This window comes from Mytilus trossulus, chromosome 8, assembly GCF_036588685.1.
Source record: "Mytilus trossulus isolate FHL-02 chromosome 8, PNRI_Mtr1.1.1.hap1, whole genome shotgun sequence".
Classification (NCBI taxonomy): Eukaryota; Metazoa; Mollusca; class Bivalvia; order Mytilida; family Mytilidae; genus Mytilus; species Mytilus trossulus.
Window position 1 is genome coordinate 68,490,435 of NC_086380.1, and position 58,256 is coordinate 68,548,690.

General features: G+C 34.5%; 3 protein-coding genes and 1 long non-coding RNA gene across 4 annotated transcripts; 2 read left to right on the forward strand and 2 right to left on the reverse strand.

Moving 5' to 3' along the window:
- The first annotated feature begins 3,430 nt into the window (after nucleotides 1-3,430).
- Nucleotides 3,431-18,510, forward strand: LOC134727908 (anti-sigma-I factor RsgI6-like). Its single transcript, XM_063592303.1, has 11 exons — nucleotides 3,431-3,636; nucleotides 4,603-4,751; nucleotides 5,315-5,407; nucleotides 6,144-6,306; nucleotides 7,324-7,408; nucleotides 11,463-11,621; nucleotides 13,115-13,170; nucleotides 13,391-13,528; nucleotides 14,918-15,089; nucleotides 15,619-15,726; nucleotides 18,214-18,510. Exons 1-11 carry the CDS (start codon nucleotides 3,455-3,457, stop codon nucleotides 18,508-18,510), a joined length of 1,602 nt encoding a protein of 533 aa, XP_063448373.1. The 5' UTR covers nucleotides 3,431-3,454.
- A 467-nt stretch (nucleotides 18,511-18,977) lies between these two features.
- On the forward strand, nucleotides 18,978-20,508 carry LOC134682081 (uncharacterized). The gene is made up of 2 exons (XR_010100774.1): nucleotides 18,978-19,175; nucleotides 20,405-20,508. It is a non-coding gene; the product is annotated as an uncharacterized LOC134682081 (long non-coding RNA).
- A 2,776-nt stretch (nucleotides 20,509-23,284) lies between these two features.
- Nucleotides 23,285-31,722, reverse strand: LOC134681322 (noelin-like). The gene is made up of 2 exons (XM_063540896.1): nucleotides 30,793-31,722; nucleotides 23,285-24,963 (listed from the first exon to the last, which is right to left on the reverse strand). The coding sequence occupies exons 1-2, from the start codon at nucleotides 31,442-31,444 to the stop codon at nucleotides 24,113-24,115; spliced, it is 1,503 nt and encodes a 500-aa protein (XP_063396966.1). The 5' UTR covers nucleotides 31,445-31,722; the 3' UTR covers nucleotides 23,285-24,112.
- A 23,875-nt stretch (nucleotides 31,723-55,597) lies between these two features.
- LOC134727909 (uncharacterized) lies at nucleotides 55,598-56,911 on the reverse strand. The gene has a single exon (XM_063592304.1). It carries the CDS (start codon nucleotides 56,909-56,911, stop codon nucleotides 55,598-55,600), a length of 1,314 nt encoding a protein of 437 aa, XP_063448374.1.
- Nucleotides 56,912-58,256: the final 1,345 nt, after the last annotated feature.

Genomic DNA, 58,256 nt, shown 5'->3' on the forward strand with positions numbered 1-58,256 from the left:
TTTACTCCATCTAAAGACATTTGAACACAAGCGAACATATTTTGAACGATTACGCTATTTCTAAAGTTTAAGATGTTTGCTACTATGCTTCAAAATAACAATCTTTTTTAAGGCTCCGTGTTGCAGGCCGTACAATGACCTTTAATGGTTTACTTTTTTAAAATGTTATTTGAATGGAGAGTTGTCTCATTGGCACTCACACCACATCTTCCTATATCTATAGTAAGTTTAGGAAGAGAAAAGCAGGGATAATCGAGAACAATGTTTAATGGAACTAAATAGATAACACCAGAGGACTCCGGATATTTGACAAAAAGGATAAAAACATATTTTAGTACTGTTTTTCTTAGCCGGATTATCTAGATAAAATAGCGAAGAGATAGTATATAAAACTATAGTTAGACCACATCCTTTATGCTACACATTATGTTTGTGTTTGTCCCGATTAAGGTCCGTGTTTTACGTTTGTCTAATGCATATTATTGCATATCTTTAATTTTTCTGTTTGATAAATTCTTTTAGTGAACATACTCGAGCCGATTAAGCTCAGCATTTGACATTGTCAACTGTGTTTTTTAAGACTATCAATACCGTTTTATTACTGTTTTGTTAATGCTTATTGACATATTCGACAGTTCCTTTTATTAGCATCGAATCTTATTAATTCCAAAACTTAAAACAAATGCTATTACCGATAGAAACGTACAAACATATATGATCTGTCATGCAAGTAGGAGGAGACCAACTATCTCTAGTATATAATTTGTGAGTTGATTTAATATGTTTGAGTATACCGCAAGCTCCAGTGGGGCTTGGATGATGATTCGGTATTTTTGGCTTATCTTTATTATGTTGTTGACCTTTCCCAAGGAAGTAGTGTTTTCTGGCCTTGTTTGACTGAGGCTATTTGATTGTCTTGTTTTTGTTTTCTCAAAATCTGTTTACGGATATTTCAGAACATCAACGGCAAATGAATCATACAATTAAAAACTAACAATTGACAATCTCCAGTTTACTGTAAAGGAACATTTAAGAAACACAATAAAAGCATACCTGTTATATGTGCGGCTAATAACATCATAAATATTCCTGATCGTAAACAAACTACTAAAATACTTTTTGTTTCCATATTTCATTAAGACCATGGTCCGCCAACACTTAGGTGGTATTAAAAGTTTAGTAAATGAAATCAAATATAAATTAATGATACTAAGCAGTAAACAAAAAAAAAATTATCAAATAAAATGATAATATGAAAGGAAAGCAATTAAGGAAACCTAGTCACTAGAGATTGCTTCATTAACTAGAAAATAGATAGCAATTGATTCCTTTTATTCAATTTCTGTTTAATATCAACGCATCTATCAATTGATTTTTTTTTTACTTTCTGTATCTATAACATTTCTAAGTAAAATACAAACAGTTAATTAAGTGATTCAAACTGTTCCTGTCAAGAGTACGAAAAATGAACATTCGATCACATGATTTGTTTTTCTTTCTGTATCTAACATTTCTAAGTAGAATACGAACAGTTAACTAAGTTATTCAAACTTTTGCTATCTAGAGTACGAAAAATGGACATTCAATCACGTGTTTGGAATACAATAATAATTCCAGTAAATACATGAGACAGATTATTGATTCAAATTGTGATATCAAGTGTCAATTACTGTTCAATTAATTCCGAAAGTCATGAAATCAAAATATATTTCAGATGTAGTCAATGATATATTTAACATGCCTGTGCCTTCCTTTTCTGTGTGTTTGTCTTAAGTCAATAGACTGTGATTGAGTGGTTGTTGTTTTTGTGCTTTTCATCGGTTGAGCCGTTACTATTTTGGCCTGTATTAGGAGAGAGTTGGCCCCTTCAAACATTCAAACAATGATTTTTAGTTGCTTAACGTCCAGTGGCATATCCAGGACGATTGGTTTTTTTTATGCAAATTGCTATTAATAAAACCGTTAGTTTTCTCTATAAAATTGTTTTATTTTTTTATTTCCGGGCAATTTACAGCCAGCTGTACAGTATATGATGTTCTCATTGTTGAAGTCTGTGTGGTTGCTTATTAATGCTCAACTTTGAAATGATAAGTATTTGCTCCATATTACGATTATTAAACTTTATTGGGGCACTAGCTACGAGATATATAAAAAAAATCTAAATTTTGATATTTTTTTGTTTAATTTTTAAGGAAAGTAAAATGGTACAATTTTGTTAGAGCTAAGAAACATTGATAATGAATTATTCACTTGCAAGTGAAAAACTCGACCTCATTAAATCCGTATTCATGTGAACTCCAATTTAACTCCATAGAAAGAGATAGAATATGCATACATTGCCCGTGTATGGTTATTTAAAGGAAAAGAATGTCAACATTGAAAGTGAAACAAAGGTAAATAATTTGATGGACAAATTCGACCCACAAAAAATCTTTCTTATAAAGGTAAAAACGACGATCAATTTCAATTTATAAAACAAAACTCAACAGACCTATAAAAAATCTAATTTCAAGGGTAACTTAATCTATTTATGTATATGTTTATGCGTACATCGTTTATACGGTCATGGAAAGTTTACTCTATAGTTGATTAGATGGCGTCTTGGCTAAAATTCTTACGAAACAAAGCTACATCTTATTGAGACCATGTCTTGTTAATTGTTTATTTTATACTGTTAATAGTTTGGAAACTGTTTAACATAAACAATTTAATAGAGTTTGAGTCAAATCAGTGAGCATGAATTTGGCAGCTTTAACGAAATGAGTTGAAGATTTAAACTTATTTGCACCTTGAGAAGATAACAAGAAAAAGTTGATGCGATTTCAATTCTTTTTTTATAAAGAGAATACTAGTAGATAACGGTAATTCAAAAGAACTATATTTTGAAAGAAATATCAATAGCCAAGTTTAAATCTGATGTATCTAAAAATACCCATAATAAAGTATGCAATAGCGAGATAATTTCTTATATTAATAAGACTTTTATGTCTCTACCGACACTTTCATGGGTGAATTAAACAATTATTCAAAAACTATTTACGACCAAATGGAATAGATATATCAGCGATTTCTAAATATAAAAACTCACTGAAAAAAATATATTTATCCCTATAAGATATTAATATCATTTAAATATTGATGAATAGGCTAGTTTGGTTTCATTCATTTGAAGGGTTTGAGCTTTTGATTTTGCAATTTGATAAAGGGCTTCCCGTTTTGAATTTTCCTAGGGGTTCGTTATTTTTGTTATTCTAAATCTTTCAATACATATCGAAAACGGTATTACGATACCATTTGTAAATGCAATTCCAATAGGGCCTATATCTGAAGTAAATGTCAATATGTGACTGATCTCTCTATTCAAACTTGTTACTAAAGTTCAACAGATCAAGCACGAAATTTTGATAAGACAAGGAAGTCTCGTCAGAAATCACAACTGAGCAGTGTGATCAACATGTTAATAGGCCTTTTAGTTTTTATTACGTTATATAGCGTAGTATTTTCAGCAACAAATCTAATAGATAATGGAGACTTTGAAAATCCTAATACTATAGATCCTTGGGAATGTTTGGGTTGTAAACCTAATGGATTGAGGAATAGTTATAGTGGAGATTGGAGTGTGATGGTAACTCAAAGGTAAGACCGTAATTAGTTTTTGTCTAAGTCCGCTTATCAAACCCGCTGTCAGAACGAAAAATGCATGAAATAAAACTGTTGACGATCCTTGTCACGCTCCTTATGGAGATAAATCTTAATCTCCGTTTACATTTGTAATCTTGAATTTTGTTCATTTGGTATTCTATATTTAAACTTAGGTAAACTAATATTACCTTAATTATAAAGAGCGCATCACTGTTTTAAAATTTGTTATTCTATATTTTAATTAAACTAGTAAGAATGATTGTAGGTTAAAATATTTCAAAAATCATGTAACTCTTTCATCGTCATATTTTTATGTAAGCTGCTGATTCGTTTTAGTTAGTCCGCCAGAACGACAGGTACACGAAATTAATCTGGGTCCAGTTTGACAATCACGGTTACGTTCCTTTTGGAAACCAATCTATTATTTCAGTTTATCTTTGTTATTTTGATTTTGGTTCTTTGGTATTCTATATTTGAACTTAAGTAAACTGCTATCACCTTACAATTAGTTGATGTTCTTTAACTAATAATTCAAAATTTGGTGAGTATGTGGAACGCATCTATCCCATCGAACTAGAAATAAATAATACTACAGAAACAGTTAATTCGATCGGCCTCATATCTTGATTACATCTAGAAATAGACAATGAGGGTCGGTTGAAAACAAATCTTTTAATTATAGAGAGCGTATCATTGTTTCAACATTTGGTCATTGATTTAGTGAAAATTGAGCCTTTTTTATTTTTCTAAAAGCATGAAACCTTTGCTGCATTCTTTTTTTAATGTAAACAGCAGTTTGTGTATTTGATGTTTGTAACAAAATTTGCATGTAATACGTATTAATCTATAAAATGCAAACTTAAATTTTGTCTCTATTTTGAAAATGCAAACAGACAAAATTATACGGCATGCATCGTCAAATGATTTTTTACACTACAAACTTTTTCATTTCATTTCCAGGGATCAAAGTTTTTCGGCTTTGACACAACGCATCCGAAGCTCTGGAGGAGAAAATTATGTATTTAAAAGCTACATCAAACTTCTGAAGCTAGTAAGAGGAACTATGTACACAGATATTCACGTTTATGTGAAGTACACCGATCGTTATGGTAAGATGTTTCTCATATTGTAATATAAGATCACCAATATCAAGTTAACCGAGATTAATCGATGTAAACGGTGTCATCAAACAATCTCAGGTTGTTTTATATTATAAATGAGAAACACTGGTTGTTAACCGGTGTACACGACGTCAACTTACAATCGGCTTTTACTATGGCAACGTAATAACAAACGCATTGTGACAAAAATTACGGGGAAACCACACGAAGTCGTAGGTTGTCTTAACTCTGTATGTTACAAGACTGACAAAATGATTATTTGCATACAATAAATAAAAGCAACAGTAGTATACCGCTGTTCAAAACTCATAAATCCATGGACAAAAAGCAAAATCGGGATAACAAACTTAAACCGAGGGAAACGCATTAAATATAAGAGGAGAACAACGACACAACACCGAAACGCAACACACACAGAAACGGACCAAGCATCATACAAAATCCCATAAAATACCCCATATCAGCAATTAGCACGAACAGTAAATTTGTATGTTTGACATTACCTCCAAGTTGTAATTGCCGTTTTTAAGCAAAATTTAATCATTTTACAGGAACATATATTAAACAGAGGTTTGTGGATTATCCAAAAATACAGATAGGATTTGAATGGACCGAGCTTAGTGGAGATGTATATATACCAAATGGTAAATATTAAATAAAGACTATTATACAAAATTAAACATACTGATACAACTGTTATCTATTAATTAAATGAAGACTAATTTAATTATAATAAATTAATTTCTAAGAAATCTGTTCTACGAAACCTTTCAAATATTTTGTTAAACTTATCTTTTTTTCCCTGCATTTTCCCCCTTCCAAACACTGTTCTTTTCTCATGCTTAAAAGTGGAAATATGACCGGAGGACTACAAAAGGTTTCCTTTTTACAATTGTTATAAATAATACTTCAATAAATCATAGTTTGTAGTTGATCAATTGATTGTACTCTAAAATTCTTGTCCAATTGACCTAATTGATTTCAAAATGTACTTTTGTATTTCCTATTTAGGGTTTTAAACACTATTGATGTGCAATTTTCTATTATTCTGTAATGCACTGAACACATTTGAGGTTTCTCAGTTTATATGGTGTATAGTAGCATATGTTGTACCAAAGATATCAGTTACAGGATTCAGTTCTCTTAAATTCAATATATTATAAATGAACGGACTTCAGTTTTGCTGACAGAGTGTATTGATTTTTATCTAGTTTTTATTTTACAAGAACATGCACATAAAAGTTTTTTGGGTTCTTTTATGTTCAAAATTTCCAGGTATTTCATAAAAAGGATGTTACTATTGCCCTCCATTCTACAAACATGATAAGTTAGTTGTCTTACATGTAAATGATATCTAACTGTAACATTACTCTGCTGCAGGTATTCAGTCAAACAATTTTAACGTGTCTATTGAAATACCAGAGCATGAAGTGGATTTTATGCTTGATGAAGCATCACTTACAGTATTACCAAGGAATTCTAGATGGAAAGCACAGGCCAACTCTGAAATTGATCGACTTCGAAAGGCCACGCTTACATTAACGTCAGTATAATCTGAATTTTATAAATTTGAAGGTTTTACTTTTACTTAGGTATGCATGATTCTGATATTGATCATGATAAGTTACGAGATGCATATTAAAATTAACGTCGGCATATTCCTGTCTGCAATGAATATTTTTACTATAAAATAGGAACTTCCCACAGAATACATAATTTTCCATAATTTATGATGAGTCAATAAAAAAGACATGTACACAAGACAAAATTTTAAACTGGTGCTGACATAAAAGAAAATTATAGGAAAACTTAACAATGATATCAAATACTAAAATAACAGGAACAGACATATTTGTGTAATGTATGCTATTACGATGGTAAAAGGTGATTATCTATCTGTTTACCATGTTTACAAAATCGTAACCTTTGCCTGCATAACAGCCGCTAAGTGCAGAATAATTAAATGACATGTGTGTTACCTTACAGCATTTGATCATACAATAAAATCAATTTTGAGAACGTGCTGATAATAAAATTTATATAGTTAGGTTGAAATAGTTGTGCTTCTTAAGTAGTCTCTAAGCATGTATGCATAATATATCCAAAATTGTCCCGAAAAATACAAAATCAGAAAATAAACTTAACGGTATTTGTTATTATAAAGTATAAATGCATAAATAAAAAACAGTAGTGACAAAAAGATAATAATTGTAATTGCATATCACAAGATTTTTTTACACAAGTTTCACAACAGGAAATGTCTGTACCAATACACGAATATCACAATTGTTTTCGATTCGCTATTAGGTGTGTTTGAGCTTTTGATCATGCAATTTTATAAAGGACTTTCTGTTTTGAAGTTCTCTTGTTGGAGTTCGGAATTTTTGTTATTTTAATGTTAACCGATGACAGACAATGACACAACACTCAAAGCCGAATATTCAAATTCAAATAGTTTATTATTGTAATCTCTACAATTATGTTTCTATCCTAGAAATAAATGTCGAGGTACGTTTGGCGACGTTTTCTGAACACTTAGACATTCATTTCTTTATTTTAGACCCGTTGCTCACCATACCAGTGATTACTATTGTCAACACAATGGCGGCTCTTATTGTATAGATATCAGTTATATGTACGTCGAGGTAATGTGATATAGTTCGTTAATATACAGTCGTGTCATCAAAATCCCAAGAATACCAATCTGTGTGGCTTTCGTGGGTAAGGGGGAACCACGAACTTAAATGTTCAACGAATTACAAATTTTTTTTAACGAATGTGTGAAGACTTGCCAAAACGACGAAATTAAATATTCACGAATATGCAAGTTTTCTTCAAATCATGAAAATGGGTGACCACGTAAATACGAATCCACAGTTTAAGTGTTAAGGTTTCAAATCGTATTATGGTTAATGGACCGTTTCCATTTCGACTGTATACTATTAGACAATAATTAAAAATTGCTATTTTTTAATACCATTCGATTTAAGGTACTGTCTTAAACAATAGAATCAGTCTCAATATAGCACAAGTTATTACAATTATTTTCTTATAAATGTCGATCTGATCTTTTATATCTTATCTTTTCACTGATCCTACATGTATATATTAAGATATAACAGATAATATAGGCAACAGTGTAACAAACATCTCTTCCTATAACAAGCTATCGGCTTAGTAAATACACGCTGTGACTAAATCAGACTAACACGGAATCCTTTTATATCTTTCACAATGTTTAATCCAATAACTCACAGTTATTAACAGTATGTACAGTTACAAAATACCCACATTGGAATAATCCGTTTTTTTTCTTTCTAGTTCAACTGATAATACTTCTATACTTCTGTTACTTCTATTTTTACAATGATAATTATCCATAAAAACCATATATATCAAAATCATAAGAACATTCTAAATCTAGAACAAACTATAATTAACTAGAGAAATGATAAATAATATTTTTTTAGGGTAACAGGGTAAATTCCGGAATTTGCCAACCTTTCTTTAATTAACATAAATATACACAATTACTTTCACTATCCATCTATAATATTCTAGCATGATTCATTCACTATAATGCAATTAACAACGTAATATTACATACACAATGTCAAATAAAAGTCCAATGTCTTATAATTGCGTACTATTCGCAACACAAGTCACAAATATCAAAATATGATGTAGGGTAGAAGATTACAAAATACACTTTCACATGGGCAATCGGAATAGCATGCACAAATCAACTGAGAGTTATTGAAAACAACTTAATGGCCAGAATCTATTGAATATGTCTGCCTCAGTGATAGAGTGCGAACATGGTATATCTGAAAGCTACTTACTAAAATAAAGGGTCATAATTGATGTCTTTTTTTACATTTTAGAAAACAGTCATCAAAAAATTACTTTGACCAAACTAGCAGGTGTGCTGATTATATTTCTGTTGTGTTTTGAATCGAACAGTTATATAGATATAGGAAGATGTGGTGTGAGTGCCAATGAGAGAACTCTCCATCCAAGTAACAATTTAAAAAGTAAACCATTATAGGTTAAGGTACGGCCTTCAACACGGAGCCTTGGCACACACCGAACAACAAGCTATAAAGGGCCCAAAAATTACTAGTGTAATACCATTCAAACGGGAAAACCAACGGTCTAATCTATATAAACAAAACGAGAAACGAGAAACACTTATATATTACATAAAAACGACTACTGTACTTCAGATTCCTGACTTAGGACAGGTGCAAACATTTGCAGCGGGATTAAACGTTTTAATGGATCCAAACCTTCTCCCTTTTTCTGAAACAATAGCATAACATCACAACATAGAAAAACACACGATAAAATATCAATTGGTAGACTTAACTCAATCAAAAAACGTATGATTACACAATGAACGAATAAATTTGATCTGCGATATCTGAATACAAATGCACAGTTAATTAAATATTAGAGACAAACATTCATGACCAACAAGCTAACAAACAAATTCAAACAAAGCCATGGCAGGACATCACTGAGAAATATTTTACCAATCAAAATTTTCTTTAGAAAAAAAAATGGTTTTAAAAAAATAATTATGATCTTGAAGTTTATACAAATTGAGTAAGAGTAAGTGAAAAATTAAAGATATTACAAATAATCAAAGCTGGTGTACAGACAAGATCCATATAAATAAAAAATAACAAAAAAGTATTTATTTTATAAACAGTATCAACAGGTCGAATTAACAAGCAAATACGATTTGAGAGTACTCACAGTTACTGACAGCTAGTTAAAAGCCAAAACCAATTAATAATAAAAAATCATGCATCATAGACTAAAATCAACTAAAACACATCCCAGGGATTTAGTATTTTAACGTCATTAATAGTCAAAGAAGACATGACTTGTGCAATGCCAAAAATAAATGTATCGACAGGTAGTAGGATAGTGAAGAGCGACTTCTATAGAAATAAAAATTAACGTGTTTGTGTATCTATACATCTCACCTCAAAAGATAATGAAATTTAGTTATGTTTTAATTTGCTAATGACAAAATCAATATTAGTGCCAATGTGAACTATATTCAGAGATCTAATTACAATATTGGTAAGATAACCCTTACTTATAAGTTTGTTTAAAGGTTCGATGAGTTTACAAGGATCACATAGTGATTTCCTCGCTTTAAGTACAATATTACCATAAAATTTAGGATGTGAAATACCATTTGTAATAAGCTTTCTACAGGTATAGCCAAATTTACTAATCAAATTAAATCTTTGTATCTATGAAAGAATTTAGTAAAAGTTTTAAGTAATTTATGGTATCGAAATGCCTGACACAACAATTTACCAGTGATGCTAAATATTAGAGACAAACATTCATGACCAACAAGCTAACAAACAAATTCAAACAAAGCCATGGCAGGACATCACTGAGAAATATTTAACCAATGAAAATTCACTTTAGAATATGTCCATTCTTTAGATTTGATTATCTCTCTCCCATCGATATTGGGTTAATAATTCACTGTAAAATATATTTATTTTTCTTAATAGTTTTCCATTAGTAGGCACTATTGCCAGTTATATTCCATATATTTGTGCTAATTGAAATTAAGAGTGTTTATACTGTTTCGGTGTGATCTTAATTTTTTAAACATGATATTGATTGCTTTTATTGATACATGTTAAAATTACATTCAAAATTTGTCATATATATGTGAACATTTATTATTAATAAGACGTTTTTAATTCTACATTCGCGATATCTGAAATATGAAACCCATTGTAAGAAGACACGACACTAAGTAAGCCTCCTGTTTAGTTTCTAATAAATAAAAAAAATAAAATATAATATGCGAATTTGGAAAAATCCTAAAAAAACCAAACGAATTTCCCCAGAATTACCACGCTTTTATCGTAAATAGTACTATAAAATAACCTTTTGTCTATACGACAATTTCCCAATAAGAAAAATAACTCAATTTTAAACATTGACGCTAAAATAATACCATAATACAACTAGCGTATTTTCAAAATGTCTGGCGTACTAATTTAACGAGTTTAATGTTGAAACACAATATTTACATGTTCTGTGTAACCTGTCTCTACTCTGATTGGTATTCTTAAATGCAAATTGAGAGACACATGGACGATAGGTCTTAGGATGGTTGGTGAATTGGTAGATTACACGAATAATGTTAACTCTATTTTAGCATCACTGGGAATATCGGTCGAGCTTAATGGTGGAATAATCCCTTGAACCCTAAGTTATTTCTAATACAGTTTCCCATGTTCGCTGATTTATTTTAAATTAGAAGGCAACAAAACATAGGTTCAACACAAGGGAAGTTTCAGATTAAAAAAATCAAAATAATACAAGAAAAAATTGGTAAATACTCCTTGTCCATAAAACGAAAAGACGGACAACGCGGTTAATGTTAAGTAAAACATTGCAGATTGAAAAACATGAAAATCATACAAGGACCTCTAGTAAAGTAACATTTCACAAACAAACAAAAATTGGACTCCGGCTGTGGACCAATTATGCTGTTTGTCACAATTAAAAGTCGTTCATGAGTAGCATTCGAAAATTTCAATCATATCTATGTGAAACGGAAAAAAAAAGCATTTATTAATTGTGAAAAATAGTTGTTGTTGGTTTTGTTTACCAAATTAGCAAAACCAGAAAAAAAATGCAATAACATTTCAGATTAAACAAAAAAGGAGTCAGTTTCCATTTGGTTCAACCATACAACCAGACCTGTTAGTAAACGACTCTCTCACTAACTATGGTCAGTTCATGTACGACCATTTCGAGATGGGAGAAATAGACAATGGAATACAATGGATAGACATGGAATCTGATCAGGTATACTACTACTTACTTTGCCTGCTGTTGCAATGATAACGACCCTCGAAAGCACAGTCTTCTTGAAAGTGTAATTGACAATTTCTACCAGTGAGTTGCAACAATATTTGTTGTTGGGTATGGTTCTGAAGTCACAATAGCCAACACTGAATATATCAAAATACCAAAAAAAATGAAACAAGGCTTTTCTCTTAAATTCTTTAAAAAAAGGAAAGAAAGATACCAAAGGGACAGTCAAACTCATAAATCTAAAACAAACTGACAACACCATGGCTAAAAATGAAAAAGACAAACAGAAAAACAATAGTACACATGACACAACATAGAAAACTAAAGAAAAAACAACACGAACCCTACCAAAAACTAGGGGTGATCTCAGGTGCTCTGGAAGAGTAAGCAGATCCTGCTCCACATGCGGCACCCATCGTGTTGCTTATGTGATTACAAATCCGGTAAATAGGCTTATTCGGTAGGTCAAACTCATGAAAGGGAAGGGGATTGTAGTTACGACGTAAGGAACATATCCGATATCATTTGTGAAACGGTTATTCCATAACGGTCAACAACTCGTGATGGCGTCCGTGAAATTTACGAAGGGATGATTTCAACTTTAAAAGTTTTCAGCAAGCAAAGTAAATATATTCTCATACTTTATATGTGTATAATGTTTTGTGAAGTGCGATTACGAAACACAACCTATACAGTGTCAACAGGTGTGTTAAGTACTTACACATTGAAGGGTCCCAACGAAACGTTTAAATAAGAGAGTGATTACATAGAATGACACAATTGAAGCATTCTACAAACATGACAAATGAGTAAACGAGATTAATACATTTTTGGAATGCCTCTTTTACTATTATTGGTTGGAGGTGAAATGTTTAGACGTAAGACTTTCACATATAACTATGTGTTACATGTATGTATACGACTCAAGAAATAATATTGTTTGCATACCATACCTTGTTTGCACAGTGAACATGCTAACGAGGTCACAATTGTTATTTGCCATATAGTAAAATAAATAAACATAATTATCAACATAGGTTTTTAAGTTTCAAGTTGATGTGACCACTACTTGATTGTATAAAACAGCCATACTACACATTTTAATATTAGTTCTATGAAACCGTTAACATTATTTGGTCACAGAATGTCAAATATTTTAAGAACTATTACCTAAATGTGAAATCGTAACATCTCCACTGTTCAGTGAACCATGGGGTAAAGGGGTCAAACTTTTATTTAACAGATAATTGTCAAAGTTTTTATTGGAGTGAATAAGAGTTCTATTTTTCAAGTTGGTGTATCTTCAATAATCATAATAAGCAATCTTTAATATAACACTGGACAAACAAACACAATATCAGATGGGCCAGCGCGTCCAAAAAGACAGGAAACGACGAAGTCCAACTACATTTGTAAACTGATTTATTAAAACCTTTTTCATTATAGCATTAAATTATTGCATGCCGTTTTTTTGGATTTTGCAGAGACAGATAGACAATGAAACATTAGTGCAAGCAATGCAACGTCTTCAAAATCATAGGTACGTAGTTTAAATGTCTTCCTTTTCAAAATAGAAATCTTAATAAATTCTAAACTATATCTAGAAACCGTATAATATTTTCCTCGAAATTTATAAATAGAGGAAACATAAGATGGAGATGACTTATCAAACTAATGTCTTGTAAGTGATAATATTTCATTAATATCTGTTTTGTAGTTTTATTTGTAATACAAAAGTGTTTTCTTATATCTTCTTGAAGGTTAAAAAGATGGGGGAGTGGCTTATTCTCTGCGTTGAGCAAAAGTAATCCTGACTGGATATCTAAACTACCTCTTAGAGATATAAACCTTGCTATTCAAGATAGAATTAATTATATGGCTGCATTGTTTAATGGGAGGTAGGTGAATAATTTCTTAATTCAAGACTTAGTTATTAATGACTTATACTGTCAATAAATGTTTCCACTTATATAACTTGACGGCAGTTTTTTATTTCGCAATATATGAGTTGAAGTAATATATACATTTGTTTGTTTACTCACAACTTATATTTCTGTGATAAATATAAGAATAAGAAGATGTGGTTTGATGTCAATAAGACAACTATCAACCAAAGTTCAAATGAATGAATGTAAGCAATTAAAGGCAATCGTCCGACCTTCAACAATGAAAATAAATATGTGGTCGGCTTTAAAAGACCCAGACAAAAAAAAAAAAAAAAAACATAGGCCAAAACAATTACGTTTTTATATTCCGTCTTTATCCTCGGGGAAAAGGGGGCAGTTCCTATATACGGAATGATAGGATGTGCCGCTGGAATAGGTCACCTTTACACCTTTTCAAGCTTAAAAATACACGAACAAAGAGAATATTAACGACTTAATTGATAACATAACCTGTTTATAAAACACAAATATGACAGACATGAACCAACGCCATCGCTCATCTTGAAATATTCATTAATCTTTGACAGCTTGCACGAGCGATACTGCAAATAAACTCATAATAGGAATCAGGATTAAAATTGTGTACGCCATACGAACGTTTTATCTACCAAAGACTAATCAGTGACATTTGAATATAAAAAAAGGAAAAGGCCAAAACATTACGTTGTTATACTCAGTCTTTACCCTCGGGGGAAAGGGAGCAGTTTCTATATACGGGATGATAGGATGTGCCGCTGGAAAATGTCACTTGAACACCTTTTCAAGCTTGAAAATACATAAAAAGGTCGGGGAAACTATTCAAAATATATGATAAGGTCAATTTAGTGCCAACGTTCATGTTACTGAAGGTTTATACATCTCCTGGTTACAACTTTTTACCCACATTCAAAAAAATAATTTTGGATGTGACGCGTCATCTGATTGGCTGACGTTATTTTGTTATGAGCCCATAGACATAATTTAGTCATGTGACCGTGACGTCATCAACGTTTTTTTCATGGTTTTCTACGGTTTAAAATGGAATTTAGATTTAAATTATAAGAAAGGACTGTAATATTTTTTCTGTCTATTCGAAATAACATTAAAAAAAAGGTGGTGCACACTGTTAAATAACCCGCTACGCGCGTTATTCAGTGTGCACCAAATTTGTTATGTTATTTCTTCATAGACAAAAAAAATATTACAGTCATTCCTTAATCAAAAGATTATCAGTAAGCAATGTTGATTAATTATTGTACAGTCGTCAACTATTAAATATTTATATAGCCAATGGACTAAAACTGTAGTACTACAAAACAAAATGTTAATGATATTATACATTTTGCAATGTATTGTTTTTAGTTTTGAAAACTTAGATGTGTACAGTGATGTATTACAAGATGATTTCCTAGAGATCTACACACAATCAGCAAATATTACACAAGAGTTATTCCTAAAAGCTAGACAAGGATTTCCACATGCCAGGTTGTTTTTAGATGAACGGAATGTTCTCAATAGTAGTTTACACACAACAGTAAGTGTTTAATGGATTTTTAACACGAAAACCTAGAGAATTTAAAATTTAAAAAAGGGATCAGTCAAAAACATAGAATTCGGAAGAAGTTGACCAATATCGTTTATATTAACAGCAATGTTGTTGTTTTGATTTTGTTTACTTTTCTGTTCCTTTTTCTAATCCTTTTGTAAACTGCGGATCTGCTGCAAATTATGAATAGTCCGTTTTCCTACAAGCAGTGTTTTATCTCAGATGAACATGTTTTCGTAAATTATGAACTAAATCTTTTTAACGTGTTTCAAAGATTCAATATTTATTTTGTAACGAGCTGTGCATTGACAAAAAATGAAAATAGAAATGGTTAATGTGTCAAAGTGACAACCCGACCATAGAGCAAACAACAACCGAAGGCTGCCGTTGGGTCTACAATGCGTCGGGAAATTCCCACGCCCGGATGTATCTTTCAGCTGGCCCCTAAACAAATATGTGTTCTAGTGCAGTGATAATGGATGTCATACTAAACTCCGAATTACATTTATTTATCTAGGCATATGCTAATATGGCTAAGCGATTGAGGAGCATACATACTCCATATTATGGACTTGGTATTAAAGCACATTTTAACTCCAGTCACATAGACATGGATGCATTAAAGGTAAGTCTACCGAACCTAGCATTGTAACTCATTGTTTAATATAGTTCATAAAAAAAGAGTTTGGAGGTAACACGAATTTTGCAGTATGATCGTTGATTTATGACAAATTTAGCCTTTTTCGTTTTGTTTTCCTTTGGAAATGTTTTTAAGCCAAACGTTCTTTCCTGATAATCCTGAATTGTGTCTTTTTCCGGCAATTCAACGGTAAACTAATTGCAATGTGTGTTTCGGTTTAGTTATATCTGAAATAAGAGCCGTTTACTCATTTTTCAGGAAATTTCTAAACTATGATAGAGTTGGTTTTTTTACACCGAGTCTATGTTTGAAATAATCGGAATTGGAAGTTTAATTCCTTTGAAAACATAGATAATAACAAATATATAGACAATTCCAAAATCAGTTCCAAATATGACAAAGTTTACACACGCAGTATCGGTTGTTGAAAATATTACAGCCCATAATCGAAAAAACTAGAGGACGGAAAAAATGTTGCACTTGTCACCCTTCAACAAACATTCCTACCCTTAGGCTAGTTCTTTTCTCTCTATATAAATATATGACATGGATGACGCTGTGTAACGATGAATCATTACTCATACATTACTTCATGAAAATTCAGTCACGTCTCAGTCATTACAACCGAACGGACGTGCAGAGTCAGCTCTTTTGTAACCGCTATCTTCAATGAGGGTTAACTGACAGATCGATCAACGACTTACTATTTTCGATGACAGAAACCTATTCAACGCTATACAGAGTCAGGATACGTTAGGCACTATCCGCGTAACCCGCGTCAGCGTTCACTTCAAAACCCATTATGGTTGGGACAGTGTTATGCCGACTGACAACCGATCTCCATTTCACTGTCCCACGGCAGTGGTCCTGATAATGCTTCCTGTCATCGTTAATACTACGTCCGAGACTCATCGACCAGTTCTCCATCATCGAGGTTAGCGGGGTGTCAAGCTGACCAATATGGCCCTGACAGCAGCCGTTGTGAAGACATAACATCAATATAGTCAACAACAAAAACCACCAAAACAACTCACAAAACCAAGATGGCGACCTACTAAAATACTTCCATCATCATAACTTTAACGAGTTTCATTATACAATAAATGACTTTTGATGAGGTTGATACAATGATTTATGAACCCCAGAGATATGATATTTACCGAGGCCAACGTAATGAAATCAAAAGTCAACAATTGCTTTATTATATGACTGTTTATGCTTCTTCAATTTTCTAGTATTTACTCAAGACACTGTTAAAACTACTCCAGACCTTGTTTTAATACATAATTTCATTTGCTTTTTAAGCTGCTTTTTATATAAGTCAAACTTTTCAATTAAGTTTCTTAAAAAAAAAGAGAAACATAAAAAACAAGACGAAGAAAAAAGAAGATAAAAAAGGAATTTTCTTGAGGTCATTAACCCGCGTCATTGACGTCACCACATCTATATCTAGGTACGCGGACGCTGTTTCAAATCTTATATACTGAACGGCTTTAGAAACGCAACACTCATTTTGTTGATTTTTTTTTACCAAACCTTGTTTGATTTTCAAAAAACTACTTTGCATGCTTATCATAATTCTTTCTCCGTACAAAAAAATAAAATCTAACTTACCTGTTGTTATTGAACATACCGAATTTTTGAAGTCGCACGAATTTCTTAAAGCGAAATTTTGGACCAATGAAGATTGTTTCAGTTGTTTTGCTTTGTAAAACAGTTCTTTCAATCCTTTGCCTCACTTAAACAAGTTTAAAAATGTTGCATCTCCATTTTGCCAAAACTGAGAAACAAAAAACTGAGTTAACCCTTGAGAATACTGCAAACATTAAAACATAAACGTGCTGCAACCATACTGTATGACTTCAGAAACTCGTCTAACTGTCCTTCCGACAGCGATACAAGAAGACAAGATTTGTTGCTGGACATCAATGAACAGATACACGTTTAGTGACAATGAAACTTGAACAAAATTTGATTACGCAACGTCATTTGCCAGACATGTTTACGGCCGCAACGTCAACTGCTTATCAAATTGCCGAGTGCCATTGAGTACAGATTCATGCCATAAATGTTTCCCATCAACTGAATTGCCAAAGAATCGACTGAAGGAAAACCTTAAAAGCCTTGAGGTTCCAACCGCATAATTGCGAAAACCAATTAATGGGTTGAACAAATGCAAAACCAGAAGGTGTAAAACAGAACCCAAAACATGTCAGACAGAATTTGTTGACCTTTCTGACAATTATTTTGGCGTTTGTAACATGCAGTCATCGCTTTTGACGGAGACACATTCATTCGAAATAACACAAAAATAATCGAGTGTTGCGTTTTTAAAGCCGTTCAGTATATGACCTCTCGTTATATTTGCCGTGGTGGGTATAACGTGTTATCAAAACGTTTTTCCTATGCTTTTAACAAATGAAAAAAAAAGAAAACAGTAAATATATATATTATTTCATTATTACTATTTAGTACAGAATTGATAAATTAGCTGAGGCAAGGTCACCATTGTGGATATCAAGTCTTGCATTTCATAAAGACCCTGTTTCCTTACGAGCCCAACTGTTAGATGATGTGGTGACTCTTTTATTCTCACGACCGGAAGTAGAAGGTATAATTTTAGACGACGTTTGGGGTCCGGAACAGAACAGTCAGGATGCAGCATTGGCAATTGGACAAAATTTACAGGTTTATCATTTGATTGATTACTTAAAAGTGAAAATAGCAAAATGTTACGTCTACTCTTTTGGTTTAGCATATATTAGCTAGAAATTTATTAGTTAACTTTTTATGTACTCAATCATAGTTATATCAAATAGAGGTGAAAGGCAGAGTCTTTTTTATTAAACTTTTTTTTTTGTATTGCTGCTTCGAGCTGAATTCGCCTATTCAGATTTGCATGCATTCTGGGTTATATTTTCAAATACGTTCACCAAAACGTTATGATTAATTTTGTTTAAACCTTTCTAAACAATGGAAATTCAACCAATGACGTAACAATATTTTCATTTTGGTGTATCCATAGTTCTTTATATTTTGAAAAGGCGAATTAGTAACGGTATAATTATTTTTTGTTTTTGTATTTTTTAGAAGTTTACGAGAACAGCACATTTTTGAAATATTATTACATTTTAGTAAATCATTTCAGAATATTTTATACATTGTTACTTTCTACTGAATTTCGCAAAGAATTCCATAAGAACCTGTTATATTATTATTTCATTGACAATAGTATAACCAAGCTGGACTCGTCTACCAAAACCGCTGGCATACCCATGAAACTCATCGTTTCACCAGTTCAGTGACTGTTCGTGCATACAAAGGAGAATATGATATCATTGTAAGACGAGGAAGAAATGGTCCAGTTGTTGGAACAAAGCATGTGACACTAGGAAATGGTGGACTTTCTCTGACAATACATGTCACAGGACAAGGTATATATAAACTCATCATAGATACCAGGCTTCAAATTGTGTATGCCAGATGCGCTTCTCGTCAACAAAATACTAATTATTGTCGCTCGAATCCTAAAATTTAAAAAGGCCAAAATAAAGTACGCAGTTAAAAATTAAATTGAGAATTCAAATAGGGAATATGTCAAAGAAACAACAACCCGATCATATAGCAGACAATAGCCGAGGACCACCAATGGAGACACAGCGAAAATTTACCGCACCTGGAGATTGTCCCAAGCTGGCCGGCCCTAAATAAAATTGTGTACTAGTTCAATGAAAATTTCAAAACACACAAATGAACCAAGACCATAAAATATGCAAGACCAACAAAAGTCAGAGGCTCCTAACTTGGGACAGGCTCAAACATGCGGCGGGGTTAACATGTTTTGTGAGATCTCGACCCTCTCCCTATACCTATAGTAAATGTAGAACAAAGAAAACACAAAGCAGTATGCACAGTTACACTCAGTTTAAAAGAGTCAGATATCAGATTAGGTAACAAAAGAAACTAAGCAAAATGACAATGATATACAAATGAACAAAAGACTATTAGCAGCCACTGACACGCCAGCCCTTGGCCCCTAATCAAACCGACCGAAAGAATGCATTGGGAATCTTCAATTCCGAACGTTTAAGCTTATAAGTTTTTCCAAAGTCCTAGTGTGCAACTTTTAAACAACGATTTATAACTCATTGTATACTAAGTAAGACTTTTAGACACAGGCACTTGTCTCAGAAAAAATATAACATAAAGGTATATAGGGGGAAATCTGATAAAAGTGCCTATGCTTTTAGACCCTTGCACAAAGAGGTAGGTCAATTCATTGAGATGACCGTTATTTTTGTGATGAATTTTACAAATTAAGATAAAATATTGCAAATTCTAAACAAAAACGACACGATTATGACAAAGGAAATTTAATATTCCTTTTGTTTCCAAATAATTGGCCTAAGTTTGCGGAGTCGTGTTTGCATCTTATACACGAAATTGAAAAAGGACAATTACAGAAAGTGCACTGTGGGGAAGTGATTACAGCTGTGAATAAGTTTTCTGTTAGAATATATTGAACAATGCAAAAATTAAAATTGCAAATTTGTCTTCCTTTCGTTGAATGAAATTGGCGGGAATAGAGTCCGTGCACATGTAATTTGTTTTGCATATGTCCTGACGAGAGGAATGCAATGATATTTAAACTATTCTTTTCCAGGGCAAAACTACGCTGTTTCGAATGTTGTATTTGGATGATAACAACATAATTGTAGATACAAAGGAGATAACATTGAATTCTTTGAAATAAAAGTACAAATTTCACTATGAAGATGCTTGATAAAAAAATCGAAAGAGATACCACACGAAGAACAAGTCCAAAAATACAGTTCTGCAAGAGTATTCTGATATCCGAATATGCTATTGAAAATAAATAAAGAAACGATTAGGGTATATATGTCGACGAGACGGCAACCGAACGACAAACATATCTATAGTCAATACAATACAATATTTAAAGGCCTAAAGACAAACAAAATTTAACTGACCTAGATTTGAAACAAAGGCGAAAGATACCAAAAACGGACCTTCAAACTCATATGTCGAAAATAAACTGAAAAATAAAAAAAATAAAAATACGATCAACAGTTCATTAAACACAACATATAAAACTACAGATTTAGTTACAAGATTCCGACCGAAAACTGTGAAATCAAGTGTTTTTTGAAGTTTAAGGATTTACTTAGGTCAGGGTTTTGAATGTGTGTCAAATGTTCGGACTCCTTGGTGTTTTTCCATACATTCCAAGGTAAAATATTTTGCCCCATAACACCTATTCATCTTTTAATATAAGACCATATAGTTTATAAATGGTCATTTGTTAAAAGTTAAGCAGATTCTTGATTTTCTTTCTTTTGATTTGAGACCCAAATATTACCAATGCAAATGTAAGGTAAAAGTCCGAGTCAGCCTTTTCCCGCCATACATTATAAATCAAATATCTCGAAAAGGAGCTCCATGACCTCTCAACATTTTTAGCTTATTTTGATCCTCAACTAATACTCTTCCAGTAAATATTATTATTTTCAAATTCTTGATTTTCCTAAGATCACCTAAGATCACCTAAGTACAGATATGTAAATCTTTAAGACGCTCCTGCTCCACATATGACATTCGTCGTGTTGCTCACATTGCTAATATTAATATAGTGTAAAAGATACACTATTCACTTGCCACTATTCACAACGCACTATAATCCAATTAAAAGGCATTACTCTACTCACAAAAGCGAAGTTTATACACTGTGGATTCATTATTATTCTTTGGCTATCGCTTTTCGTTTATTTCGTGGGAACAGGTAAACCACGAAATTAAATGTGCAACGAATAGCAAATTTTCTATAGGCTTGTTTGCAGATTTCAACAAAACCACAAAATTAAATATCCACGAACATGTTAGTTTTCCTTAATCCACGGATATTAGTACGAACACAAATAAATAAATCCACAGTAGCCTTGTTGGTCGAGTGGATGCTCTAAACGTATCTACAACTGGGTCAGTACCGTTCGGAGGAATATACAAATGTATGTCTCCGGTGGCACAAACAGCCAAGAAAGTAGTCATGCAAATGTTTGTATCCTGGTACACTTTGTGTACATGCACACAAGCGATTGAATATAGCATGGGGCAGCCGAGATTTCACCTACTTTGAAATTTAGAAAATATTAAACGGAGAGCTGATATTTGTCCTTGCATTTGCGTTTCCGGTTTTCACTATAATTTTAGTTTTTGTATTACTAGTAGTATAGGAATTCTCAACCTTTCTTTGATATTTCGAATTTTAAATGTTTTGGTCTTGACCATTACTGGCGGGACACTAATGGTCAAAATGCACATCTTGGTCTTATTACGGCACCCGTCGAGTTGTTCACAGATTGCTAATACCGTTACTCTACTTGGGTCAAGATGTGCAAGTCGTAGTCGGCAGTGGTAGACATTTCCTATATAACATTTCATTTTTGTATCACTAAACTTGAACAAAGGTATACAGAAAAAAACCACCATTATTTTATATTATATTGCGTTTTACACTTGTTGAGTCATAACAATGAATCATTATTAGAAACATGGCTATCAATGCTACTCGTTTAGCAGCTTGGACGTTTTCACGTATGTAGTTGAATATTTTTGGAGCACGAAATGATATTAGTTTTTTGCATTCATTTATCAACTTCATGTAGTTTCTTCACTTTACACCTTTATTACACGACGGGTGCCACATGTGGAGCAGGATCTTCTTACCCTTCCTGAGCATCTGAGATCGACCCTAGTTTTTGGTGGGGTTCGTGTTGTTTATTCTTTGGTTGTCTATGTTGTGTCATGTGTACTATTGTTTGTCTTTTTCATTTTTAGCCATGAAGTTGTCAGTTTGTTTTAGATTTATGAGTTTGACTGTCCCTTTGCTAACTTTCGTCCCTCTTTTACATGTCCTCTGCTCTTCAAATTAGGATAAATTGGTAAGTTCAGTTTCTTGTTATAAATTAAAACATGTTTACACTATTGTTTCAGATAAGGGTGAAGGTTTGGTAACATTAAAACGTTTAAAACCGGTGCAATTGTTTGCAACTGTTTTATATCAGGAATTTAATGTTCAGTATTTGTCGTTTGTTGATGTGGTTCATGAGTGTTTCTCGTTTCTCGTTTTTTTTATGTAGATAAGATCGTTGGTTTTTCCGTTTGAATGGTTTAACACTAGTATGTTTGGGGCCCTTTATAGCTTATTAATCGACGTCACTGTGAGCCAAGGCTCTGTGTTGAAGATCGTACCTTGATCTATAATCATGATTATGGTTTACTTTTATAAATTGACACTTGGATGGAGAGTTATCTCATTGTCACTCATACCACATCTTGTTATATCTATCACTATCACTGCACAATTAATTCTTTGTTGACGAACTATTTTTGAGTTCCTAAATTTGTGGTGCATTTGTTACATTGATCCGCTAGTGGTGCCTGTTATGTTTTCCGTGTGAAGTACAAATACAGTATTTATTTTCCCTTTTAATATCAAAACTTTATCAAATAATGCAACAAAATCAATATCAATAAAAGATAAATATATACAAATTCGACTAGTAATTAATAATGCGTGAAATATGAACAAATATGAATTATCATCTGGGAAATAAATGAAAAAGACTTATCTGACTAGCAACAATAATCCATTATTATACAAATATATATATAAAAAAAGAATTCAATCGAGAACACTAAACGATGTTTACCAAACCCAATTCCGTATCCTTTACTGAATCTATACTACATGAGGGTCTGTATGGAGTAGGGAGATTCTCCAATTAATTCTTTTTGTAAGCTATTTTCATAAATTTTGCCCATTATTCTCTTTTCTTTTATTGTATACCTAATTATTCTCTGTTTTACACTATATCACCCAATTACTTATTCTCTATCCCTTGTATTTTATCACGCCAATATTCTTTATTCTTTATCCCCCCCTTTTATTTTATTTATTGGTCAAGTATTCAGTACGTTTGATCCATTTGTCTCGTCCAGACCCTCCTAATAAAGTGATTAGTACAAATTATTGATAAAAGTGTTTGACCTACGAGCAATATTTCTATTGTTGATTGGAGTGAAATATATAATAACAATGATGGACAAAAACGTTTTCTTTTGATATATTGAATCGTGGAACAATAAATAACAAGATAATTTGATATCATCTACAATAAAAGGAAGTGCTCCTTCCAATTTCGTTCTATTACTTTAAATAAATATCAACTTCATACCAATTACATTCCTAACACGTGAAAACTCCATCGGCAAAACAATTGTTCGTGTTCTACACTGTTTATAGTTTTCCTTTCAAAGAATTATCTACAATAACGTAAACCTCTTTCGGGAATCAATTTCTTTTCCTTTTCTTTCGAGAATTTCGTCGTTTAACGCGGTTTGCACCTACTTGAAACGGGTAATAAGATTTAGAAGACACAGAATAAACTTCCACACGACCATGATTCCAAGCATAAAGCTTCTTCTGAATTGGATTGTAGTCCAACATGTAGTTCTTAGCAAATTTATCATCAATAGTGTTTGGAAATATTATTTCATTGTCCTTTAGAACCTTGCTACCGCCGTTGTTTGTATTGAATGAATATTTGATAAAAGTCGGGATATTTTCGTACGAATCTGTTGCATACATTACTCCGCAAATCATAAATGCATTTCCAACTTTTGTTTTCGGTATATTCGTTACCCACGTCTCCAAAATCTCTAGTGTGTTGTCATTAAGTTTTACTATAACTATATTTCCGTTGGAATATGTCGTAGCGTAAATTACCCATAATCCTTTTTCGTCTACAGCAAAATCAATGTCTGAAAATTTTCCACTCTGATATGGGTATTTGTTATGGACGCCTGCGTTGTCCAAAGCTACTTCTTTCTCCCATTTTTTCTGAAGCAAGTTATATTTAACAATTTTGTTACTCATTCCCTTATGACAATATAACGAGTTTTTATAAACGACATGTCCTGTTCCTTCGCAAAAGAACGGGAGTTTGTGCGTTCCTTTTTCGACGTCATATTTAAGTAATTCCAAAGATTTGTATTGGAAGATTTCGTTGATGTCACTGTAACCATAGGTTACCCATATTTGTCCTCCTGGTATCGGGTCTACTGCAAAGCTGCCTTGTGCTATCCCAACAGGAATTTCGATGTTATCGCTTCTGATTGATACCAGTTCTTGTGGACAGAAATCTATGAAAATAAATTTGATACATGACGCCATGATACATGTAAGAGAAAAAGGGCAGTGTATGTAAAGTGTGGATCCTAAAATATCATTTTCACTGTATATGCCAGATATTTCTGATGTAGAATGATAAATAAACAGACGACTTTTATTTTTTATTTTTGAAGAAAATGAAGAAAATAAGTTAAAATGTATATGTATTTCACGAACAGATCGTGCAGGTGTTTTATAACTAATAGGTAAAATGCTGTTGCAGAAAAAATATTCATTTCAACACAATTATCAAAGTTGTACAACGTGGAATAGGTTTTGTCATTCACTTTCTTCATATTGAACTGAATTCCACTATGATGCTTTCTTTATGCGAGTCATGTTTACTGTCGAATAATGATACTATTCTTTCATTTTCACTGTAGAGCAAGTCATTAGTATTGTATATGCAGAGCATTTTCACTGTATGATATTTTTTTTTATCTATTACAGCGTATTTTTTTAAGCATGTAAAGCAAGACTTTAGTTAGCGTGCGTGCTTTTTTTTTTTATTGTACAATCATTATGATAACACCCAATTTGATTCATTGACAAATATAATAATTATATAAATACATGTTAAACTATGCCGATACATATTGTTTAAAGATGTCAATCTTAAAATTGAGAATGGAAATAGGGAATGTATCAAAGAGACAACAGCCCGACCTAAGAAAAAAACAACAGCAGAAGGTCACCAACAGGTCTTCAAAGTAGCGAAAAATTCCCGCACCCGGAGGCGTCCTTCAGCTGGCCCCTAAACAAATATATACTAGTTCAGTGATAATGAACGCCATACTAATTTCCAAATTGTACACAAGAAACCAAAATTAAAATAATACAAGACTAAAAAAGGCCAGAGGCTCCTGACTTGGGACAGACGCAAAATACGGCGGGGTTAAACATGTTTGTGAGATCTCAACCCTCCTCCTATACCTCTAGCCAATGTAGAAAAGTAAACGCATAACAATACGCACATTAAAATTCAGTTCAAGAGAAGTCTGATGTCAGAAGATGTAACCAAAGAAAATAAACAAAATGACAATAATACATAAATAACAACAGACTACTAGCAGTTAACTGACATGCCAGCTCCAGACTCCAATAAAACTGACTGAAAGATTATGATTTCATCATATGCACATCAGGCATAATCCTTCCCGTTAGGGATTTAGTATCATACCATCATAACATATATGAGAAGAACATAACCCGTGCCATGCCAACAACTGTTTTTTGAATAAATTTGTTTAGTTCCGATGCAAAGACTCTATAAGTGAATCAATATTAACGCCAAAATATGCAATCTTTAATGACCTGACAACAGTATCGTAACTATATCCCTTCTTAATAAGTCTATTCAAAGGTTTTGTTAGTTTCTCAGGTGAATACTGACACCTTTGTGCTTTATAAAGAATATTTTCCATACAAAATTGGATGTGAAATACCTGAACGTGTAAGAAGTCTGCATGTTGAGCTATATTCACGAATGATGTCCTTATACCGATGATAAAATTTAGTAAATGTTTTGACTAGTTTGTGATATCGAAAACTCTGGTGTAATAATTTTTCAGTAATACATAAATTTCTCTCGTTAAAATCTTTTTTACAAAGTTTGTATAAACAATTATACAAAAAAAGCAAGCAAGTAAACCAAAGTTTTGCTTTACATGCATTTACATGCTTAATTTAGCCGACTTGCTCAAACACTAGATAAAGTAAGAGACGGGTTTGATAAAATTTAACTTACGGAGGAAAGTTTGGGTTTAAAACACTCTAAATAAATTCAATAGAAATAACATTTATTTCAAATGTATTCCATTTAATTACTTATAAATCGTATAGGGATCTTTATCCTTGTTTTTTTTTATCCATTTCCATATCCTTGTTTTTTTTTTATCCATTTCCATGACACTTCACCACTAATTTCGTACATCTTGATATAGATTGAATCGTTGGTTTCCCCGTTTAAAAGGTTTTACACTGGGGCCCTTTATAACTTGCTGTTCGGTGTCAGCCAAGACTCCATGTTGAAGACCGTATTTTGACGTATAACGGTATACTATTATAAATTGTGACTCGGATGGAGAGTTGTCTCATTGTCACATATGACATCTTATCTATCTATGGCTCAAACCGAAAAGAGACGGGACAAAAAGGGATAAAACACACTTTTTTAATATATTTATAATGGGCTAAATATGAGTCAGAAAAGAGTAGAATAGTGGGTCGCGTTTGGGTATAAGCGTGACACTGAATTGCCGATTTTTTTGTAAGCGTGACACGTGAAAGTCAAATGATTGTGTCGTGAAAACGAGAAATTAAGTAAAGCGGGAGACGGAAAATTTCAAAACATGAGAACTGCATAGTATAGGCGGGATACGGGAATCTGACAAAGCAGTAAGCGGGATCAGGTATTATACAGACCCAGAATAAGATATTTATTTATCTTCATCATAGTGTTACAGTCATGCCTTCAATAACAAATGTATCCCATGCATGCATTTTCATATTTGTGGTCCCTTTTTCAAGTTTGTGGTCTCCAAATTTATAGACAAAAGTCCTTATGGATATTTGGAGTTCTTTGAAATGCTGAATCTAACCGTGTATCCAGTTTGGGATTTTTTGCCAAGTTACTGAAATAGCCCACATAGAGGTCCAAAGGGTCTTAGATCATCAAACATGAATTGTAGCATGCATGTCGTGTACAATTACCAAAATGTGCATTGTTAGACCTCTGTGGTAGTATCCACTCGCGGATCTAGAAATTTTCATAAGTAGGGCCCAAAAACTGCCTAAGAGGGGGCCCGCTCCAGTGATTCCATATAAAAGTAACCAAATGTTTTCCCAAAAAAGGGGCAACCCCTAAATCCTCCTCTGGTATCGAGCTGTGCATTACGGATAATTTTTTTTTGTATCAAGGGTGCTCTACGTCACGTACCAATGCAAACAAAAAAGTTCGCCCACACACCTTACATTTCATGTTATAATGACTGTGGGTAATTTATGTCACATACCGTTTCACCTTATTCAGTAAAAATCATGCAAGCAACAATCGACTCAAAAACATTTATTCTATCAAAAACTGTCTTTATCAGAATATGGAAATTGAAGCAGTTGAGGGTACAACTGGGAAAGTTAATCTTTTATAAGCTTTTCTGTCACCATTGCGTTTCAAGATGCATATTTCTCTGTTCGCAAGTGTATGTATTGCGTGAAAGATAACGTCCTCAAATGTACTCGTCTCTATTTTACACAGACTGCACGTAAACTCCGCCATATTAATCTTTGACTTAAAAAAATACAGAAACATCTTTTATTTTTTTTTTAAATCAAGAAAAAACGTAATTTGAAGAATACAATATGAAATTTTGAGAAGCGTTTTTGTTACAAGTGTGAAAAGCTTTTTATTTGATAAAGAATGAATGAGGAGTTTGTATTTCAATTTGAAAATACATTTATCATAAATTCTAAAGTCATCAACTATTTTTTTTCATTTGTTTCAAGTGCATTTATCACATTATTCTACAATAAAAATTCCTCGCATCTTCGAAAATTCCACATCAGAAATGACTGCACTAACAGTGATAATTCATCGCATCTATAGTTAAAATGAATCGCTTTCAATAATCGATATGCTATATTATGTTGCTTTTATAACACTTATTTGAACTTTAATGCTATGTTTGTACATACTATAGACATATCACAATGAAAATATGTAACAACTTTCCTTCAAAACAATTAATTTGGTATTTTCAAAACTTAAACAAATACAGTTTTCCCATGATCCTTTATTCTACATAGACATACCCGCATATAACAGTGAAAATGAACTAGCTGGATTCGCACTTTATATACACTGAAGGGACTAAGTAACTCTGATAATAATGAGTTCAACAATTCCAAGCTAAAAACTTTGAACGGCGGATGCGCGTTACTTCTAGTTTTCTTCTAAATATTCAACAACAGACAAACAGTCTGCTCTCTTCGAATTTCGAAAGGTAATTTATATCAGAAGTTGCCAATATACTTCAAAAGGCGAAAAGATGACACGCTCCTTGTAGGTAAACATATTTTGCGCATCTGTCTAAATTGGTTCGTGAACAACCATGTGCCACTATTTTGTTTCTATCTTTTTTGCATATTTTTCTCAACATTAATTAATATAATAGAAAGAAAAAAAAAATGTACAAAACAATTTTAAATTTTGTTTGCAAAAATGCTCAAAATATTGTTTCCAACTTTTACGTTGAAAGTAAAAACTAATAAACCGCTGTGCCGTGAGCGCATCGTACGCCCGTCGTCTTTTCAAAGTTCAATAACTTCTCAACGTCATATCAGATATTCAGGGGGAAATAAAGGGAGGTTATCTTAATAGATATTAATTAGTCACCAAAGTTTCATAATAATTGCTCAAAGCGTTGTCCGAAAACTGGAAAATCCCCTCTTTTAGATAAATAAAATCGCATATAAACTCCAAAATGTAAAATCTAAAATTAAGCGAAATTCAAGGGGAGCTTACGTTAGCACAATTCACTAAAGCTTCATAAAAACTGCAGAAAGCATTTTTGAATTATTGTCGGAAAACTGACAAATCCCACGTTTTTCAATTAATTACACACGATAACTCGGAAATGCAAAATCTAAAAATTATTAAAATCAAAAGGGAGCTCATGTCAATTCACCAAAGTTTAAGGCGGATTGGGTCAAGCTTGTTTGGTTTATTTTCCGACGTGTTGACGACGGACAGGCTGACGGACGGATGGACGGAGGGAAGGAAAACAACGGTACACTTCAATAAGTCCCGTAAACAGGCGAATAAAGCAAATTAATATCGAGCTTTTTATAAAATCTACTACAGAAATTGAGGCCAGGGAAATTAACTTACAAGGAGTATACGTATTAACAGCTTAAATATAACGTATAATTACCAAAGTAATGACCTAAGAAAAGAGATTAGTCTTTTTATTTTTATTTGCGGTGGGAAAAAAATCTGGGCGAGGGTCACTGTGAAGTATTTTCAACTTATTGAACTTTCACATTCAATAACAAAAATAATCAAAAGACTGTTAATGTAGCATTTCTCTGTTTTCAGTTCTTATGAGTGAATGAATAGCTCTCCTGTTAAACATGTATCTGTTATATTCGATAACGCAAATTTAAGGAATGTAAAGCTGGGGAAAGGATTATTGAGAATACCTAAACGAGACAGCAACACACCGAAACAAAAAATGAAAATATATCTTTAGGTCAATGTTCATGCATGTGAAACAAGAGCATTTCCCATTATGCACCCTGAATCCAAACAAGGCTAACACATATGTGTCATTCTAGTTTAATTATTATTTATTTTAAAGTGTAGTTCATTTGAAACCGTTGATTAAATCAAGGTTCATACATTTTCATTCTGTATTGTTTACTTTACATTAAAATTTTGAATGAGCAGCCAGTTTTACGGGGAAATTGATCTTTTTCAGTTTATTTTAGTGAATCGTTGATGAAATAAATGTTTCGCTCAATATCAAAGTTTAAACTTCATTTACACTGCGTTTAAAAATATCTTTGGTTTATTTTATCCCTTAGCTCCTATGAACCCCTGCATTTTAATTACTCTTTTTGAATGAATAAATATCAAACAACTCTTGCACATCTGCACATTACTTATGGATGTTCAATAACGTATACCATGTTGCCAGCCAATTAGCGAAAAACATTTAACTTTAAAACGGTTTAATTTCCAATTGGACAATGAACTTTCAATGGAATTTCAAACGCGGTATAATAATGAGGTTGTTACTTACCAGTTTTGCGTTCAATTTTAGTGACATTTGCCTTTGCCAAGCTTGCCAATATTAGTAAAACATCCTCTTGAACTTTATCATTCATAGCTAACTGACTACGGACTGATTTTTGCGCTGCTGTAGCAACGGATGACATCATCTCGACTATTTCTTTCATTTCGGCATTTAGCGCCAACATGGCGTGTTGGAGGTACGTGTACTGATTCTGTAAAGCTGCCACCATAGATTCTCTCATTAAAGTAGACGTCGGTGGATACTGTTTTATATTTGTAAGATCATTCCTTAAGTCACTGTCTCCGGACGCTAACGTCGCCGTTATATTTTCTAATGTCCCCATACGAGTTCCTATGGTAGATTTCATACGCTTTAAAAGTCTCGCGGCATCTTTCAACTTTTTGGTAGATTTACTACTAAAACGATCCGGAAGTTGATTTTTCCCGTTATCATCTGCTTCAAACCACAAATGGTCATCCGGGTCTTGAATGAGACTAATTGCACCATCTTTTTCTTTGATTGTTAGAGACACATTTTTTGAACATGATACGTAGATTAAATTATGTTCCATATCAAATTCGTAAGTACAGTCGTCATTTTTCACAGGAACAACGGCAAAAACCGAACAAAATAGAGTGAATATGAAAATTCGTCGCATTTTTAATATTTACAATATTCTCTGTAAACGAATTGGTGCTTACATTGTTCGTTCACTATCAGTACAATGATAATGCGTTGGTAACTTTGTAGAATTGATTTTACTTAGATATTGTTTCAGTTTCCACTTTTTGTTTGATTCTGACATTACCCAAAGTAAACCAAATTGTTTTTAGGCCACTTAATTTCATAACTGTTGAGGTAATTCACTTTAAGCGCCAGAACAATTACATAAATTGAAGCATATGGATTTATTGCAATTATGAATACAATTCTACTTGAAAACATCTGTCAGAGCGATTAATATCCAAATAAATTGTTCAGCCAGGAGAGTGCAACTGGGATTTAAATTATTCATTTATCTAATTAAGTTTACCAGTATGAGTATACTAGACAATAGAGAAGGTAAATACAATTGACGAAAATCGATGTCTGCTTTCAACAAAGTACGCAGTTTTACGGTAGAGTTGAGATACAAACAGTACTAATATTTTCGAACGTAAAATTATGCCACTTTAAAAGCTATATAATGTAAACATTTCCGGTCTGCATGGGATTGTATGCATACTGACGTAATGTGTTTGATGTCTGGTTTATGCATGGATGTTTAACGTCCAGTTGAGAATGTTACATGCATAATTAATGCAAAATATGATTTGTTTTGTTTTTTGTAAGGGGAGCTTTGTTTTAAGCAAATGTCTTAGTTTTTAAATTTCCTTTTCCCTTTTTTATAAGAAGGCGACGGCTGATTTTTTATTAATTAAAAACACTCTTGCCTCATTATTTTGTTACGTCACTATTTATCAAACCGTGATAGGTAGGAATTCTTAGCACTTAAGTGATAACACATACAGTAAGATATATACTATGTGTTCACATGTTTGTTTAACCACTTTGGTTCGATGACACATATATCCTTCTTAACACAATTTCTTTAGAAATGATTACAATAATTTGCGATTTCTTATTTCCCATTCAATTTTTGAAAATAAAAATTTAACGTAAATTAACACACGTACTAGTATTATAATATTAATGTAAATAATTGGACTTTCAAAACGTATACTAATTCCGATTGATATTAAGTAATCCGAAAAAAACATATGTCTTCAATGTTAGCTTAAAATTTTGAAATTGGTTTATAAAATGTCTTCATTAGCAAAGAACAAAAACGTAACATAAAGAAAGAAAAAAAAACCAGACACAGAAAGACAGACAGACAGACAGACAGACAGACAAAAACAAACAAAATTCGAGATAATGTATTGAATTTATTAGTTCTCAGCCCAATGTATACAACTTCGACATATATAAGTTTCGTTAATGTCAATGAATAATTTGTAGGGTTCAGATGGGTAATTGTCTTCGGAAATACAATATGATCATGTATAAATATGCTTAGCTGTGTTATATATGAGAAGCTGGATGGGGTTTACGAATAGAAAATAATAATCCAATACTACAGAAAAAATATTATATGAAAACAAAATAAAGAAGAGAGAAAAATAAACCCAAAGAATGGAGAAAAATAGGGGGCTGATTTAATGAAGAATAGAGAACGAACAATGAGCAAAAATATAAAGAAAAGAGAAAATTACCTAAAAAATAATAAATGTAAAGACTATAGATATGAAGACAGACTCATACATTTGTTTTATAAACACATTTGACATTTAAGGAAGCTCGCTTGTCACGTTTTGGAATTTTGGTCAGATTTTCGGAAACCTCTGGTTTTATCCATTTGAATGCCTCAACAAATTTTGCCCGGTGACCCCCATTTTTCTTTTCCGTTTTCTTTTACATTTATAATGATAAGCTGTCTGTTAAAGTCTTATAACATTCTAATTATTTTTAATTAGTTTTTGGGGATTTAAACATGTCAATGATAAAGCTATGAAAGGTCACGAGAGAACATTTTCCCAACAAAATTTCAGGTAAGCGGAAGAAGGGATCCCGTAGACCGCCCTACGTCACGATTCATGAATTATGCATATTCTATTTATAGGCTATTTATAAACGATTCTGAAAATACTTATTCTAAAAATAGAATATTCTCAACATGTACAACTATTAAAAAAAAAACGATTCAAAATCATTAACTTTCATGTAACACGATGAATTTGCTTTATTTATTTTTGTATCACATGAAAAAAAGGAAAATGTACCGCATTACAGTAGCATATATCATAGTACAAATATATATACAGATTTCTTTTTAAAATACACATGATACGATAAACAGCAGTACTTACAATGATCTACAATATAGTGCATTAACTATGTTGTAAAGACCTGCAAATGTCACATGCTCGAGATCCCATGGCTTTGTTTATACTATGGAGTTAATAATATTTTTATTATCCGTTTAAAAGAGTATCTTTATGTAGGCAAATTGAAAAAAGATGTAGCTTACACATTTTAAACATGTTACACGTACTAACAGACCAAATAACACAGAAATCATCAGATAAAAGTAACCGTGCGTCCTTCAACAAAGAGCGTTACTCATACACTATAATCAGATATAAAAGCACTGAAATGACAAATGAAAAAAATTTAAACGAGAAAACTAACGGCATAATTTTGGAACAAAATAATGAAGGAAAAAGAAAAATGTTACATAACAACAAAAGACAACCACTGAGTTTCAGGCTCCTGAATGTGGCGGGATTGAACAAGATGGCTTTACAGGAGTGTGAGAGGGTGTTTAAACTAAAAGTCTTGTCTGCGTTTAAAGAAACGAATCTGTAATCTGACCCCCTGTTGTCTGAACATTCTACTATAGCTGGACGTTCTATAAGAACCATTGTTACTTGTTTACAATAAAGTTACTGTTAGGGCGTTCTACAGGATCCCCTGGTCGTTCTACATGACCCCCTGTTGTCTGAACCTTATATATCTACTACAAAACGTTCTATAGGATCTCCTATATTGTTTGTTTATCATGTATACACTAAAGGACGTTCTATAGGATCCCCCTGGGCAGTCTACAGGATCTCTTGTTGTCTGAATACTATATATATATATCAACTATAGTATAGAACGTTCTATAGGAACAAGTTTTTGGTCAGGATTCTTCTGAAAAAGCTCATACCAAATTTATGAAATATATTCTTGGTGTAAACAGAAAGTCAAGTTATATAGCTGTAATGTCAGAGATTGGTACATTTCCTATATGTATTTTACTATAATTTTATCAATGTTAAAATATTGTCATAGACTGGAACGTTTGAAAGAAGGATTATTATTTGATGCATGTATATGTTGTAAACGTACAGTTACATTCTCGTAGTTCTAATGTAAATACATGGTATTCTAGTATATAGATTATATTCAGAGAGAGATTGAATTACCAAATTTTGACCAATCAATTGGTTCTTTATGTCAGTATGTTAAAAATAAACTATGTAAAAGTTATTTCCCATTTTGGAATAAACGGAAGTATCAAACAATTAACTCCGAAAAAGGGAAAAAATTGTTTTAAAAAGGAAAATATTTAGAATTACAGGACTTAAAAAAAAAGACAGTCAATTTGTAAATTAAGAATACGCGCTCACTCTTTAAAAATTGAGACAAACAGATATTCAAAAAAACATACAGAAAGATCTGAGCGTCTTTGTTCTAATTGCTCACTCGGTAAAGTTGAAGATGAGCTTCATTTTTTATAAGAATGCGATTTTTTCCAAGACATTTCTAACAATTGTTATAATTTTATGAATTTAAATAAATCTTACTCTTATGGAAAAACTGGGCTGTTATATTGGTGACTGTTTAGAATTAAGGAGATCAGGTATGAACACTGACACTAAGTCAAGTAAACAATTTGAGAATAAATAGATATATAATGTAATTTCATTATTATTTTATTCACAATATATATGTGGTTTTTGGCTTGATTCTGACCAATGCTTATATTCCAAATATATATGTATATGCCTCTATTATTGTTGTTGTTACCAATTGTGTAAATCAATTGTATCTGATTCTATGCCCTTGATGGGACCTGTAATTTTGGGGAAACATATATATAGGATCCAATATTGTTTGTTTATCATGTATATACTAAAGGACGTGTTCTCCAGATCCCCTGTTGTCTGCACATAATATATAAACTATAGAACGTTCTATTGTTTGTTTTTTGATGTATATACTAGGCTAAAAGAACGTTCTGTAGAATCCACTGCTGTTTTTTTTATCATGTTTATACTAGAGGGCTCTCTACTGCATCCCTTGCTTGGTCTGTGGGATCACCTGTTTTATATATAAACGATAGAACGTTATATAGGATACCCTATTGTTTGTTTTTGATGTATCTACTAGTCTAAGAGAACGTTCTACAGGATCCCATGTTGTTTGTTTTTCAAGTGTATACTATAGGGCGTTCTACAGGGTCCCATAGGCGGTCTACAGGATACCCTGTTGTCTCAACATTATATATCTACTATAAGACGTTCTATATGATCCCTTGTTGTTTCTTGTTCAGGTTTATACTCTAGGGCGTTCTACAGTATCCCCTTGGCGGTCTGCAGGATCCCCTGTTTTCTCAACATTATGTATCTACTATAGGACGTTATATATGATCCCCTGTTAATTGTGGTTCAAGTGTATACTATAGGGCGTTCCACATGATCCCCTAGGCGGTCTACAGGATCCCCTGTTTTCTCAACATTATATATCTACTATATGACGTTCTATAGGGCCCCCTGGTGTTTGTTGTTCATGTTTATACTAAAGGGCGTTCTACAGTATCCCCTGGGCGGTCTGCAGGATCCCTTGTTTTCTCAACATTATATATCTACTATAAGACGTTCTATATGATCCTCTGTTGTTTGTTGTTTAGGTTTATACTATAAGGCGTTCTACAGTATCCCCAGGGCGGCCTGCAGGATCCCCTGTTTTCTCAACATTATTTATCTTCTATAAGATGTTCTATAGGATCCCCTGTTGTTTATTTTGCAAGTATATACTTAAGGGCGTTCTACAGGATCCCCTGTTGTCTTAACATCATTTATCTATATAGGACGTTCATGAGACCCAAAGTTGATTGTTTTTCAAGTCTATACTAAAGGGCATTCTACACGATCCCTTGGACGGTCTACAGGGTCTCATGTTTATAAAAATTATGCATTAAAGATAGAACCTTTTAAAGGTTCCCGTGTTGTTTATTTATCATGTATATACTATAAGGATCTATAGGATCACTTGGTTGGTCTGCAGGATCCCCTGTTTTCTCAACATTATATATCTACTATAGGACGTTCTATATGATCCCCTGTTGTTTGTTGTTCAGGTTTATACTATAGGGCGTTCTACAGTATCCCCTGGGCGGTCTGCAGGATCCCCTGTTTTCTCAACATTATTTATCTACTGTAAGACGTTATATAGGATCCCCTGTTAATTGTTTTTCTAGTGTATATACTAAAGGGCGTTCAACAGGATCCCCTAGGCGGTCTACATGATCCCCTGATTTCTCAACATTATATATCTACTATATGACGTTCTATAGGCCCCCCTGGTGTTTGTTGTTCCTGTTTATACTAAAGGGCGTTCTACAGTATCCCCTTGGCGGTCTGCAGGATCCCCTGTTTTCTCAACTTTATATATCTACTATTAGACGTTCTATATGATCCTCTATTGTTTGTTGTTTAGGTTTATACTATAGGGCGTTATACAGTATCCCCTGGGCGGTCTACAGGATCCCCTGTTTTCTCAACATTATTTATCTACTATATGACGTTCAATAGGATCCCCTGTTGTTTATTTTTCAAGTATATACTATGGGGCGTTCTACAGGATTCTCTGTTGTCTTAACATCATATATCTATTATAGGACGTTCATAAGACCCCCAGTTGATTGTTTTTCAAGTCTATACTATAGGGCGTTCTACACGATCCCCTGGACGGTCTACAGGATACCCTGCTGTCTCAACATTATATATCTACTATAAGACGTTCTATATGATCCCCTGTTGTGTGTTGTTCAGGTTTATACTATAGGGCGTTCTACAGTATCCCCTGGGCGGTTTGCAGGATCCCCTGTTTTCTCAACATTATTTATCTACTATAAGACGTTATATAGGATCCCCTGTTAATTGTTTCTCAAGTGTATATACTATAGGGCGTTCAACAGGATCCCCTAGGCGGTCTACAGGATCCCCTGTTGTCTCAACTTTATATATCTACTATATGACGTTCTATAGGCCCTCTGTTGTTTGTTGTTCATGTTTATACTAAAGGGCGTTCTACAGTATCCCTTGGGCGGTCTATAGGATCCCCTGTTTTCTCAACATTATTTAACTACTATATGACGTTCTATAGGATCCCCTGTTGTTTATTTTTCAAGTATATACTATGGGGCGTTCTACAGGATTCTCTATTGTCTTAACATCATATATCTATTATAGGACGTTCATAAGACCCTCCGTTGATTGTTTTTCAAGTCTATACTATAGGGCGATCTACACGATCCCCTGGACGGTCTACAGGGTCCTTGTTTTCTCAACATTATTTATCTGCTATAAGACGTTCTTTAGGATCCCCTGTTGTTTGTTGTTCAGGTTTATACTATAGGGCATTCTACAGTATCCCCTGTTTTCTCAACATTATTTATCTACTATAAGACGTTATATAGGATCCCCTGTTAATTGTTTTTCAAGTGTATACTATAGGGCGTTCCACAGGATCCCCAAGGCGGTCTACAGGATCCCCTGTTTTCTCAACATTATATATCTACTATATGACGTTCTATAGGGCCCCTGGTGTTTGTTGTGCATGTTTATACTAAAGGGCGTTCTACAGTATCCCCTGGGCGGTCTGCAGGATCCCTTGTTTTCTCAACATTATATATCTACTATAGGACGTTCTATATGATCCCCTGTTGTTTGTTGTTCAGGTTTATACTATAGGGCGTTCTACAGTATCCCCTGGGCGGTCTGCAGGATCCCCTGTTTTCTCAACATTATTTATCTACTGTAAGACGTTATATAGGATCCCCTGTTAATTGTTTTTCAAGTGTATATACTATAGGGCGTTCAACAGGATCCCCTAGGCGGTCTACAGGATCCCCTGTTTTCTCAACATTATATATCTACTATATAACGTTCTATATGGCCCCCTGGTGTTTGTTGTTCATGTTTATACTAAAGGGCGTTCTACAGTATCCCCTGGGCGGTCAACAGGATCCCCTGTTTTCTCAACATTATTGATCTACTATAAGGCGTTCTATGTGCTCCCCTGTTGTTTGTTTTTGAAGTGTATAATATAGGGCGTTCTACAGGATCCCCTAGGCGGTCTGCAGGATCCCCTGTTTTCTCAACATTATTTATCTACTGTAAGACGTTATATAGGATCCCCTGTTAATTGTTTTTCAAGTGTATATACTAAAGGGCGTTCAACAGGATCCCCTAGGCGGTCTACATGATCCCCTGATTTCTCAACATTATATATCTACTATATGACGTTCTATAGGCCCCCCTGGTGTTTGTTGTTCCTGTTTATACTAAAGGGCGTTCTACAGTATCCCCTGGGCGGTCTGCAGGATCCCCTGTTTTCTCAACTTTATATATCTACTATTAGACGTTCTATATGATCCTCTATTGTTTGTTGTTTAGGTTTATACTATAGGGCGTTATACAGTATCCCCTGGGCGGTCTACAGGATCCCCTGTTTTCTCAACATTATTTATCTACTATATGACGTTCTATAGGATCCCCTGTTGTTTATTTTTCAAGTATATACTATGGGGCGTTCTACAGGATTCTCTGTTGTCTTAACATCATATATCTATTATAGGACGTTCATAAGACCCCCAGTTGATTGTTTTTCAAGTCTATACTATAGGGCGTTCTACACGATCCCCTGGACGGTCTACAGGATACCCTGTTGTCTCAACATTATATATCTACTATAAGACGTTCTATATGATCCCCTGTTGTGTGTTGTTCAGGTTTATACTATAGGGCGTTCTACAGTATCCCCTGGGCGGTTTGCAGGATCCCCTGTTTTCTCAACATTATTTATCTACTATAAGACGTTATATAGGATCCCCTGTTAATTGTTTCTCAAGTGTATATACTATAGGGCGTTCCACAGGATCCCCAAGGCGGTCTACAGGATCCCCTGTTTTCTCAACATTATATATCTACTATATGACGTTCTATAGGGCCCCTGGTGTTTGTTGTGCATGTTTATACTAAAGGGCGTTCTACAGTGTCCCCTGGGCGGTCTGCAGGATCCCTTGTTTTCTCAACATTATATATCTACTATAGGACGTTCTATATGATCCCCTGTTGTTTGTTGTTCAGGTTTATACTATAGGGCATTCTACAGTATCCCCTGGGCGGTCTGCAGGATCCCCTGTTTTCTCAACATTATTTATCTACTGTAAGACGTTATATAGGATCCCCTGTTAATTGTTTTTCAAGTGTATATACTATAGGGCGTTCAACAGGATCCCCTAGGCGGTCTACAGGATCCCCTGTTTTCTCAACATTATATATCTACTATATAACGTTCTATATGGCCCCCTGGTGTTTGTTGTTCATGTTTATACTAAAGGGCGTTCTACAGTATCCCCTGGGCGGTCAACAGGATCCCCTGTTTTCTCAACATTATTGATCTACTATAAGGCGTTCTATGTGCTCCCCTGTTGTTTGTTTTTGAAGTGTATAATATAGGGCGTTCTACAGGATCCCCTAGGCGGTCTGCAGGATCCCCTGTTTTCTCAACATTATTTATCTACTGTAAGACGTTATATAGGATCCCCTGTTAATTGTTTTTCAAGTGTATATACTAAAGGGCGTTCAACAGGATCCCCTAGGCGGTCTACATGATCCCCTGATTTCTCAACATTATATATCTACTATATGACGTTCTATAGGCCCCCCTGGTGTTTGTTGTTCCTGTTTATACTAAAGGGCGTTCTACAGTATCCCCTGGGCGGTCTGCAGGATCCCCTGTTTTCTCAACTTTATATATCTACTATTAGACGTTCTATATGATCCTCTATTGTTTGTTGTTTAGGTTTATACTATAGGGCGTTATACAGTATCCCCTGGGCGGTCTACAGGATCCCCTGTTTTCTCAACATTATTTATCTACTATATGACGTTCTATAGGATCCCCTGTTGTTTATTTTTCAAGTATATACTATGGGGCGTTCTACAGGATTCTCTGTTGTCTTAACATCATATATCTATTATAGGACGTTCATAAGACCCCCAGTTGATTGTTTTTCAAGTCTATACTATAGGGCGTTCTACACGATCCCCTGGACGGTCTACAGGATACCCTGTTGTCTCAACATTATATATCTACTATAAGACGTTCTATATGATCCCCTGTTGTGTGTTGTTCAGGTTTATACTATAGGGCGTTCTACAGTATCCCCTGGGCGGTTTGCAGGATCCCCTGTTTTCTCAACATTATTTATCTACTATAAGACGTTATATAGGATCCCCTGTTAATTGTTTCTCAAGTGTATATACTATAGGGCGTTCCACAGGATCCCCAAGGCGGTCTACAGGATCCCCTGTTTTCTCAACATTATATATCTACTATATGACGTTCTATAGGGCCCCTGGTGTTTGTTGTGCATGTTTATACTAAAGGGCGTTCTACAGTGTCCCCTGGGCGGTCTGCAGGATCCCTTGTTTTCTCAACATTATATATCTACTATAGGACGTTCTATATGATCCCCTGTTGTTTGTTGTTCAGGTTTATACTATAGGGCGTTCTACAGTATCCCCTGGGCGGTCTGCAGGATCCCCTGTTTTCTCAACATTATTTATCTACTGTAAGACGTTATATAGGATCCCCTGTTAATTGTTTTTCAAGTGTATATACTATAGGGCGTTCAACAGGATCCCCTAGGCGGTCTACAGGATCCCCTGTTTTCTCAACATTATATATCTACTATATAACGTTCTATAGGGCCCCCTGGTGTTTGTTGTTCCTGTTTATACTAAAGGGCGTTCTACAGTATCCGCTGGGCGGTCTGCAGGATCCCCTGTTTTCTCAACTTTATATATCTACTATTAGACGTTCTATATGATCCTCTATTGTTTGTTGTTTAGGTTTATACTATAGGGCGTTATACAGTATCCCCTGGGCGGTCTACAGGATCCCCTGTTTTCTCAACATTATTTATCTACTATATGACGTTCTATAGGATCCCCTGTTGTTTATTTTTCAAGTATATACTATGGGGCGTTCTACAGGATTCTCTGTTGTCTTAACATCATATATCTATTATAGGACGTTCATAAGACCCCCAGTTGATTGTTTTTCAAGTCTATACTATAGGGCGTTCTACACGATCCCCTGGACGGTCTACAGGATACCCTGTTGTCTCAACATTATATATCTACTATAAGACGTTCTATATGATCCCCTGTTGTGTGTTGTTCAGGTTTATACTATAGGGCGTTCTACAGTATCCCCTGGGCGGTTTGCAGGATCCCCTGTTTTCTCAACATTATTTATCTACTATAAGACGTTATATAGGATCCCCTGTTAATTGTTTCTCAAGTGTATATACTATAGGGCGTTCAACAGGATCCCCTAGGCGGTCTACAGGATCCCCTGTTGTCTCAACTTTATATATCTACTATATGACGTTATATAGGCCCTCTGTTGTTTGTTGTTCATGTTTATACTAAAGGGCGTTCTACAGTATCCCTTGGGCGGTCTATAGGATCCCCTGTTTTCTCAACATTATTTAACTACTATATGACGTTCTATAGGATCCCCTGTTGTTTATTTTTCAAGTATATACTATGGGGCGTTCTACAGGATTCTCTATTGTCTTAACATCATATATCTATTATAGGACGTTCATAAGACCCTCCGTTGATTGTTTTTCAAGTCTATACTGTAGGGCGATCTACACGATCCCCTGGACGGTCTACAGGGTCCTTGTTTTCTCAACATTATTTATCTGCTATAAGACGTTCTTTAGGATCCCCTGTTGTGTGTTTTTCAAGTGTATACTATAGGGCGTTCTACAGGATCCCTTGGACAGTCTACAGCATAACCTGTTGTCTCAACATTATATATCTACTATAAGACGTTCTATATGATCCCCTGTTGTTTGTTGTTCAGGTTTATACTATAGGGCATTCTACAGTATCCCCTGTTTTCTCAACATTATTTATCTACTATAAGACGTTATATAGGATCCCCTGTTAATTGTTTTTCAAGTGTATACTATAGGGCGTTCCACAGGATCCTCAAGGCGGTCTACAGGATCCCCTGTTTTCTCAACATTATATATCTACTATATGACGTTCTATAGGGCCCCTGGTGTTTGTTGTGCATGTTTATACTAAAGGGCGTTCTACAGTATCCCCTGGGCGGTCTGCAGGATCCCTTGTTTTCTCAACATTATATATCTACTATAGGACGTTCTATATTATCCCCTGTTGTTTGTTGTTCAGGTTTATACTATAGGGCGTTCTACAGTATCCCCTGGGCGGTCTGCAGGATCCCCTGTTTTCTCAACATTATTTATCTACTGTAAGACGTTATATAGGATCCCCTGTTAATTGTTTTTCAAGTGTATATACTATAGGGCGTTCAACAGGATCCCCTAGGCGGTCTACAGGATCCCCTGTTTTCTCAACATTATATATCTACTATATAACGTTCTATAGGGCCCCCTGGTGTTTGTTGTTCATGTTTATACTAAAGGGCGTTCTACAGTATCCCCTGGGCGATCTGCAGGATCCCCTGTTTTCTCAACATTATTGATCTACTATAAGGCGTTCTATGTGCTCCCCTGTTGTTTGTTTTTGAAGTAAATAATATAGGGCGTTCTACAGGATCCCCTAGGCGGTCTACAGGATCCCATGTTTTCTCAACATTATATATCTACTTTACGACGTTCTATAGGGCCTTTTGTTGTTTGTTGTTCATGTTTATACTATAGGGCGTTCTACAGGATCCCCTAGGCGGTCTGCAGGATCCCCTGTTTTCTCAACATTATTTATTTACTATAAGACGTTCTACAGGATCCTCTGTTGTTTGTTTTTCAAGTGTATACTATAGGGCGTTCTACAGTATCCCCTAGGCGGTCTACGGGATCCCATGTTTTCTCAACATTATATATCTACTTTATGACGTTCTATAGGGCCCCCCTGTTGTTTGTTGTTGATGTTTATACTAAAGGTCGTTCTACAGTATCCCCTCGGCGGTCTACAGGATCCCAAGTTTTCTCAACATTTTTTATTTACTATAAGACGTTCTACAGGATCCCCTGCTGTTTGTTTTTCAAGTGTATACTATAGGGCGTTCTGCAGGATCCCCTAGGCGGTCTACAGGATCCCTGTTTTCTCAACATTATTTATCTATAACTATAAAACGTTCTATAGGATCCACTGTTGTTTATTTTGCAAGTATATACTATAGGGCGCTCTACATGATCCCCTGTTGTCTTAACATCATATATCTATTATAAGACGTTAATAAGACCCCCCTGTTGATTGTGTTGCAAGTGTATAGTATAGGGCGTTCTGCAGGATCCCCTAGGTGGTCTACAGGATCCCCTGTTTTCTCAACATTATATATCTGCTATAAGACGTTCTACAGGATCCCATATATTGTTTGTATATTATGTATACACTTAAGGGCGATCTAAAGGATCCACTGTTGTCGGAACATTATATATCTACTATAGAACATTCTTTATGATCCCATATTGTTTGTTTATCGTGTATATACTAAGGGGCGTTCTACAGGATTCCCTGTTGTCTGACCATTATATGTCTACTAAAGGACACTGTACAGGATCCCCTGTTGTTTAAATATTATCTACTATCGAACGTTCTATAGGTTAGACTGTTGTTTGTTTTTCATGTATATATTAGAGGGCGTTATATATTTGCCACCCATGAGCGGTCGATATGATCCCCTGTGGTTTAATAGTTGTGTATCTGTAAAGGGCGTTCTATAGGATCCCCGAGGCGTTCTATAGGATCCCATTGCTTGGTTATCATGTATTCACTAGATTAATATACCAAAGAGCTTTCTATGGGATCCCCTGTTGGGTCTATAGGATCACCTGTTGTGTAATAATCGTGTATCTGCTATAGGGCGTTCTTTAGGATCCCCTGTTGGTCGTTAACCATGAATCTATAACAGGTTGTTCTATAGGATCCCCTGGGCGGTCTATGAGACCCTGTATTGTTTAAAAATCGTGCATCTCCTATAGGTAATTCTTTGGGGTCCCCTGGTCGGTCCATAGGATCCTCTGTTGTTTGTTCAACATTTTTCTTCTAGAGAGTGTTCCATAAAATCCCAGGGTCGGTCTATAGGAGCACTGTAGTTTTTTCATCATGTAACTATTACAGGGCGTTATATATATGCTCCCATAGGCGTTCTTTATGATCCCTTGTGGTTTAATAATTGTGTATCTGTTATAGGGCGTTCTATTTGATCCCCGGGGCGGTCTATAGGATCCCCTGTTGGTTGTGCATCATGTATCTATAACAGGTTGTTCTATAGGATACCCAGGTCGGTGAATATGATCGCTGTTGTTTGTTCAACATGTTTCTTCTAGAGGGTGTCCAATAAAACCCTAGGGTCGGTCTACAGGAGCACTGTAGTTTTGTCATCATGTATCTATTAGAGGGCGTTATATATATGCTTCCATAGGCGTTCTTTATGATCCCTTGTGGTTTGATAATTGTGTATCTGTTATAGGGCGTTCTATTGGATCCCCGGGGCGGTCTATAGGATCCCCTGTTGGTTGTGCATCATGTATCTATGACAGGTTGTTCTATAGGATCCCCAGGTCGGTGAATATGATCCCTGTTGTTTGTTCAACATGTTTCTTCTAGAGGGTGTTCCATCGTGTATATAATAAGGGGTGTTCTACAGGATCCTCTGGGCGGTCTTCAGGATCCCCTGTTGTCTGACCATTATATGTCTACTAAAGGACGCTGTACAGGATCGCCTGTTGTTTGGATATTATATATCTACTATGAGACGTTCTATAGGTTAGACTGTTGTTTGTTTTTCATGTATATATAAGAGGGCGTTATATATATGCTCCCATGGGCGGTCGATATGATCCCCTGCGGTTTAATAGTTGTGTATCTGTAAAGGGCGTTCTATAGGATCACCGGGGCGTTCTATAGGATCCCATTGTTTGGTTATCATGTATTCACTAGATTAATCTACCAAAGCGCGTTCTATGGGATCCCCTGTTGGGTCTATAGAATCACCTGTTGTGTAATAATCGTGTATCTGCTATAGGGCGTTCTATAGGATCCCCTGTTGGGCGTTATATATATGCTCCCATAGGCGTTCTTTATGATCCCTTGTGGTTTAATAATTGTGTATCTGCTATAGGGCGTTTTATTGGATCCCGGGCGGTCTATAGGATCCCCTGTTGGTTGTGCATCATGTATCTATAACAGGTTGTTCTATAGGATCCCCAGGTCGGTGAATATGATCCCTGTTGTTTGTTCAACATGTTTCTTCTAGAGGGTGTTCCATAAAACCCCAGGATCCCTCTATAGGAGCACTGTAGTTTTTCATCATGTATCTATTAGAGGGCGTAATATATATGCTCCCATAGGCGTTCTTTGTGATCCCTTGTGGTTTAATAATTGTGTATCTGTTATAGGGCGTTCTATTGGATACCCGGGACGGTCTATAGGATCCCCTGTTGTTTGTTCATAACGTATCTATAACAGGTTGTTCTATACGATCCCCTGGGCTGTCTATAGGATCCCCTGTTGGTTGTTCATCATGTATCTATAACATGTTGTTCTATACGATCCCCTGGGCGGTCTGTAGGATCCCCTTTTGTTTGATTATCGTGCATATTCTAAAGTGCGTTCTATAGGATCCCCGGTTCTGTCTAAAGGATCCCCTATTGTTTATACCTTGGCGGTCTATATGATCCCCTTTTGTTTAATAATCGCGCATATTCTATAGTGCGTTCTATAGGACCCCCCACATGTGTCTTTATGACCCTCGATTGTGTAATAACCGTGCATCTGCTATAGGGTGTTCTATGTTATCCTTTCAAAGGTCTAGGGGGCATATTGATATTGGTTGGTTTTTTTTTTCTTTTTCTTTCTTTTTCCCCATAATTTTATTGTCCCGACAAGTTCTCGGAAAAGGATAGACACATTCATCTTTATAGAATTATGGCATAATGTAAACCATTATATAAAGTTGTGCTTTTAATAAGGGGATGGTCCAAGATGGTCTCGATTACTATAAACACTGGTCAACAGTATTTTTTTTATGTTTTTTTGTATATAATTCTAGTATTCCTGAGCATAGAACCATGATATTCAATATACAAAGTAGGTGTCAGCAATTTGTATGATCCTCAGAACTACCTAGCAGTAGTTAGTTGTGTTTTTTTTAGTATAAATTTTATTTCAAAATTGCTGACGGTAACCTAGCAATGGCAAGGTCGTCTGGAAACTTGACAACAGTATGACATCCGCCTTTGCTCGCAATGCCAATTATATTTGTTTTCGTATTCTTATGGATTTGTACAGACAGGAGAAAAGAAATTGACCAGTCTTTTAATATCCCTTTCCGATATATTGATAATGCACTGTCTATTAATGATAATAGATTCAATGAGTATATATCGCAAGCCGTTTTACAATTTATTCTAACTTCAAGATAGCTCATATAATATATCAGATATTTCAAATGATATATAAAATCTCTCTCTCTCATATATAATTGAGATATCTAATATTATATACAAATAAGATATCTCATATAATATATAATATACAAGATATTTTATATAATTTACTCTTTATAAAATATCTTATCAACTTAAAAAGATAGCTTATATACTTTATAAGATATCTTATTAATTCAATAAGATGTATTATGCACTTAAGAAGATATATTATAAACGAAATGGAAAAAAAACCCCGAACAATAACAATATGTCCCCTTTGAAAGGGATAACAAAGAACGTTCTTGAGCAGATGCACGATTATCAAACAAGAGGGGATCCTAAGACCGACCCGGGGATCCTTTAAACCGCCCAGGGTATCGTATAGAACACCCTATTATAGATACATGAACCACGAACAGGGGATCCTATAGACCGCCCTATAGCAGATACACGAATATTGCACAAAAGGTGATCCTATAGACCCAACAGGGAATCCCATAGAACGCTCCCTAGTAGATACGTGATTACCAAACAACGGGATCCTATAGAACACCCTATAGCAGATACACAAATTTTAAACCACAGGGAATCCTATAGACCGCCCAGGGGATCCTGTAGAACGCCCTCTAATAGATACATTATGAACAAACAACAGGGCTTCTATAGACCGACCTAGAGATTTTATGGACCGACCCGGGGATCTTAAAGAACGGCCTATAGCAGATGTACGATTATTAAACAATACGGGATCATTTAGACCGCCCAGGGAATCCTATAGAACGCCCTATTATAGACACATGATGAACAACCAACAGGGGATCCTATAGAACGCCCTATAGCAGATACACGATTATTCAACAATAGGGGATCCTAAATAGAACACCTTCAAGTGGATACATCTAGCAGATACACAAATATTAAACCATAGGGGATCCTATAGACCGCTTAGGGGATCATAAAACACTCCCTGTTATGGCTACATGATGCACAACGAACAGGGGAACTTATAAACGGTCAAGAGAATCTTATAGAACGCATTATACTGGAAACATAATGAAAAAAATAACCAGGGGGTCCTAAAGACCGCCCCGGGATCCTATATAACACCGTATAGCAGCTACACGATTATTAAACAAGAAGTGATACTATAGACCCAACAGGGGATCATATAGAACGTTCTGTAGTAGATACATGATTAACAAACAACGGGATCCTATAAACAGTCCCGGGGATCCTATAGAATGCCCTCTAATAGATAAATGATGAACAAACAAAAGGGGCTCCCTTAGATCGACCTATGGACTATATCGAACACCCTCTAGAACATACATGGTGAACAAACAACAGGGGATCCTTTAAAACGACCCACGGATCCTATAGAACGCCGTATAGCAGATTAGCGATTATAAAACAATAGGGGATCTTATAGGCCGACCGGGGATCCTATAGAAAGCCCTATAGCAGATGTACAATTACCAAACAACAAGGGATCCTATAGAACGCCCTGTTATTGATGCATGATGAACAACCAACAGGGGAACATATAGACGGCCCAGAGGATCTTAAAGAACGTCTTATACTAAAAAAAATAATGAACAAACAGCAGCTGATTCTATAGACCGCCCCGGAGATCCTATAGCACGCCCTAGAGCATGCAGATACACGACTTCTAAACAACAGGGGATCATATAAAACGCCCTCTAGTATATACGTAAAGTAGATACATGTTTAAAAAACCAGGGGAACCTATAGAAGGTCCTATCCTAGATGCATACAAATCAAACAGGGGATCCTGAAGAATATATAATGCTCAGACAACAGGAGATCCTGTAGAACGCCCTATAGTATGAACATGAAAAACAATCAACAGGGGATCCTATATGTAGAACGCCCTATAGAATAAATATGAAAAACAAAGAACAGGGGAACCCAAAGAATTTACTTTCTAAGATGCATATTTTTTTTAACAAAAGGGGATTCTGTACACCGCCCAGGGTATCCTGTAGAACGCCCGACAGTATAAACATAAAAAACAATCAACAGAACGTCCTATATTTCATATATTATGTTGAAAAACAAAGATTCCTGTAGACCACCCAAAGTTTCCTGCAGACAGCCCAAGGGATCATATAGAAAGCCCTATAGTATAAACATGAAAAAAAATCAACAGGGGGTCTTATAGAACTCCATTTAGTACATATATAATGTAAAGACAACAGGGTATCCTGTAGACCGCCCAAGGGATCCTGTAGAACGCCCTTTAGTATATACATGATTAAAAAACAATATGGGATCCTATAGAACGTCTTATAGTAGATATATTATGTTGAGAAAACAGAGGATCCTGTAGAACATCTTGTACTAGATACATAATGTTCAGCAAGCAGGGAATTACACAGATCGACCAAGGGATTCCGTAAAAAGTCCTCTTGTAGATACATCAAAAACAAACAATAGGGTATCCTATAGAACGTTCTATTAAAAGTTTATATATACTGTTCAGACAAAAGACTGCCTAGGTGATCCTATTGAACGCCCTTTAGAATATACATGATAAACAAACAACATGGGATCCTATATATAGAACGTCTTATAGTAGATTAATAATGTTGAAAAAACAGGTGATCCTTTAGAACGCCCTATAGTATAAACATGAAAAACAATCAACAGGGGGTCTTATAGAACGTCCTACAGTACATATATTATGTTGAAAAATAGAGATTCCTGCAGACCACTCAAAGATTCACGCAGACCGCCCAAAGGATCATATAGAAAGTCCTATAGTATAAACATGAAAAACAATCAACAGGGGGTCTTATGAACGTCCTATAGTAGATATATAATGTAAAGACAACAGGGCATCCTGTAGACCGCCCAAGGGATCCTGTAGAACGCCCTTTAGTATATAAATGATTAACAAACAATAGGGGATCCTATAGAACGTCTTATAGTAGATATATATTTTTAAACAAACGGGGATCCTGTAGACCGCCTAGTGGATCCTGTAGAACGCCCTATAGTATGAACATAAAAACAATCAACAGGGCATCCTGTTGTAGACCGCCCAGGGGATCCGGTAGAACGCCCTTCAGTATATAAATAATAAACAAACAATATAGGGGATCCTATAGAACGTCCTATAGAAGATATATAATGTAAAGACAACAGGGGATCCTGTAGACCGCCCAGGGGATCCTATAGAACGCCCTATAGAATAAACATGAACAATAATCAACAGGGGGTCTTATAGAACGTCCTTAAGTAGATATATAATGTTCAGACAACATGGTATCCTGGAGACCGCCCAGGGGATCATGTAGAACGCCCTTTAGTGTATAAATAATAAACAAACAATAGAGGGGATTCTATAAAACATCCTATAATAGATATATAATGTTCAGACAACAAGGGATCCTGAAGACCGCCCAGGGGATCCTGTAGAACGCCCTTTAGTATATAGATAATAAACAAACAATATACGGGATCGTATAGAACGTTCTATAGTAGATATATAATGTTCAGACAACAAGGGATCCTGAAGACCGCTCAGGGGATCCTGTAGAACGCTCTTTAGTATATAGATAATAAACAAACAATATGCGGGATCGTATAGAACGTTCTGTAGTAGATATATAATGTTCAGACAACAAGGGATCCTAAAGACCGCCCAGGGGATCCTATAGAACGCCCTATAGTATAAACATAAACAATAATCAACAGGGGGTCTTATAGAAAGTCCTTTAGTAGATATATAATGTTCAGACAACAAGGGATCCTGAAGACCGCCCAGGGGATCCTGTAGAACGCCCTTTAGTATATAAATATCAAACAAACAATATAGGGGATCATATAGAACGTCTTATAGTAGATATATAATGTTCACACAAGGGATCTTGAAGACCGCCCAGGGGATCCGGTAGAACGCCCTATAGTATAAACATAAAAAACAATCAACAGGGCATCCTGTAATCCGCCCAGGGGATCCGGTAGAACGCCCTTTAGTATATAAATAATAAACAAACAATATAGGGGGTCCTATAGAACGTCCTATAGTAGATATATAATGTAAAGACAACAGGGGATCCTGTAGACAGCCCAGGGGATCCTGTAAAACGCCCTTTAGTATAAACATTAAAAACAATCAACTTATAGAACGCCATTTAGTACATATATAATGTAAAGACAACATGATATCCAGAAGACCGTACAAGGGATCATGTAGTACGCCCTTCAGTATATAAATGAAAAACAAACAACAGGGGATACTTTAGAATGTCTTATAGTAGATATATATTTTTAAACAAACGGGAATCTTGTAGACTGCCAAGTGAATCCTGTAGAACGCCCTATAGTATAAACATAAAAAACAATCAACAGGACATCCGGTAGACCGCCCAGGGGATGCGGTAGAACGCCCTTTAGTATATAAATAATAAACAAACAATATAGGGGATCCTATAGAACGTCCTTTAGTAGATATATAATCAAACGACAACAGGGGATCCTGTAGACCGCCCAGGGAATCCTGTAAAACGCCCTATAGCATAAACATGAAAAACAATCAACAGGGGGTCTTATAGAACGCCATTTAGTACATATATAATGTAAAGACAACAAGGTATCCTGAAGACCGCACAAGGGATCCTGTAGTATATTTACATGATTAACAAACAATAAGGGATCATATAGAACGTCTTATAGTAGATATATTATGTTGAGAAAATAGGGGATCCTGTAGACCGCCCAGGGGATCCTGTAGTACGCCCTTTAGTATATAAATGAAAAACAAACAAGATGGGATACTTTAAAACGTCTTATAGTAGATATATATTTTTAAGCAAACGGAGATCATGTAGACCGCCCAGTGGATCCTGTAGAACGCCCTATAGTATAAACATAAAAACAATCAAAAGGGCATCCTGAAGATTGTCCAGGGGATCCGGTATAACGCCCTTTAGTATATAAATAATAAACAGACAATAGAACGTCCTATAGTTGAAATATAAGGTTCAGACAACAGGGGATCATGTAGACCGCCCAGAAGATCATGTAGAACGCCCTAATAGAACATGTAGCTTCATTATAAACAATTAACAGGGGAAACGAAGACCAGAACAACCACCCCTCCCCCATTACCACCACCTCCTCACACCCCGTAAAGGAAATGTCTCGTGTCTAAGAACGTGTAAGCTACATGGTTTTTTTTTCAATTTGCCTACATCAAAGTATCTATATCATATATATCTTCAAAAGGAATATGTATTTGCTTAATGAGGGCATTATGATATATGCTACTGTAATGCGGAACATTTTCCTATTTAAGACACCATTTCACGTTGAACGTGAAATAATTTCTGTCATGAACGTTGCACGAAAAATAAAGACTTTAAGGTGAACCTTTTGTGACTGAGTCACTGTCCTCTTGTATATATGAACTCTCTGTTTTATTTAATATTCCCTATTTAGTGTGTTCACATTTATGATATAAATAATTTACAGCTTTTAAAAAAGTATATAAAGATATTCTTAACTTTTAAAATGCAAATAAAGGAGCAACATCATTGGCCTTACCGCCTTTTCATTTCTTATCACGGAAACAAAATTAAATCAATTTAGTTCTTGACCATGTTGACGATCCCTGTCTAGTGTTATTTTTATTTTTTTTGAAAAATACTGAGAACGCAAAATAAGCATTTTAAGCCTTTAAAATTTGCAACTGATTTTTATAGTTCGTTCTTATGTTGTACTGTTATACCACTGTCCCAGGTTAGGGGGAGGGTTGGGATACCGCTAACATGTTTAACCCGCCACATTATTTATGTAGATTCAGATTCAATATTTTATTATAGTCTCACCACATACAAACATAAAATGAGATTCACATACATAGATTTAAAACATTAAAACATTTGCATTGCATGTACCAATCTTAAAAAGATTTATGAGAGACTTTTAAGATATACTATATACATATAAACTTATTTTTACACATTTAGAATTAAAAATTCTGACACAATATACATATGTATGTGCCTGTCCCAAAACAGGAGCCTGTAATTCAGTCACGGGTTGTCGTTTGTTTATGTGTTACATATTTGTTTTTCGTTCATTTTTTTACATAAATAAGGCCGTTAGTTTTCTCGTTTGAATTGTTTTACATTGTCTTATCGGGGCCTTTTGTAGCTGACTATGCGGTATGGGCTTTGCTCATTGTTGAAGGCCGTGTGGTGACCTATAATTGTTAATTTTAGTGTCATTTTGGTCTTTTGTGGATAGTTGTCTCATTGGCAATCATACCGCATCTTCTTTTTTTATATTTGAACCACGAAGCACGTATAAAAATTACATAAGCAGAACATGTTGAACACCTAGCTGTTTTGCACGACTAAACGTAAAATAAAAAAGTAAAAACACGTTGAACGTGAAATAAAAAAACGCAATCACGTTCCACGAAAATAACCCTTTATCACTCTCCATGAAACTTTATGATTTTGCATCGTTTGTTTTAAGATAGTTTTACAAGTTAAGAAAATTCTATTTTTAGCATTAGTATTTTCCGAATCGTTTAAAAATAGCCTATAAATAGAATATGCATAATTCATGATTCGTGACGTAGGGCGGTCTACGGGATCCCTTCTTCCGCTTACCAAAATTTCAATGGCTATTATCTCGAAAACAAGCACGGTGACCTATATTTTTTTTTGCTCTTTTGATTCCGTCATTAATCCCCTATCAATATATGCTAGTGTTTTGAAAAGTTAATTATTTTGAAACTGAGAAACCAACTTCCTTAAACAAAATACAAAATAAATTGATGCTAGTAAGTTATGAATAACATTATTAATGGTTTAAGTTTCTTTAGTCCTAAATTTATTCTCCCGGTTTTTTATTATATTTTAAATGTTATTTTGTGCATAATGATGCACAATGAAACCAGTATCACACGGATAAAGAAATTTTTAAAAGAAAAAAGATTAACAGAAAACGAAAGTTTAAAATAAAATATGTTTTTTTTCTTTTTTTGACATCTAAAAGACAAAGATATTGATCGTAGGTAACTTTACTTCCAATGGCAAGTATTTCATGTATATTCAAAACAAATACAAATTGATAATAAATTCAAATATTTTCGGCAAAGTAGGAATGGAATGAAGGGCTGGAAAATGACGAACTCGCTTTTGTTCTCTTAATATGAAGCAGATTTCATACACTATTTTCTCTATAAAACGAAGAATGAGCATTTTGAAGAGGTCTTTGTTTTCACTTTATTATATATTGATGACGTCATTCAATAACCTACAGTTTAGTGAGTGCCTGCATCTAATAAAGTGAACTTAAGAATAAAGATGCTACCGAAACTAGAAGGTGTGCTTCATATCTTGATCTTTCCCGTGGTATTGACACAGATGAAGGACTTAAAAAATTGATGGCTCGCGTTATGACTTCAATTTTCCTATTTTCAACTTCCCCTTTCTCATCAGTAACATACCCTCTGTCTTATCGTCTTTCACACTTAAACAACTTCATTAACAGGAGTGTTTTTCCGATACAAAAACTGCTCCAGCAGAATAACCGACATTTCACAAGTTTTACGGTCACCATGACACATTTGTTGACAGATATGAAATGTGAATGACTCAACTCTCTAGGGACATGTTTTCGGGCGGATCTTTAAATATAGTTCAGTTCATAAGTTTACCTATTCCTGATTGTGACCGTTCTAGAGAATTGATTCACATAACGGTGATGCATGAATAACAGGAGACGTTTTTGCAGTCGACATCCGTTTCTTGTAAAAAACTTTTGGTGAACTAACTAATAAATGAAGACAATGAAACACAGCTATTTTGCTCTCATTATCCGTGGCCGCATGTCACAAATAACTTTGGATTAAAAGCAGTAATATTGAAATACTGAATTTGGTATGAGTGCAACTGAGACAACTATCAAGTGACAATGGGTCGCCGTAAAGCCGTCAACAATTAGCAAATCTCATAAAGTATAGCAAGTTATAAAGAGCTTCAACATGACAAAATTGGAAACAATTGAGGTAAAGTTCAAGTATATAAATGTTATAAGCATACTGAAGTCCAAATCGTAAAACGTTTATCAGTTTTCATTATAGAATAACGAAAATTAAGGCCTTAAGAATCAAAACCATACACTGTGATTCAGTAATGTTTAGTACACTAAATACATAATTATTCAATAAGAGGGGCTGAATAAATCTACATCACTAAGCGGTTTACATGGTATACTTGATCTTCAAAACGAACCAAAATAAAACCAAGTTTGACACTTTTTTTTATAACTTTTTAATTAATTCTTGCTACTTCTATGTATTTTGTAAGTTTGATTGCTGTAGAGGAATAACATGTATCACGACTTAATCATATGTAGAAACGCAAAAGTCTGAGCGTATAAACATCGAATTTATCAGACTTCAAAACATTTTCATCTGTTTATTTAGAAAGAGCATATTGCACGTGCACCAAGTCAACAATTTGAAACATCATAAAGAAATGCCTCATATGTTTCGTTCGCAATTAGTAGCTTGTTATTTGTTCGATCAAAGAACAAAGCTTGTGGCCATTGAAGACCATCTTTCCCTGCCAGCAACAACCTGTGTTTGTTTCCGTCTGGTGAAATGACAACGACATTGTGAGAATGAAGGCCTGATACATAAACACGTCCGTGATTGTCTACCGCAATACCTCGTGCACCTTGAAGAAATGGTTTGAGTTCTGATTTCCATTTTAGTTTCCCTTGAAGATCACAGCATACTACTGAATCATCAATGTTTAGATAATAAAGTTGATCTGACCATATTGCAATGCTGCTTCTCGAACGCAACTTAACGTTTACTAGCTGTGTCACTGAGTCGTCATCTAAACTTACAACACATAAACCACTGCTATATCCATTATAGAACAATTGTCCATTGTTGTGAGCTATTCTATAAACCGATGACCCACATTGAATCAATTTTTCAGTTTTTCTGTCTTTCATATTTATTGTCGTGATTGACTTGTTAGTGCCAGATGTCACAACAAGTTTTTGACTGTCCTCTATATAGTGTATATATATTAACGATCCTGTCTGTAATGTAAAATCTAACGATCCGTCGGTTTTGATTACGTAGATTTTGTTACTTTCGTTACAGGAAAAAATCATTCTGCCATCAGGTAATAAGGAGCAATCAGTGATATATGCTCCCATTGTATTCACGGTCTGTTTCAAAGTTAATTTTATATCATCAATGGTTGGAACGTGTGTAGGAGGCAGCATTATCTGTGCTTGTTTGTTCTTCCGTCTTGTTAGTGTTATATCACTTGACATGGTATCTACGATAATGGGTCCAATCTTGATAAGAGTGGTAGGTAGATTTTCGAAAACTTTTTCTTTTTTAAAAGAAAGGGTAACATTGTTTGTTTTGTCTTCTTTTAACATGGATTCTATGAATTGTTCGTTTTTTGATACGTCTTGTTGGATGTGTTTCTTAGCCACGAATGTCTGGAGGTCTGAAGCATGCTGTTTTATTTTATCGAAATTGGTCAGGTATTCTGTTATCTCCATTTCTTTCTCTTGTATGGATGATATTAAACAGCTGATTTTCTTGTTTTCCTTTTCCTCAGCGGCATACAACTCTTTCAGCAGACTTTCCTGCAGTTTATCGAGATGATCGTTAATCAATATTCGTGTCTCCTTAATTTCCAATTCAATTTTGGTCTTGTTCTCCTTCAGACTTTGAATGTTGTCTTGTCGACCTTTTCTTATTCTCTGTAAATTTTCCGAGCCCTCCACAAGCATTTGTTCAATCTCTAAGAATGCATTTGAAGACTTAACATTTTGGATGACGTCATCTATCGCGTTTAACCCACCGCATTGATCATGCGATTCAACAACGCATCGTCTACAGCAAGGACTATCGTGTTTCTTACAAAATATTTGGTATTTTTCATTGTGCTTTGGACAATTATGAGTAATTTCCAGTATATTGGCAGGAAGCTTCTGGTATTCGGTGATTTGAACACAACTATGATCTCTGGAAACCTTTGAAGCTGCATGATGCTAGCTTAAATCTGACATGGGGTAAAATTGTTTATCGGGTCAAAATCTATCTGCCTTGTAATTTTTAGATGAGTCTGGCAATCCGTTGTTTGAGTGCTGCCCCTGATTTGGCAATCTTAAGGAAATCGTGCTGTTTTTGGTTATTATCTTGAATGTTATTATCGATAGAGATCAAATGTAAACAGTAACTATGTTTAGAAAAGTATAAATAAGACAACTTGACCAAAATGATCAGTTGACCCATTAAGGAAATATTGCCCTAGATAATCAATTTTTAATATTTTTTCATAAATGTTTGTTATCTTTGACAAATTTAACCAAACTTGTCCAATATCATCATTAGGGTATCTTGTTAAAAAAATGTGTAAGATAACCCTGTCCGTGAACCAAGATGGCCGACAAAGTTTTTTTGCTCATATCTCTAAAACTATCTAAAAAACCTAGAAATTTGCATACCAATCAGGCAACCTGTTGTTGGGTTACTGACCCTGAATTAGTAATTTTTATAAAATTTTACAGCTTTTGGTTGTTATCTTGAACATATTGAATATTATCAAAGATGAAGATAAACTGACAACAGCAATAATATTCGACAAAATAGACCTACAAATAGGTCAACATGATCAGTTGACCCCTTTAGGAGATAAGGCCCTTTATAGTAAATTTTGAACAATTTTCATAAATTTTGTAAAATTTTGTAAATTTTTACAAAATATTTTCAACTGTAACTACAGGGCCAAGTTCATTAAAGATAGAGCTCATTGTAGGCAGCAAGAATGTTCAGTAAAGTAAGATCTACAAACGCATCACCATCACCAAAACACAATTTTCTTATGAATCTATCTTAGTCCTTTGTTTAATATGAAGATTGACCAAGGTGAGCGACACAGGCTCTTTAGAGTCTCTAGTCTATAAAAATAAAACTATTTGATTATATATAATCTCTAAACTAGCCACTTATTCTTCATAATCCCTCAAAAATCAAATTTCAGGGACTCTTCAAAATCACTGATTATACAAATTCACTGTAGCATATATCATGTATATACTTTGAATAACTTTTTTTAGAGCAATTCATATAGAG

Bases quoted from the DNA above. Each gene is read 5' to 3' on its own strand.
- LOC134727908 (XM_063592303.1), top strand. From the start codon at position 3,455: ATGTTAATAGGCCTTTTAGTTTTTATTACGTTATATAGCGTAGTATTT. The intron at 3,637-4,602 runs GTAAGACCGTAA...TTTCATTTCCAG, and splicing joins AGTGTGATGGTAACTCAAAG to GGATCAAAGTTTTTCGGCTT. The intron at 15,727-18,213 runs GTAAGTCTACCG...ATTACTATTTAG, and splicing joins TAGACATGGATGCATTAAAG to TACAGAATTGATAAATTAGC.
- LOC134681322 (XM_063540896.1), bottom strand. From the start codon at position 31,444: ATGCGACGAATTTTCATATTCACTCTATTTTGTTCGGTTTTTGCCGTT. The intron at 24,964-30,792 runs GTAAGTAACAAC...TTATTTTCATAG, and splicing joins TAAAATTGAACGCAAAACTG to ATTTCTGTCCACAAGAACTG.
- LOC134727909 (XM_063592304.1), bottom strand. From the start codon at position 56,911: ATGCTTGTGGAGGGCTCGGAAAATTTACAGAGAATAAGAAAAGGTCGA.